Genomic DNA, 72,089 nt, shown 5'->3' on the forward strand with positions numbered 1-72,089 from the left:
TTTTGCCCTTTTTTCCTACCACAGCCATGACAGATTTCTATGACTTTTCTCTAGAGTAGATCACAAAGTCTTCATTCCAGAGGAACACACACTGTCCCAGGTAAAAGCAGTATCTGCTCTCTGAAGGTAGAGGAACGCAATCATCTGAACAACAAGGCCCCTCTAAATTCTCTTGTTTATGACCATCCTTTGTCTTCTAATCATCATTCTGATCACTTGGTATTGGACATCCTATGTAGGAGCTCATCCCTGGAGGAAGCTGGTTCTCCCTCTCTCAGAAGCTATTAATCACCTATCGTTTTTCATCTGAGGATGACACATTAGGAATATCAACTTATATTTACATTATATTATTTGTATTCAGGCCACCACACAGTTAGATTTCATTGGTGTAACTTCCCTGCATCTATGCATATTTTAAGGTCAGATGGCTGAGAAACAGTATGGTTGCAGAGGAGAGCGAGGAGTAGAATAAAAGCAAGCAGAAGGTGAAGACGAGAGTGATGAGTGAAAGAAGGAAGAACCATATACAACGAGAGAATGTGAATGATTTGTGTGATATTTAAGACAACATCCACAGCAGTTTGGTGATAAACTAGATATGGGTGCTATGCATTCATAACTGCTAGGTGTTTCATTAAAGGAATACCATGGGAGTATAATTTGTTCCTATTTGGGACACATGTTTGAAATCTCTCTCTCTCTCTCTCTCTCTCTCTCTCTCTCTCTCTCTCTCTCTCTCTCACACACACACACACACACACACACACACACACACACACACACACACACGGGGGGGAACCTCAAGTCAAAGTCTCCAGATCATGTAGAGTGAATGCCCTAATCCAATAGTCAACAATCTGAAATGTTCCAAAGTTCAAATCCTTCTGAACACTATTAAAATACAAGGGGAAAAAAACTCCTCCTTAAAACTTTGTTTTTATATACAAAATATTTACAATATTTTATAAAGCAATATTCAGACTTTATGGACATGGTACATATGAAACATAAGTGATGTGTGTTTAGATTTGCTCATATCTCCACATTTCATTATGTATGTGAAGTGCTGGTAATCCCAGAACTCAGGAAGTGCAAGTAAGGGGCCAACATCACAATTTTCATAGTAACATATGCTACACAGTGAAATTCTGTTTTCAACAGCAAATATAACAGTGTTACACAACCTTTAAGAGAGAGTTAGCAACAATTAAGAAAGTATAAACTATATAGTTTATGAAGATTGAATAGGTGAATGATTTGGGCCTATTTATGTAATATCAAAGAGCCATTGTTTCAGAATGATGGAAGAGGGATTGTCAATAATATCCAAATCTTCTTTCTTAAGGAAGAAAATGAAAATAACTCAAGAACTGTCCTAAAAAACAGTTACAGAAGAGGGGGATAGGGAAATAGATATACAAAAGATAAGTGCTTAAATTTGTGTAGCATTAGGACTAATGCTTATACTACAAATGCAATCAAGGAACAATGAAAAGTCTGTGGTTTTGGCAAGGACACCTCGGGAGAAGCTGACATACACGCACCTATTGCTCAGGATGCTGCAGGGTCAGCAGGTGTTGATGTCAAGAAGAGCCTGAGGCCAAGCGCTCTACTGATTCAGAGACAATTTAAAATGTGAATTGGCCTATTTTAAAAAGAAAAACCCACAGAGTTTTCTTTTGGGACAAATGACCAAATAACTGATATCTCTTTTATAAAATGTAGGTCTGTTTGTTTATGAAGTAGACAATAATGAAAAGAAGTTAAGATTTTCCTATCAGTTGTGAAACCAGTTGACCAGATGTATTTCTATAGGCCGTTAAGAGTGCCACTCACCTAGCACTGCTCACTGTGAAATAAAAAGCTTTGGTGCTATGATGGCAAATTTGCATTTTGTAACATTTCTATTAAATCTGTCATTAGTAATTCCAGTTAAAACCTAAAGAATTGATGATGACTATAATTACTGCATACCATCTTTCCAACTTATTTATTTATCCTTTGGACAAATACACTTGTTTCTGGAGGTTAAAAAAAAATGAAAACCCAATCGCTATGATCCAGTTGCTCACAGATAATACGAGATCAAGAAATGTGATGAATGATATAAAAAAAAGTCTCACTTGACTGTGCCATATAAATAAGATCAAGAGGTTTTCATTGTGATACTAAATTCATCATAGAGCTAAGCTTACTATTTGCAGTTATGTACATAGAGATGAATGCATTACAAGGATGATTTGAGATCATATCCTGAAATTCTTACAATAGTGAATTCAGACATATCTAGACCCATAACTCAAACATCACAACATCTATTTTTTATATGTAGGGCATCATAAATCAATCACCTGAGCTTAACCAGAAATAGGCTTTCAAAAGCTTAATATCATACTCAGAAATCAGGATTAATCTTTCTCTATTATATTGTTGTTTGATTACAGTCAGCCATCTGGTATTTTTGAATTATAGTCAATCATAACATTGGTAGAAGAGGCAGAGCTCGTATAAACCTGGCCTTGCAGAACACTACATTCTAAGATTGCAAGGTACTGTACACAGGAACAATATAAATGGCAGGACTGAGAACAATTAAATGGAATTTTTCTTGTAAGCTTTATTTGAAAACTAATGTTCCAAGGCTGTAGGTCAAGCAATGTACTAAATATACAATCCTCTATCCATTGTTATTCGGTGCTTTTAAGCTCATCTATAATCAGTTTATTAAAAAGTACAAGGGAGATATAAAATGAACTGGTAGAGCACATATTACATTGGAAGACATTTATTAATACAGAATGTTATCAAGATAGTCAAAAATATATTAACTCAGTCTCTCAAATGCTTAAACACCAGAAGAAAATGTGACTCTTTCTACTGCATTAACTCTTTCGTGATAACATTTACTGAATTTCTCAGACCTCATGTATCAGTGACTACCCTTCACATATCTCATTTTATTCCCAATGACCTGAATCTTCTCACTCAATATTAGATGCTATTATTTTGACAATGGGTTGTGATTTCTAGAAAACAACTAACTTGTAAGAATGTCAGTCTTTGTTCCTGTAAAAGAACATCCAATTTTGATTTAAAACAAATTGTATAAACTTGTGCAAAAATATATTCATAACCACTAATATCAGATAGATTCTCAATACTTCCTGTTGATGGTGACATCTATTTAATGAGCTTTACAGAAACTTTCAGATAGTAACTATTTTCTATTAGATTTAATGATATATAATAAACTAAAGCTAAATAGCTATGACATACTGTAATATAATTTCAGAAATAAGAGTCTGAAACCATCAACCATAATCAAGTTAATAGCTGCTTGTGCCCAGCACCTTCAAAGATTTCCCTGTCTCCCATGCTGTTTATCACTCTTATTGTCTCCATCTTCAGGCAAACACTGATCTCTTTATGATTCACATTTGCATATTTTAAAGAGAATAATTCATATAGTTAGAATTCAAAATTGTATGCTAGCTTTCTTTTATTTAACACAATTTTTATGATGCTCATTTATGCTGTTCTGTACATTAGTAGTTCATTTCTTTTTATTGACGAATAGCAATTCTTTTTATGAATTACCCATAATTTATTTCACTCTTAAACTGTTGATGGACTTTTAGATTTATTCAAGCTTTTTTTAACTATTGCAAACATAGCTGCTATGAATATTCATACAAAAGTCTTTGTATAGACATACACTTTCATTCTCTTGAATAAATACTCAGCCATGGGATTTCTGGATCATATGGTGGTGTACATTTAGCTTTTAAAAAAGAAACTACACAACTTTACCAAATGGGTTATATCATTTAAAATTCCCACCGACTTTCATTTGATTAATGCTAGAATTGTATATCTCTGTTCCTCCTTTAATTTTTAGCCCATTTGTATACTTATCTAAACTGGGTTTCCTGTATGCAGCATATAGTTGAACTGTTTTATTTAATCTGAAGATATGTGGCTTTTAATTAGAATATTTACACAATTTACTTTTAATGTGACTACTAATATAGTTGCATTTAAATCTCTCATTTTATTATTGGCTTTCTCTCTAGGTGATTTGTTTACCACTCTTTTTTATTCCACCTCTTGGGATCTGTGAGGTACTTTTCTAATTATCCTTTTTTTTGTTAATTTTTATTAGCTGTTCACTGTTCTTTTGGGTTTGGGGGGTAGCTATATATGGGTGTGTGTGTGTGTGTGTGTAAACACTATTATATACCTATAGTTTTATAAGGACTTTCACCTAATCTAGCTATGCAAATTAATATTATAAACCTTAACATATAATCTAAGAGCATATGACGATGTATTTGCAGTTTTTCTCTCATAACCATTGTGTTATTTCATGAATTTTGCTTTTACTAATCTTATACTATTATGCCATTATTTTTACTAAAATAAAAGCAAAAATCATTTGTGTTAACTCATATATTTAACATATCTGATGTACTTCTTTCATTTGGGAAAACTGTTCTATAGGGTCTCATTTGCCTTCTAATGCTGAAGGGCTTTCATTGTTTCTGCACAAAAGTCCTCTGAATAACATATTTTACCTTTGATTGTTAAGAAATTTTTCTTTCAGCTTTAGTTTAAAAGTTATTTCCAGCAACAGATTTTCTTTCTTTCAGTATTTTCAAGACTTCCTCCACTGACTTTTTACTGGCATCGAGTCCAAGCACTCTGTTGTCATTCATACTTTAGCTCTTCTGACTTTAAGCTGACCTTAACCTTTGAGTTCCTATAAAGGGCTTTATGTTGTGCTTCAACTAAGATTTCTCCCTATGTCTTATGCTTTCTCCCAAACATTCATTTTTTCCAGGTAGTATACATTCAAATATTTTTGATTCTTTAGCAATTAAAATTTTATGAGTTTGAGTTTATTCTTTCCATGGATCATTTTGAGTACTTTGCTTTTCTTTGTCTTCAAGTTCAACAGATGATTTCCTCTATAGTTTAGAATCCATTATTAACAGAATACAGTATGCTTCATATCTCTGAATATGCATCTTTCTCATCTAAAAGTTTTGCAATAGTATTTTTATATCTTTCATATATTCAATTAGTAACTTTAACCCATGAGTTCAATTAATAAATTATTACACATATAGAATAAAGCCTTAAAACTATCTGAATATCATCATCTAGAGAACTTACTGTTTATTCCATTTGGGGGTCTGCTTCTGCTATATTTTCCTTTCACTGCATGTCATATTTTTCTCTCTTTGCGTATGTGGTAGTTCCTAATGGATATAAGACATTGTAAATTTTACCTTTTTGAGTATTAAATATGTAGCTATAGATAGAAGACATAGATATAGATGATGTATAGATAATCTTGTGTGCTAGACCTCTTCAGATCCCTATATTCTTGAAGTTACTTATATGATACAATTAAAAATTAGTTGAAATCCATGGTGGTTAGTTTTAACTTGACAGGATCTAGATCCAGCTGGGGATGAGCCTCTCCACACACCTGACATGGAAATTATCTTGGACCAACAATTATGCATGGAACCATTCTCTAACTGTGATTCTGGACTCTATAAAATAGAGGCAGGAAGAGCAAGCTGAGAATTTGGAAGTATGCATTTATCATACTCTGCTTCTTGACTGGGAATGCAATGTTATCAACTCCCCCAAGCTCCTGTGATTTCCCTACGAACATAGATAGGAACCTGGAACTGTGAGCTATATAAAGCCTTTCTCCCTTATGTTGATTTGGTCAGAGTATTTTAGCACAAAGTCAGAAAAAGAAACTAAGCCAGAATCAATATCATTTTCACAGGGCTTGAGTTTATAGATGAGACTGAAGCAGTCTTAATATACTACAAATTTACATTTGCCTCTAACAATGTCTTTCTGATGACTTGACTTGAACCTCATTAGTCACAAGGTTTTCCATGATGGTAAGCAAGACATTTACCTGGTCTTGGGTCGATTAAATATGAAAGTTTTGATTTTGTTATTTTGGTTTTTTTCCTTAATGTTTGATGTTTTCCCTATGCATGACTACTGTTTTGCTAAAGAACTGAAGAGGTTCAATAGACCTCTAAATTCTGCTCTAAATCTCTTACCATCTTACCTCTCTCTTCTCTCCATCTTTCTTTCCCCACATCCCCTCTGTGTGTGATTATACTTGTTTAAGCAGCTAGTTATTTCCAATGTCTGAAAATATTTCTTACATTTTCCAGGAATTGAATTGTTGATAGGAATAAGGTACATTTTAATTTTGCTTGCCCCATCTAAACCAGAAGCAAATTCCTCAGATACTCTATTCATTCTTTAACATCTTCAAGTTTCCTGCCCTAACACCTTCTTTTCCCTGCCTCTCAAACAGCAACCCTGCTCAAAGCCATACGTACAATTTGATAACTGAAGGTCTCTGCAAAATTCATGCAAACCCATAACTACTTTCTGGCCTCTCTCTCTTCCCCTAAACTAACTCCTCACCTTTTAACACATTCTGCCCTCTATGTGCAGCATCTCTGTTTTCCTGGAACTTGCCCCTCAGGTGCTTCTCCATAAGTCTGTTCCCTCTTCTATAAATGATTATATATTCAGAGCTTTGTATTTAGTTGTCTTTTCTCCTGTCCCTATAGACTCTTCCTCATTATACTATTTTGGGGCTTCCATATCACGAATACTTTCTAGATTCAATGATATAATCCACTTTCTCACAGCTTTAATGCCTGGAAGTCCAAGATAAAGGTACAGACATAGTTGAATTCTTATAAGACCTTCATTCCTGGCTAGTGACTGGCCACACATTCACTGTTCACAGATGTCTTTCCTGTAAGACCATTCATCACTGGTACTTCTCCCTTTTCTTGTAAGGACATGAGTCCTCCTGCCTTAGGATGCTACCCTTGATATCATTAGCTTTAATTGACCTTCTAAAGACTTGGGTCCCAAGCACATTGAGGTTATGGCTTCAACACACAGATTTCGCAGGAACACAATTCAGTCTGTAACACCAATGTCCTTCACCCTTCCCATTTACTTTACTTGCTGACTACTATCAAATGCAAATCCAACCCCCAACATATACAGCTTCTTTGGACCACAAACATATATGCCTAAGTCCTTGTAGCTCTTACATTTGGATATTATGCCTGTACTTTACATAATATATTTAAAATAAAATCTCATTATCTAGTCTTTTTGCATCAACTTTCCTGAAGCACTTTTCCAGAAATGGCATTCTTTTTCTTTGAATCCATCTATTGGAGGAATGGAACCAATTAATCTCCTCAGCCTCTCACATACTTTCTGAACCCAACTGTCTAGCATGCTTTATCCATATCTTCTTTTGTATCCACTGACTTGGCCATATTCTCCAATGTCTTTACTTTTGTTTGAGTTGAACTTGCCCCAGCATCTCATTCTAATAATACTCAACTCCATTGTTAAGATAATGCCATTAAGGACAAAGTGAAAAATATTATTTGCATAGCACTACTTTTTAAATATTTTGAATTGTTTTGACTTCAGGATAAACCCAAAGTCCATAACAGAATGCACTTTTATGACTTCATGTCTGTATGACTATGTAAGCTTTCTATGTACTCCTGTCATTGATAACACTTCAATAATCATATCCTGTACTCTATATATTCTATATTAAAGGATTATGATTTTTCAAGAGCATATTATTTTAATGAATGTACTTCTTCTTTGCTATTTTCCCTGGAATGTTTTCTGTGTGCGTGTAGATGTATGTGTGTTCATATGTATGCAGATACAGATTTGTGGGGTGTACATACATGTGTGTACTTGTGTAGGTGGAATCCAGAAGACAATCTCAAATGTCACTTCTCAGGTTTCATCCATGCTTCTGTGTGTATCTGTTCATGTGCAGGAGTGTGGACACATGCATGGAAGTCACTGAATAATATATGGTGTCTGTCTTCACTTTCCACCTTGTTTGAGACAAGATCTCTCTATTGTTCACAATTGCATTCTCCAGGCTAACTACAATTTTTTTTCCTATTTTCACTTTCTACCTCCCCATAGTAGTGCTGGAGTAACAGATGTGAATCACTGCGTCCATCTGTGTGTGGGTTCTGGGCCTCTGAACTCAGATCTTCATGCTCCTGCTGCAAAGCATTTTACCTATTGAGATAATGTCTTCAGCCAAACTGTTTTTGAGAGAAGGCCTCAAGTAGCAGGCTAGGCTGGATAGTAAACCAGTTGTGGAGAACTGAACTCAATCTTTCATTCTTTCAAGACAAACACTGTACCAACTGGGCTGTCTTCTGGCTCTTGGAATATTCTTCTCTAAATTACTTTTTTTTTTTTTTGTCTCAAAATCCCAATAGGTAGTTATTGAGCTAGCCATCCTCTGTTTTCCTTTACAAGTACCCTTCATGTTTCCTATCACTAATGATATTTATCATTAACTTGTCTAGACCTCCATAAGATATTCATATATATATATATATATATATATATATATATATATATATATCTTGATAACCAAATCAATCACAGAAGCAATTAAAAATAAGATTTTGTTGAAAATACATCTTCTTATTATTTGTTTTATATACCACAAGTGTCTGCCTGCATGTATACAAGACTACCACATGTGTGCCTGGTACCCAGGGAAGTATGAAGAGGAATTTGGATTCTCTGAAACTTCAGTTACAGATGCTTGTGATCCACCATGTGGATACCAGAAACTAAACCCAGCTTCTCTGCAAAACAGCAATGTTCTTAGCCATTGAGGCACCTCTCCAGTTCCAAAGATACATTTTAATAAATAGAAGTGTGTGCTTAAAGCCATTGATTCAGATGCATTTGTTGGACTATAAGAGCTCTAGAATTTATTTTATGTACTGCACCACAAATATGTGTTCTATATTTCTATATTTGAAAAAAATTGTTATAGTATATTATTGAGAAAATAATAAGTAAGTTTTAATCAGCCAGAAATAATGTACAACAACTTGACTTTATGCAGAGCATTGCTTTATCTTTGATCTCACCTTAGGAATCACAAAGTTATTCAAATGCAGGTAGTTATAAAGACATCCAAGTTGATGTGATTCAGTTTGTCACAGTAATCAAGCATTTACAAGGCTATTCATCCAGGTTTCATTTCCAAGTCAGCTGCCTCATTACCTATTGTCCATTCCTCAAGAAATATTATTCTTTGCAAGGCCACAAACACTATTAGAATCTTAACTCCACATTAAGATTTCATTATTGTTTAACTCCAACTCAGTAAAACTTTCCCTAACACTTCTTTTTTCAACCAAGTAATTCCTTCTAAAGTAAAGTTCCAAGACCCCCCAGACTCAACAGTTTCTTACCTTATTCTGCACAGACTCCAAATTTTCACAGCCAGTGGACTCTTCCTTTACCGATTTGTTCTTTCTTTGTCTTTAACCTCCTAGGAGCCACCCTAGAGTTTCACCATACCTGCCAACTCCAAAGGTAACACTGTTCCTCTATAGGTAAGATCATTACTGTCATACAGGCTGGCAAGCATGGGAATCCAGTATAGAAAAGGAAATTCACAGTCTGAAATCTAAACACTCATTAAGACCTCTGCCTAATGAAGCCCTCATCCACTATACAAGTTTGCAAGGGGCATTTTCAGGACATCTTGATTTAAATGTATGAATCATCATGAAAGTCTGTGCCAACAACAGTTATGACCAGGTGCTTCCCCAGTCACAAGGCTATTGCCACTGGAATCTTCCTGGTACGTGAGGAAACCACTCGGACTCTTGAATGCACTATGGCATTTCAGACCTTAGAGCTCTTCTCTTACCCTAGCAACTGGGGTGTTCCACTTTTCAGGCTTCCCTACTGTCCAAGACAAAGCCACATCTTCAGAGTCAAAGGGACATTCTCTTTGTCACTTCTTTGACCTAGACCCTGAGTTTCACAACCGTCATTTGGGTTTCTAGTTTGATACATAGCTTCATCTCATTAAAACCTTGCTTTGACTGTTCACTTTATGAATATATTTCACAGGCTAATGGGATACTCAGATTTTTTAAAAGTATCATTCCTGGGTGTGTATGTGGGAGATATTTATAGCAGATGTGAAATTCGGAAACCCAAATGGGTCAAAAAACACAGAGGAAGCAAAAATCTCTGCCACCCTCTCCTACTCTCTGCATGAGCTGGCACACTTATCTTCTGCTTTCCCATTGAAATTGTTCCTTGGGTCTCTTGGTTTCTTGTCTATGGGCTTGGGCTGAAATGCGTACCATAAATTCTTCTAATTCTCAGATCTATGAACTCAGACTGGACGTGTATACAAGTTCTCCTCAGTCCCCAGCTCGACATGTAAGGATTACAGAACTCAAACACCATAGTCAGGTAGGGTAATTCTATCCCCTTCTCTCTTCTTTCCTTTCTGTTCTCCACTCTTCTCCCCTTACCCTCTCTCCTCTTTTGCTTTATCTGTTCTCTCTCTCTCTCTCTCTCTCTCTCTCTCTCTCTATATATATATATATATATATATATATATATATATATATATTTAGTCTATTCAACATCTGTTGTATTTCTGAACTTCTTAATGATTCTGACAATTACAGATAGCTACTACTCCATGTTTAGGCCACATTATCCAATATACACTATACTGAGAGGACATTTTTATTATCTGGCAACTACTCCAAGGGAATATATAAATAAAATATCTTGTTTCTCAAAAGCTTTTCATTAAAGAAGAACAGATAGAATAAGCAAAACCATGATTTCTGTGCACTGTTAGTACTAGCTATGATGCACATAGGCCACTATGAAGAAATCAATAGCTAATTTGAAGATGAGATCAAGACAAGAAGGGATAGAAAGCATTAAAAAATTACATAGAGGTGATGTTTAGACTTAGATATACGTGTGTGTGTGTGTGTGTGTGTGTGTGTGTGTGTGTGTAGAGAGAGAGACAAATTGGAGGGCATTTGGGATAGGTACACATGTAACAAGACACCTTCCCACTTACAGAACAGAGGCTGGCTTATATGACGGATGATAGAGCACCAACTAAAGAAAGAATTTCCAGAAAGTCCTTGCTCTAGTAATTTGGGTGACTGGGTAGATGACAGTGCCTTAAATACATTATTACTTATATTATTTTTTATTAATAAACCTAAACTCTTCATCTTGACAGATAGAAGTTCTGCCGCTTGCCCAGTCTCCTCTGTCGTGAAGTCTTGCCAAACAGTATATACCTTTTCTTCCCAGCTCAGGATCCTCACCTACCCTTCCTTTCCTAGACAAAATTCTCTCTACAATTTCATAGCTACCTTCACAGCCTAAATTTCTCTTGAGTAGGGGCCAGAGGCTTCTCTGGCCTCCCAGAGGGGAATAAATTAGCCAATTGGGTATTTTGATAATATCTTCAAATTTAGTTTCACAACTTCAGAGTATGTAGCTATGTAACCTTACCTCAACTGAAATTCTATAACCATTTTTCTAAATATATACTCTAACACATATCTCTCAAAGTTCTGTATTCTTTATTCACTGTCTGTAGGGCTTAATTCGGTATTAATTACTTAGAAGGGCTGTATACAAGGTAGAGAATGACAAATTGTGAAAGGAATACAAAGCCTTGGTAGGAGAATAAAAATTTAGAGATAAACATGAGATATTTGTAGACCATCTATGTAAAAATATTCAAAAAGCAACTGTTTTCTCTTTGGAATCTTGGGATTTTCGTTTCAGCATTCAGGTAGGACTTTAGGCAGAGTACAGATGTAAAACTCAATCTGATTTGATTATAACACATGCCATATAAATATGTATAGCATATTAGTTAAAAAATAAAATATCACCCCTCAGTATCAGAAAGAAAAAAGGAAGGGCTGAGAAAATACAAATCCTGAGAGTTGATGAAGTAAAAGAGAGGGAAGGAAGGAAAGCAGAAGGAAAGAAAGAAAGGGAGAAATGGAGGGAGGAAGGAAGAAAGGAAAGAAAGGGGAAGGGAGGAAGGAAGGAAGGGAAAAGGAAGGGAGGGAGGGAGGGAGGACAGAAAGAAGAAAGGAAGGGAGGAAGGGAGGGAAGAGGGATAGAGGGGATATTTAAGGGAAGGAAGAAGAGAAATGGGAGGAAAGGGGATATCACTAAGAATAATAGAAGAGGCTTGTAGAAAAATGAGACCTGGCAGAAGTAGCCTAAGAGGTAGGAACAAATTTTCCAAAGAAGGGAAAGTAATAATGCAAAATATTAATAATATCAGTTAATAAAAATGATTTTACACCTCAAAAGAAGTCAGATGAGGTCATAATATATAGAGTTAGATCTTGCAATTCCAAGAGTCACTGGCAACCACAAAAGCAAACACTTTCAGGGAGCCGTAGGAGAATAGTGCAGCATAGTAATTCATGGCCTCAACCATTTCTTCAATCTTACAGACTGTAAACATTGAGCCCTGCACATGTTAATGGAGATGCATCCAAAGGGAATAGGAATGTATCATATGTCTCTTCATGGAGTTCAATGCACTAAGACCAGGGCATAAATTAACTTTGCTACAAGATAAGCAGTTATGGCCTTACCTACTAATTCCAAGGAGGTATTTATTTCACCTGTCTGACTCCTCTAGGCATAAGTTATGAACTCCACAAAATAGTGTAAAAATGGTATAATCAATTACAGCTGTCAATACAAGAGGGCTACTGCACTCTTAAATGACTAATCCATTCTGTAAGATCATAGACATAATGAATCAGAAAAATTCAAGGTGATAGCAATAAAAATAAGGTATGTTTGCTATAATCAAAAAGTGAGGTCTTAAAAACTGGATAAGTTTTAAAAGAAGAATTTGTAAGTGGAAAACATCAAAGGAAACATGAGTCAATTCTAACCCCCACTTCCATCTCTGTGGCTTGAAGACAGGAGAGGGAGCATCCTCCACCCAGTGTTGCAGCAATGTCTAACAGCAAAGCCTGTGAAAGGAGAGCTCTGTTTTCATAGCATTCCTTCTCTGACAAAATACCTGAGTTAAATCAATGCAACAGAGCAAAGATTTATGTTTAAAGATGGTTTCAAGGTTTCAGGCTATGGTTCCCTTTTCCTCATTTCTGCAGGCCTCTCACAGGACAGAAAATCATGGTGGGTCAATGTTGCTCACATCATGAAAGCCAGCAAGTAGAGAGTGGGGAACTCAGAAACAAGAGATAATCCCCAAGGATGGGACTCAAGCACCTTCAACCAGGTACATCTCTTAAGGTCTCACTACTCCTAAACAGCCCATCAAGTGATCATCCATAACACTAATGACACCCAAGCCCTTATGACATAATCACTGACCCACATCCCCACTTCTACACACTGCTGCATTTGAACACATCCTTCAACACATGAGCCTTCATAGGACATTTCAGATCCAAACTATCTTCTCTTAACCCTACTAACATCTGTCTCCTAGCTGCCAATCAACACTCAGACTTTGCCTGTTGCTCTGGTTACTCTATTATGAGATCATACAGAGCAATGAGCCCCCAAGCTGCCATCCAGATTCTTTTCTGCTTTTATCTAGTGTTCATAATTTTGATCCTAACCTATTAAGAAATGCTAATAACCAGGCATATTCTCACACCAGTGTTCTCCTAAACTCCTTGAGACATCCCACCACCCTACATGGTAGCTTCTTGGACCTTTCTTCCAAACTCATTTCTTAGTAATATAGTACATTTTTAAATAATTTTATGAAACAAAAAATATCTTTCTCCCTTATTTCTACATATTTCATTTTTTTGGAATAACAGAAACTTTCTTTGGAGATGGCAAACTGCAGTATTTATTTATGGAATTCCATCTGGTACCAAGCTACTTGCCAATAGAAAGGTGACAAACATAGTTATTTGCCAACTTTAATTCAATATATTCTTATGATGCCTTTAGTAGCCATTAGACAAAAAAGTTTTCTTTTACCTTATTGTGAAGTTTAAGCCTTCTAAAACAGAACTCTCAAGCTTTTATACACTTTATATTCTATAAGTATTTAGAGTTTAGTACAAAGTATAATATCCAAGAACAAAAAAGAAAATGCTATTAGATAAAACAATACCTGGTGACACAGGTCCATAATCTCAGTTTCACAGGAGGTTGAGGCAGGAGGATCCCCAGTGAGAAGCTTCCCTGAGTTACAGGGTAAATTTAACACTAGCCTGAACCAAGCACCTTATTAAGACCCTACCTCAAAACAGAAAAGAAAATCAAGGCTAAGGCCTATTGGATGAAAACTGGCCTATTAAGCACAAGGCCTTAGGTATTTTATATTTAATATTCAGTACCACAAAAAAAGAAAATAAATAATAAAAAGAAGTCAATGATCTGTTATCTATTTGTCAACTATCAGTACCCAGTGTGACAATGATAACTTTACTGGGTGTGGTGGCATGTGCCGGTAGTCTCAGTACTTAGAAGGCTGAAGAATGATTGCTGTAAATTCAATGCCACATTGTAAGCTGGAGGCCAGCCAAGACTGTGGAGAGCCTATCAAAGAAAAGAGAAAAGAAAGGAGGCTGTTTTAATGCACCTGCTCTCTAATGCATTTGTTCTGTCTTTATTATCTTTGTTCATTCCTCTGTGCTTATCTCTAAGACCTTGCCTCTGTGTTTCTCCTGATTTTCAAACTATGGTCAAATAATATGAAAGGAAACCAAAATTATAAAAATTACCTACCAATTTTATTAGTATTTTACATATATTTTTACTCAGGGTGTCCCCATAGGTTATTTTCTCTTTTCTTTTGATGTTTGATGATAGAGATAAAATCCTCCATTCTTACAAAGGCCAATGATTGTGCAGGGCTCCACAGGATATTGAACACAGTCAACATCTGCTTTTCCTAAGGAAAGTCAGAATGACATGGGATAGTTTGTTTAGAGTGAAAGTGGGGAAACCAAAGGTTTAAATTGTTCTCAGTAACTATCTCAGCAACGGCACCAAGACCATAGAAAAAGGTTTTATAAAAACCCACATGAGATTCTCTGCAAAGAATCCTTTCCAGAATAATTTACCAAAAATAAAGCTTGTCTAAATTTAAGAATTGGCTGCAAGAGAATAACTAGTAAAATCTCAGAAAGCTGTTCTGTAAGTTCTCCATTGCAACCCGAGAGCCCAGGGCAAAATGCCATTGTAGTCTGTCATTGAGGTCCCCATCAATGGTGAATGTGCTCTTTCTCCATGTGGAGCCAAGACAGTGCATGAAATGGAAACAATGGAATAAGCCAGAAATCACTCTCCCACATCTCCCTGGCCTGAGAAGGGCAGCAATCCTTAGTCAACAAGCAGACATCAGCAAAATTGATGGCAGCAATCACATGAGCAGAAGCAAGGGCAGCTAAAATCACATTTCCATGCACAGTGGATACAAGCAAATAATAGTGAGCAAAGGAACGAGCTCTCCAGAGCACAGGGGCTGCCTTTGAGTACTCCCAGGTAAGAAGAGTTGCTTCAACATGATGTTTTCAGAGTTGGGAGGTAGATCTAGAGGGACTACTTTCTCAAGGATCACAGCAGTCAATACACATTGAATACCAAAGTTGAATTACTTATATGTTCTGAAACATAACCACCCAGTATTAAGACCTCACAATTGTACACACAGAATTCAATACCAAGTTCACATGCATTGACTTTTGTGACAATTCTGTGAATCATTTTATATGTTGAAAATAAAATAAAATAAAATAAAAGTCTAAGGCTTATAGTGTTTAAGAAACTTGTTCAATTGCCAGGGCAGCACAGTAGAGCCAACCCGGATAGCACAGGTGTGGCTTAGGCAGCCTCAAAGTTGTGAGCATGGGAGAGATATCCCCATTTCTCATCTGTCTTGTGGCAGCATGGGCAGAGGAGAGTTGCCCTCCCCGCAACACACCCATCAATGCCTGGAGCTGGTGGGAGAGCTGGCCCTGTGGTCTTAAGAGTGGGAAAGACGATCATGTGGTCGATCTCAGTCCTCAGGGGTGGCCTTGATCTGGAGGGGGGTTGGCTGGGGGGAAGGGGAGGGGGGCAGGAAGGGGGAGAACAAGGGAATCTGTGGCTGTTATGTAGAACTGAATAGTATTGTAAAATAAAAGAAAATAAAAAGAGTGGGAAAGACACGTCTGTTAGCACAGATGTGCCTAAGCCAGCCTCGAAGTTGTAAACATGGGAGAGATGTCCCCATTTCTCATCTGGCAGATCAACTATACAGCTACGCAGGCCCAAACCTAGGGTTATGACTTGACCCAACCCAACATCCACCCCATATGTCATCTGCTGGAGCACGTGAAGGAATCTTACCCAGAGACCCAAAGCTACAGGATCTCCACAACACAGAGCAACAACAGGATATCCAGAAAGAGTCCTAGTGAGGGCCCAGCATTCATAGTGTAGTAAAAACCAGAGGCCTCGAACCAGACCAATGACTCTACAATGAACATTTGCAAGTAAAGATAGATAAACAAAGGGATTTATAGTATGATTCTGTCTTACACTGCAGCTGCCATGATGAGATTTTTATTTCTTTCCCATTTTTTTTCCTTTTTTCCTCTTGAATTTTATTTTATTGGCAGGGGTGGGTACAGGGTTGAAGGGCAGATTCAAAGAGATGGGGAAATAAATGGGATCAAGATACATGATGTAAAAACACATAAAATAAATAATAAAAATGAAACTTGTCCAAGTTTACAGAACTAATACATGATAGAGTAAAAGTCAAATCTAATGACACTAACCACAAAGCTCTAATTCTCAGCCACTTTCTTGCCCCAGGTGGGTTTGCAAAGCTAAGTATATTTGTCATGGACTTGAAATAAATTACAAAATCAGAAGGAAGTCAAGATATAAAACAAGAAAACCAAGACATAAAAAGGAAGATAGTCACATTGAAGAAGAAAAGAAAGTGGCATTACATCATGAAGTCCATGGCATGAAAAGTGGACCTAGTTCTAAAAATGGAGCATATGTAAGTCCCTGAAGTCAACAGCCTCCAAAAAGATGTCACTGGCTGATTTCTCAGGTATATGAAATAGGACTTGCAATATCTATACCATGCTAATGTGTCTTGATCATGAAGTAGTCCCTAGGAGCATATACTAACCTCCCAGCACATCCTGACACATGTAGACATGCAAGCAAGTGACACAACTCTCCTAGGTTGGACACTCCTTGGAAGCAAAGGTAGACATACTGAACATGACAGGCACTGCTTCCACAAGCTGTTTGTGACCTCACTGTACATTTCCTGGTTTTGTCATTTGTCCCCTGTTCTGAAAATCACGTTGAGAGGTAGAGTCAAAAGGAACAGGAGTTCAAGGTCTCCCTTGAGTGCCCGGGGAATACATGGGATCCTATATCAAAACCAAAAGAAGAGTCTTTCATTAGGACTGACAAACATGGGGCCATATTTGCCCCAAAACTGTGAAGGCCTCTGGCATTGGTCATCATGAGGTACTATACACGCCTGGGTCAGAACTTCAATGTATGTTTATATGAGGAGAATGTGACTGTCGCCCAGAAGAAACTCTACAACAAGATATCGAGCAACATGGCACACCTGATTTATCAATCAGATTCAGAGAGCTCCTGTGAAAGGGGTCTCCATCAAGTTTCAGGAGTGGAGAAAAAGAGATCATTATGTTACTGTCATCTCCAACTTGGATCAGACCATTGATGAAAATCCTGACACCGAGGAAATCCTGAAGCTTCTGGACTTTGGTAGTATTTGCATCCTATGTGGCATTTATTCTATAGTTGAGATGAATTTCAAAGCACTACATGGAGCCATTTGAGTCTTTTCTGCTATTTTGTAATATTTTCAATAAACCTGTGGATAATAACAAACAAAGTGCAAACAAAAGACAGGTCCATTGCAACTCCCTTCTAACCTCAACCAACCTAGGAGCACCCTTGTCTTTTTGTAGAAATGCTGAAGTGATCATTGTTTCTAGGTGGCCTTATCCTCTGGCCTCTGGGATGGTTGTACCTTCCTCTTGCTATTTTTATAGGCAATTAGGTAGGTCACAGTTATATCATTTATCATATTATGTTTTATTTGGGGATTGTAATAAATTCTTGTTTTGTGTATATTTTGTCAACCCAAACAGATGCATGTGCACCATCTATACACAGGGGCCTGAAGAGGCCAAAGGAGAACATTGAACTCCCTGGAACTATAGTTGCAGGTAGCTGTAAGCTGCCCAACATAGGTGCTAGAAAGCAAGCTTGGGTCCTCTGTAAAAACAGCTAGTATTCTTTGTTGTTGTTGTTGTTGTTGTTTTTGAGACAGGGTTTCTCTGTGTAGTTTTGGTGCTTGTCCTGAATCTCACTCTGCAGACCAGGCTGGCCTCGAACTCACAGAGATCCACCTGGCTCTGCCTCCCAAGTGCTGGGATTAAAGGTGTGCGTCACCACTACCTGACATCAGCCAGTATTCTAAACTACTGGCCATCTCTCCAGACCTCTTTATTTGGCTTTTGACAAGTTTTCTATCTGCTGAGGAAGAATTAGTAGCAGGATAGAACATAATCGTCACTCAATAGACTCTGATTAGATGGCTAATTTTAAAACTTAGTGTCATATCTATAGCACTTAAACTGAACTTTGTACATACATTATCTTAGTTAGAGGTTTTTGTGCTATGGTAAAACATCATTACCAAAAGTAATGATGAGGAGGAAAGGGTTTATAAGCTTATGGCTTATAGTACACCATGAAGGGAAGTCAGGGCAGGAACTAAAGGCAGGAACATAGACAGAGGCAAGAACGGAAGTAGAGGCTGTGAAGAATTGCTGCTAACTGGTTTGCTCCCATGGCTTGCTCAGCCTGATTTTTTTATGCCATCCAGAACCACTTGTCTATGTGTGGCACCACCCACAATGGGATGGGTACTCCTTTATCAAGCATTAGTCAAGAAAATGCCTCATGGGTTTGTCTACTGACCACTTTTATGGAGATATTCTCTCAATTGAGGTTCCCTCCTCTCAGATGACTATAGCTTGTGTCAAATTGACAAAAACTAATAATAAAAATAAAAAAAACTGGCCAACACAACTGATTCCTTGTCACATTGATACAGGAGCACATCACTATTCCTTTCTCATTTGTCCCAAAGATGTCAGGTTAATATTAATATTACAATATAAAATGCCCCAACTTTTAAAAGTTCCAATCTTCAATAATTAAAACACTTTAAAAATTTCATCTCTTTAAAAGGTTAAAGCCTCTCTAAAATATCCAGTCTCTTAACTATGGACTCTTGTAAAATAAAAAATAAGTTATATACTTGCTTTTTTTTCATTTTTTATTAAGAATTTTTTTTTTCATTTTACACACCAATCATAGATCCCCCCTTCCCTCTTCCTGCCACTCCCAGCTTTCCCCCCAACCAGCCCCCCATTCCTCCCCCACAAGAAGGCAAGGCCTCTCAGGGGGAGGCACATCCAGTATATACTTTCTTACTCCAAGACAGAAGGACCTCTGTATCTTGGACATACTTTCACTCTTCTGGCTCCAAAGAGCGTTGGCGGTTCCATTTCTTCAGCTCTGTCATCCATATCACACAGTTTGTCTCCAATGCTCAGGACAGCTCTACTCCATTACCACTGTTGTCCTAGGTGGATGATCCTGATACTGATATCTCCAAAATGCCAAGGTCTCCACTTCAACTAGATTGTACTTTCAACAGTAGCCTCTCCTGGGCTCATTTCAAGGAATTCTGCCACTGACACATGTCGAAAAGCCTCAACTTCTTTTTATAAACTCTTCAGTCTTGGGGCTTCTACAACTGAGGCTGTACCTTCATCATCTGATGCTGGCCTATTGAAGTGCTAAGCGTCAGCTGCTCTCCACAATCCCTCATGCCTTCAAAACCAGTACAACCTGGGAGACACCTGACCGCTTCTGCCAGCATGAGGTACAGCATTAGCTCCTCTGAACCACAGCAGACTGTTGTGACCTGTGGAAGCATTTCCCAGGAGGTTTTTTTTTTAACCTCAGTAATACTGATCCTTTCTTAATCATCACTAATTTCTCAGCTCCAGCTAACCATCATTGATTGTCCTAGCAAAGCAGATTTCAATTTAGTGGCCCTGGTCTCGTTTTAAACAACACTGATTCTTCAGCTCCACCTGACCAGAATCACAGTCTTAATTCAAAATACTGAATGATCCTAATAGATCCTAAACAGATTTTCAAAATTCTCTCTGAAACTTCACTAGCCGGACCTCCACCATCAACTTTACTCTGAGCATTTAGCCTTATTTTCCAAGCTTCCACAAAAAGGGCTCCATTATCTATAAGTACTCCGTAGCTTTTGCAGCCCAAAGTTCCAAATGCCTTCCACAATCCTCCCAAAAACATATGCTCAAGTCTGTCACAACTATAACTCCAAGACCTGGTGTCAATTTCCATATTAGTGAAGGTTTCCGTTTCTGTAATAAAAATACCATGACCAAAGGCAACATTGGGAACAGTTTATTTCAGCTCATAGCTGTAGTCCATCATGAAGGAAAGTCAGGGCAGAAACCTGGAGGCAGGACCTGAATTAGAGGCCATGGAGAATGGCCGCTAACTGGACCATTCTCCATAGCTTGTTCAGTATAATTTTTTTATACTATCTAGGACCACCTGTCCATGGATGGCACTACTCACCGTGAGCTGGGTTCTTCCATATCAACTGTTAATCAAGAAAATCCCCCGCCCCCGCCCCAGGTTTGCTTATTGGCCAAATTTTCTCAATTGAGATTTCTTCCCCTCAGATGACTCCAGCTTGGGAAAAAAACAAGTCAGCACAATAACTATTTTTTTCAGTGCAGTGTATACAAGATATATCACCAAAGAAAGAGATAACCACCCTGATCCCATGGCTTGCTTCAAGCTTGCCTCTTGTGTGTTTAAGATATTTTCACTTACAAATCCCCAGTTTACCTGCTTTTGTCAAATGACAGATGTTCAATTAATTTTTCTTCATTTCTCCATTTTGCCCACAGCCAATTCATCATCAAATTCTGCCGATCTACTTGCAAGGTATATCTCAAATCCACCCATTGTTTTCCATCATTGCTAACTCTATGCCAGGTTTTTCCACCATCATCCCCTTGATGGACCATTAATGGTCCTTCCTGTTTTCATTCTTGCCTTTATAGTCTAGTCTCTGCACAGCACCCAAGAGTATCATTTTAGAAAGGCTCACGGATTCTTCCCTTTTTATTTCCATTGCCTTTAAAATCAAAGCTGACTTCATGATCTGACTTGTTCTATTTAAACCAACCTGTACTTCCTGTATTTCTCACATTTTGCCTGGCCCCAGTCACATGACAATATGGCTGCTGCCAGGAAGGTCCAGCCTGCTCTAACTATTCAGTTTGCACTTACCCTCCCTTGGTATACAAGCACTCTTTCTGAGCTTCTTTCTATCCTAGAGTCCTTCCTTGATCGTTATTTCTGGATTATTCTCTAGGTAGCATAGACTGAAGAATATTTCCTTCTTATATCTTCCTCATTATCACTTTGAAGCTTAAAATCTATAGTGATATATTTTCATCCCCTTGGTACTATTTGCTTTTCCATCAGTCTTCCACAGACCCATATACAAGAAATGAGAGGACCTTGAGTGTTGATCTTTATATATTGAAATATAATGGCCATCTCTCCAGGGTCCACAAAATATGGAGATACAAATTTGCAAAAGAATGGAATATTATATTTAATGTGTTTTGTACAGTTTCACATTTGCATAGAAAGATTTTTAAGGCAGAGCCCATGTTTTATTAAAGAAAATGTTATCAGGTACTATGTGACTACAGAAAAAAAATAGTATTAAAGCTTTTGAAAAATCTAGCAGGAGCACATCTACTCTGATTATGATCTTGACTTTTGTGGAATAAAAATATGCCCAAAAAGCTACAACACACTCTTCTTACATATATATATATATATATATATATATATATGTGTGTGTGTGTGTGTGTGTGTGTGTGTGTGTGTGTGTGTGTGTGTAATAGTAAAAGTGAGACTGGATGAATGAATGGCTCCACAGTTAAAAACAAATGCTGCTCTTGCAAAGAGCAGAGTGTTCAGGTCTCAGCACCCACTTCAGGTGGCTCAGACTCACCTGTAACTGTAGCTCCAGGGAATCTAGTTCAATGGGATAATTCCACAGAGTCTATTTGATGGACAAAGGAATTTATTGGGTGGGGGTTAACTCACAGTCCAGGGAACTCACAATACAGGAAATATGGATCCCAGAAAGGTGAGGCACAATCCAGCACTGTTCTCCAGAGAACTCTGCCCTGATCTGCACCAGCATCCAAGACCACAAGGAAGCGAAAAAGAGAGCACTTACGTGCATCCCAGGTCTTAAGGGGTCCCCATCTGGGCCATGCCTCAGGGGGCAGGTACCTAGCAGTTATCTGCTGTCTCACTAGGGGTGGTGCTTCAGGGAGAGGCACAGACAACTACCCCTACACTAGCTCCCTCTTCTTGCTGCCACAGGTACCTGCACACATATGCACATACCCCCACACAGATATGCATGCAAATAAAAATACAATAACTTGGGCCGGGCGTTGGTGGTGCACGCCTTTAATCCCAGCACTTGTGAGGCAGAGTCAGGCGGATCTCTGTGAGTTCGAGGCCAGCCTGGGCTACCAAGTGAGCTCCAGGAAAGGCGCAAAGCTACACAGAGAAACCCTGTCTCAAAAAACAAAAAAACAAACAAAAAAATGCAATAACTATTTTCTATTGAAAATAGATTCTTTTCTCATACAATATATCCTGATTATAGTTTCCCTCCCTCAGGAAAGGCGCAAAGCTACACAGAGAAACCCTGTCTCAAAAAACAAAAAAACAAACAAAAAAAATGCAATAACTATTTTCTATTGAAAATAGATTCTTTTCTCATACAATATATCCTGATTATAGTTTCCCTCCCTCTGCTTCTCCCAGTCGCTCCCCACCTCTTCTGTCCTCCAGATCCACTCCCTTTCTGTCTCTCATTAGAAAAATTTTTTTTTTTCTAGGAGATAACAACCAAACAGGACAAAATAAAATATAATAAGATGAAGCAAAAAACTTTCATATTGAAGTTGGAGATGGCAACCCAACCACAGGAAAAAAGTCCCACAAGAAGCAGGAAATAGTCAGCAGTCCCATAAAAATACTGTTAGTAGCTATAATGTATAAGCAGAGGAGCTAGTGCAGACCCATTGTAGGTCCTGTGCTTGCTGCTCCAGTCTCTGTGAGCTCATATACACCTTGCTTAGTTGATTCAGAGAGCCATGTTCCCCTAATGACCTCCATCCCTCCTGATTCTTACAGTCTTCCTGCTTCCTCTTCTGCAGGATTCCCTGAGCTCCAAGGGGAGGGATTTAATAGAGACCTTCAATTTAGACTCACATAATGTCTGGCTGTGGGTCTCTGCATCTGTTCCCATCTGCTGCCAGAGGAAGCCTCTCTGATAATGACTGAATAAGGAAATGATCTATGAGTATAGCAGTATATCATTAGTGATTATTTATTTGATTTTTCAGACCAGTCATCTTTGGTTTTAACCTAGGTCTCTGAATATCTAGACTCTGGTTCTTGGTTACCCAAGAAGGGTCTGGTATGCATTCCTTCTCATGGAGTGGACCATAAGTCAAATCAGACATTGGTTGGCCACTCCCACAAGTCCTGTGCCACTGTTGCCCTAGAGTATGTTTCAGATAGAACAGATAATAGGTCAAAGGTTTTGTGGCTGGGTTGGTGCCCATGTTTCTCTTCTGATAGACTGCAGAATAACTTCCACCAGAAATCCACAAAGATATCTCCACAATAGACTACTGGCAATGGTCGAGAGAAAGCCCGAGCTGACCTACTCTGGAGAAGGGATGGCCAAACACCCTAACTGTCATGAGAGAACTCTCATCTAGTGCCTAATGGAAGTAGAGGCCGAGATCCACAGCCAAGCCCCAGGTGGAGCTCCAGGAGTCCAATCCGCAAGAGAGAGGAGGGATTGTATGAACAAGAATTGTTGAGACCATGATTGGAAAAAGCACAGGGACAAATAGCCAAACTAGTGGAAACACATGAACTGTGAACCAATAGCCAAGGAGCCCCCATGGAACTGGATCAGGCTCTCTGGATAAGTGAGACAGTTGATTAGCTTGAACTATTTAGGAGGCCCCAGGCAGTAAGACCAGGACTTGTCCTTAGTGCTGGAGGTGGCTTTTTGGAACCTGGGGCCTATGCTGAGACATTTTGCTCAGCCTTGGTGTAGGGAGGAAAGGACTAGACCTGCCTCAACTGAATCTACCAGGCTGAGCTGAATCTCTAAGGGAGACCTTGCCTTGGAGGAGGTGGGAATGGGGGGTGGATTGGGGGAGAAGACTGGGGGGTGGGAGGATGGAGGACCATGGCTGCTATGTAAAATTAAATTAATTATAAAATTTTTAAAAATTAAGAAGTAACTTCCTCCACCAAAGGAACTAGAATGTAGGGATGAAGATGGCATGTAGGCACCAGCTCAACTTCTCCATGTTCAATGAGTAGTGTGAATGTTTTCCTCTGCAATTTTGGACTTGTTGTCAGTTTATGGAGAGTAACCCTTTGTCTTAGGTTCAGTCTTGGTGACCTGTGTATTTCCATGGGATACCCTTGGCCAAGAACACTATTGAATGCAACACAGTCCCTCCACTAGGAGAAGTCTTGCCTGGCCACAAGAAATGGACAACTGAAGCCGGGAAGTGGTGGCGCATGTCTTTATTCCCAGCACGTGGGAGGCAGAGGCAGGCGGATCTCTGTGAGTTCGAGGCCAGCCTGGGCTACAGAGTGAGTTCCAGGAAAGGTGCAAAGCTACACAGAGAAACCCTGTCTCAAAAAACCAAAAAAAAAAAAAAGGGCAATTGGGATTCTGTATCTCCCATCTCCCAATACTAGGAGTCTTCATTAGGATCACCTTCATAGATTCCAGGAAGGCTCCACTGCACTAGGTTTCCCTAGAACCCCAACTCCCCCCTCCCAGTTAAAGCCATCTCTCCCTCCATTCTATTCCCTCCCACCTGATTCCCTCCCTTTCCAACCCATCCCCAATCCACCCATAAAATCCATTTTATTTCCATTTTCCAGGAGATCCATGTGTCCCTCCCTCCAGACCCCTCCTCTTTACCTAACCTCTCTTGGTCTTCAGATTGTAGCTTGGTAATTATTTACTTAATGGCTAATATCCACAAATAAGTGAAGACGTATCATATTTGTCTTTCTGGAACTGGGTTACCTCACTCAGGATGATTTTTTCTAGTTCCATCCATTTGCCTGAAAATTTCGTGATGTTGTTTTTTTTTTAAACAGCTAAGTAATACTCTATTATGTAAATGTCACATATTTTGTTTATCCATTCTTCTGTTGAGGGACATTTAGATTACTTACAGATTCTGGCTATTATGAATAAAGCCACAATGAACATGGTTGGGCAAGTGTCCTTGTAGTAGGATGGAGCATCCTTTAGGTATATGCCCAATAGTGGTATAGCTGGATCTTGAGGTAGACCAATTCCCAATTTTCAGAGGAACTGCCATATTGATTTTCACAGTTTCTGTACAAGTTTGCATTCTTAAAAGGAGAATATACAATATGTACATTATATGACCTTACATAATGTAGTAACTTGTCTATATGAGAATTGTTTGATAAGTCTGAAAATTTTTCATTCTATCTTCAAAGAACAATCCTGTTTACCTTCGTTGTTGGGAGTGCTTAAAGTAACTGTTGTTTCTAGGTCTTTAGGGAAGCTCACATTATCTTGGGAGATCACAATATCAGGAGAAAGAAATTCCAACTGAGGCACTATATCTGAATTCAGGGCCTGAATTAAAAGTTTGAGATTCAGTTTTCCCAGAAGTAATTTCTTCTCTCATCAGGGAACACATATGCTATAAATAAGATTATGTAGCCCAAAAGCTAATTGTTTGAGAACACCTAATTGAAAGTAATAGCTAATGAGAGAATCGCATTAGTGACTTAACGTTAGTGGTCACATTAAAGTCTCACATTTACATGAACCTGGTTTATTTCCTCTTTCCTAGTTGACATTAGAGGAGTAAATTATCCTGGAATAGCTGAAGAAGCTGATTGCAGGCTGGACCTGGATGAAAGGGCATTAATGAACATAATAAAGAATGTCTCACTCCTCATTCAGAGATTCTTAGAACTGAGGTGTGATTCTGCCTAAGCTACAACAAATAATGAGGCTGTGAGAGCATCTAATGAACATCAGGAGAAAATAGCAGAGTTCATTGTTCCAAACTTAATGTTTAAGGAAACGGGCCAAAAGTCAGCTAGAAAACACAATAATGTGTTATCTTCTCCCACAGTCCCTGCATTATACTAGCATCTTCCACATGGGGTGGGATTCAAGTTTAAAAATGAGAAAGTGTTTCCTTCCATCAGTAAACCTGGCCTTGGAGAAAAGCACACAAAACAGATTCACACATCACTGTCTGACAAGATGCTCACTGATAATTTTAGCAACACTGAAAAACTTATTGATACACTTTTCTCTCTCAGAATATCTGAAACTCGTGGAAAAGAAGAGAACAGAGAGCAAACTGGAAACTTGAAACTTTCCAAGAAAGTGGGTGTCTGAAATAGGACATCTTTAAAAAGGTCAGGCCATATGGCATTGCTTATGAACAACTGCCTTTGTATCAGCAAATTTCTACTCAAATTTTTAAACATAAAAAATGCTCAACAAAACTGAAGCTGATGCGGCATGCTGAGAGCAGACTTACCCTCTCTAGCTTAAAAGTTATGGAAAAAACTGGCAAAGGCCACAGCTTTGGTTATGTACATCCAAAACAATCTCTCTCCACCAATAATTATTGGGCTGGGAATGTTACATCAGTTACAAAGAGGGGTTTTCATTGTTTGTTAATTTTTTTACTACTAAATATGCTAATAAAGGAATACATTTAAACGTTAAACTTATTGTAGGGCTTTGAGGTTTGACAACTTTTATTTCCATCTAAGTGCCAAATATGTCTTAATATGGTTCATTTCTTTACCAATCCACTGCCTTACTGAGCGAATATCTACACAGGACAGCTCTGTAGAGCAGCGAGGTCAGGCACTTTGAAGGACTTGTCACTGCTTCAGGGATTAGATTCCAACTGTATTATATTCTTTCTATTGACTTTACTAATTTTATTTTCTTTCCCCAAAAGTAGGTTATTATTTCATTATCGTTTTGGCATTTGGGAAAGCTAGACCAAACAACCTAAAAGGAAAGAAAACCTCAACAGAAGTACATTTGAATCAATTAAGAAAGTCAGTCTCAGGCCGAGATTGACAGGGACCTTTATTCTTTCATTTCCCAGCTCCAGCAGTTGCAGCTACAGTTTCAGCCAGAGCTTTATGCATTCTAGCCCTTCAGTGTGTTCTAATAAGCAAAACTCAGAAACACTATCTGGAGCAACAAAATTATTTGCAAATCCCACTTAGTTTAGGGAATGAGGCTTCTAATTTATCATCAGAGTTCTCCAGAGGTTTGGACATAAGTTTTCTCAATGGTGAGGCCTGATAAATGAAACAAAATGAATTAGAACCTTTGACAGGAGCTTCCTTTGGAACCTGCTATAGGTGACATTGAAAGCTACCTCCATTCCAACATAAAAGTCCTTGGTGCTATCTATTATAACCTTGGCAACACTCATGGAAGAGCCTGAAACTCATGCTATTTAGAAAAGTTGAAGGCATAAAACCAACTCTTCCTGTTAGTACCTGAAATTTTTTAAATGAAGTATATACAAATAACTACATCTAACCATATTGTGACTTCATTTATAAATAGTCATGGAATATTTCTAGAACTTCTACATATTTCTGTTGTCTTTTAGGCAGGGAAGTTATTTTGAAACATATGTAAACTATATACCATTGATTTTCTTGGTTTTGTAAATTAAAGTGGTTTATAGTTTGATACTGGATTATGGCAATATAACACAGGTGAATTTTATAATAATGTATTTGTAATATATAAATATGTTATATACAAATTATATGTTTATATAGATTTTATTATACTGCAGTGTGGTGATATTTTAATTGTGCTGAAATGTGATTTTATTTGTATGTTAATAAATAAAGTTTGCCTGGAGATCAGAGGTCAAATAGTGAGCCATAAGCAGAAGCCCAGCAGTGGTAGCCCACGCCCTTAATCTGATCACATGGCAAGCAGAGTCTCTGTGTGGTCAAGGACACAGCCAAGTGTGGTGACATGAGCCTTTAATCCCAGTACCAACCATAGAAACCTGAAGGTCTGTATGGACAGACAGTGACGAGGAAGTCATGTGGCTGGGCTTAGAGCCAATGAGAAAGCAGAACAGAAAGGCAATAAAAAACACCGGTTACATAGGAAGAAGCTCTCTCTGGGGAAGCAACAGTGGCAAGGTGGTAAGATAAGGTAGTCGTGGCTCTTTGCTAGTTCTCTGATCTCTTTGCATATTACCTCTGTATTTGGCTCCATGTTTCTTATTTAATAAGACTGTTTAGAAATTCATCTACACTGGAGTATAACTTTAACAATTAAAGATCTTAATCATTAATAATTCCAAATGACACAGTAAAAACAACCAATACTTAAAATGTAAGTGAATAAGAAGAGTTAAAACATAATCCAGTAACAAAAGCTCTGAGGATAAGCAAAACACAAATACATTGCTCTACAGATTCCTAGAGGGCTTTATCACTAAGTATGAGCCCACAACCTGCCACAGTGTCTTCTGTTTTCCCAAATACTAATCCCCAACTGGGGAAAGAATTAGAGCTTCATGATGTAGGCCAGTAATATTAACAGAACATCAAATCCCAAGATCTTGGGCAGAGATATTCTTTTTTGACAAAATAACAAGAAAATGGGGACCTACATTTTAGTTAAGTGGATGATTAATAAAAACTGTGCACCTAAGAGAATGCAAAACTAAGAACAGTGTGCCTATTTAGGTCAGCTATTTTTGATCTACTCCCAAATTAAACCAGTAATATGAATACAGTTAGTTCACATTGAAGCAGGCCAGGGTCTTCATTGTCAACCAAATGTAATAGTTGTACATAACGCTTACATATACCATAATATACAGTAGTTATTTCTCCATGTTACACAGATATTTCCTGAAAACAGACTAATGCTGAAAACATGAGTGAGTCTGTATCTAATGAGCCGCTACAGACAATGTAACACCACTTATAAGAGCATACTATGTTTAGACTACATGGGAAGTGGAAAGCAGGAGAGAACATGGTTAAGTATCTAGAATATAAAGTAAGTCACATATTCTTTTGTGAACATGATGTATTCATTTCTTTTTATTTGGCATGAAGGAGAAGATTCCAGGGGAAAGAAGCACAGCCCACTGTAATGTGTAGGCCTTTGATAATTGTGTTGCTTAGCACTGCTTTACCTTCCACTTCAGAGCATATGGCTTGATGCTATCTTTATCCACTCAGGAACTATTTGCTGGCTTTCTGGTATAATCCAGGTACACTTCCAGACACGACGAAACATGGGAGTGCAGTCAGTGATTTCCTCTCCTTATGGAGCTTGCATGGCAAAGGCTTAGAAAATATGACACATGCGAAAACATGGTTGAAAATAACTATAAATGATGATAACCTCTACTGGAGGAAGAAGTCGTGCAGTCAGTAGTTGATGACTTTCATATGATCAAGAAAGGCTACCATAGGAAGGTAAAGAGTGGGAGGGGGCAGCAGGGAGAGTTCCAGGAAGACTCTGCAAGGAAAAAGATCAGGTGTAACTTCCAACATGAGTGAAAGAAAGAAAGAGAGGAAGAGAGGGAGGGAGGGAGGGAGGGAGGGAGGGAGCAGAACAGGGCCCAAAAGCCTGAAGAAAGACTAATTTGTGATTCCAGCTAAGCTACCTTCCTCCCATGACAAGCAACTAAAGCCAGCACAGAACGTACCAAAGCACTTTCTCTGAAAGAGTCTGTGACTCCTGAAAGATAAAAAGCACTACATGAGGTGACTCCTCTCATTGCCTCAGATTTCTGAGGAAGGTTTATAGACCATGTTCCTGTCAGGGGGTGGAATATCACATGCTCAGAGTAGGGAGGGAGACCCGGAAGCCTCAGCATAAAACAGTACCAGAGTGGAAGAAGTACTGCACGGAAGCAGCTCCAGAAATCCGAATGAGCCTCTGGAGCCCTTGCCCCAGCGCAAGCTGCAAGCACAGGGACCTAGGATGACACTGGGGACACAAGCAGTCCCCAAAGCAGACATATGTTCCTGCAAGCCAGGAATAACAGTTTTTAAGAACCTGGAACATTGCATGGACATTTTCTGTAAAAGGACATTTTCTAAAAAAAAGGACTAAGGCTCAAGTACCCCCAGAGTAAAGGCTTCTTTGATTCCAAAACATAATTAAGCTGCCCTGCCAATAATTAAAATTCCTCTCAATAAAAGTGATAAGGGAAGCTAACAAAAATCAAAGACACTAAAGGTACAAAATACTGTCAAATGTAGCACGTGCCCTCAATTGAAACCTGTTAATAGAAGCAAACTAAAAATAGTAATAGACTTAAATCAAGAACTTTGGAATTGTTATTATCAATATGCTCAAGATCTTAAAGAAATAAGTGGGCATAATAAGGGGAGAATGAAATCTACTGGAGTGGATGGGTAACTAGTGAGACTTCCAGAAGTGAAAAGCACAACACCTGAAGAAAGTTTTAGTAAGTTGGTGGATTAGATCCTGAAGAAAAAACATTGATTGGAGAATTTGAGAGAAAACATAAAAGTTTTTGCCAATTTCTTCAGTTGGAGATTTAGCTCAGTGGGAAAGGGTTTGCCTTGTAAACAAAAAGGCCTGGGTTCTGGCCCTGGCACTAAAAGGATAATAAAAAAAAAAAAAGTAGTTACCGTTTTCCAATATCAAACAAGAAGCATTGCTACCAAGAAGCCAACAGTGTGGCATCATTAACACAATGAAAATGTTATGAAAAACAGAAACAGACATGGAAATGAAATAAAAATATGTTCAAACACATAAAAGCTAAAACAATCTGAAATTAGCAGACCTGAAGCCTAAAAACTAATAAAGAAATTGCCTTAATAGGGTAAAAATCAGGCAATTCATGCAAGTAAAAATGAGTCAAGAAGGGTTAGAAGTAAGCACATAATAACTCAGATGCTCATAATTTTAAATTTTCTTTAAAGAGAGTTGACCAAAGCAAAAAGAAAATCATTGCTATAATCTATAATTTTCAAGAGAGTAACATCTTTAAAGGAAAATACATTTTAAAAGCACAAGCAACTAGGTGTGGTGGCACATAACTTCAATCTCAGCACTCAAGAGGCAGAGACAGGTGGGTCCCAGAGACTGAGGCCAATGTGGTCTATACAGTGAGATTCAGGACAGTCAGGGATACAGAGGGAAATATTGTCTCAAAAAAAAAAAAGAAGAAAAAGAAGAAAGGAGTGGGCTGGAGAGATGGTTCAGTGGTTAAGAGCACTGACTATTCTTCCAAAGGACACAGGTTCAATTCCCAGTGCCCACATGGCAGTTCACAACTGTCTGTAATTCCAGTCCCAGGGTACCAAACAGCCATGGTAAAACACCAATGCACATAAAGTAAAAATAAATTAATTAAAAAGAAAGAACCATGCTTTCATTTTTTACAAAAAGCACATGAAGTTGGCATGGGAAAGTATATACAGTCATTAAATTCTCATGTTTATATTTCTATACAGAGTATTTTGCTGTTTGTGGGTAAAGATCATGATAAATTTAAAAATAAATTATGACCCACATAATACAAATGTAGCCAATAATAGTGGTAAAATCAAATAGTAAAAGTTTCATCTAACTCAAAAACATAAAGGATGTAGTAAAAAAGACTAGATGAAACAGTGAAGACAAACATCGATACAAGAGACTTACACCTGATGTCAACTGTTACATTACTAATTAAACATCCAATTAAAATACAGAATTAGATAAGATAAAAATCAAGACGTAACATCCTGGGGAACCCACAGATCAATCCTACCAGGGAAGCAGGCAGGCTAACTTCAGATCTTCACCTGCTCCTCCAAGTCCAGTCTCCTCGTCTCATCCCCACCACTGCAGAACACCTCCCTTTGCCTTCTGCAACATTCCACCCGATCATACACATCTTCCCCTCCAGCAAAGTATCTTGATACAAAATTAGCTCACAAAAATCAGTAGCCCTCCTACATACAAATGACAAACAGACTGAGAATGAAATCAGGGGGAAAACACCTTTCACAATAGCCTCAAATATTATAAAATATCTTGGGGTCACTCTATCCAAGTAAGTGAAATGAGCATGTAATTGAAAAAAAAAAAAAACAAAAAAACTTAGGACCTTGAAGAAAGAATTGAAGAAGATATCAGAAGATGGAAAGAACTCCCCTGCCTGTGGATTGATAGGATTAATATAGTAAAAATGGTCATCTTACCAAAACCAATGTACAGATTCAATGCAATCTCCATCAAAATGACAACACAATTCTTCACAGATCTTAAAAGGACAATTCTGAACTTCATATGGAAACATTAAAAAAAAAAAAAACCTGAACAATAAAAGAACTGCAGGAGGTCTCACCATTCCTAATGTCACGTTATACTACAAAGCTATGCTAATAAAATCAGCATGGTATTGTCATGAAATCAGATACCTTGATCAATGGAATTGAATCAGAGGCCCAGACATAAACCCACACACATATGGACACCTGATTTTTGATAAAGAAGCCAGAAAGATACAATGGGAAAAAAAGACCGCATCTTCAACAAATGGTGCTGTTCAAACTGGATGGCTGCATGTAGGAGAATGCCAATAGAACCATACCTATTACCCTGCACAAAACTCAACTATAATTGGATCAAAGGCCTCAACAATAAACCAGATACTCCTATCCTTTTAGAAGACAGAGTAGGGAATAGCCTTGAACGCACTGGCACAGGAAACAACTCTCCAAACAGAACACTGACAGTCTAGGCACTAAGACAATAAATGAGACTTCATGAAACTGAAAGATTTTGTAAGGCAAAGGACACTGCCAATAGGACAAAATGGCAGCCTACAGAATAGAAAAAGATTTTTACCAACTCAATATCCAATATAGAGATGTCTAATATCCAAAAGATTACAAAAAATTTGATATCAGAAACCAAATAACCCAATTAAAAATTGGGGTACAGATCCAAACAGAGAATTCTAAATAGAGGAAATTCAAATGACTGAGAAACATTCAAAGAAATGTTCAATATCCTTAGCCATCAGGGGAAAAACAAATCAAAACTACTTTGAGATTACACCTTAACACCTTTCAGAATGGCTAAGATCAATAATATAAAATAATACAAGCAACAGCTCATGCTGGAGAGGCTATGGGCAACACTCCTATATTTCTGGTGGGAGTGCAAACTTCTACAGCCACTGTGAAAATCACAGTGACAGTTTCTCAGAAAGATGGGAATCAGTCTACCTCAATATCCAGCTACACTACTCTTGGGCATATACCCAAAGAACCAAAGTATGCTTTATCGTATCACAGGAACACTTGCTCAAATATGATTATTGCTGTTCTAGTCATAACAGCCAGAAGCTGGAAACTACCTAGATGTCCCTCAACAGAAGAGCGGATAAAGAAAATGTGGTACATTTACACAATGGAATATTATTCAGATATTCTTTTAAAACTATATTATGAAATTTGCAGGCAAATGGATGGAACTAAAAAAAATTGTGAGTGAGGTAACCCACACACAGAATGACAAATATGGTACATGTTCACTTATATCTAGATATTAACCATTTAATAAATGAAAATCAAGCTACAGTCCATAGACCCAGAGAGGTTAGGCATAGAGGAAGGGACTAGGGGACACACATGGATCTCCCTGGGATGGGGAAATAGAATACATTTTGTGGGTGGACAGGAGCCAGAGGAAGAAAGAATGAGGATGGAAAGACAAGGGGAAAGAAGGAGATGGGATTGAGGGAGGGAACAAGGGGGAAGACTGCTAAACTTTATAACACAAATCTTAAAATGTCTTATTAATAAAAAATCAGAGCCAGATTTTGGGGTGAAAGCTTAAAGATCAAAGAAGCAGAACAAGTCACAGCCAACCTCACCTCACCAACTCCTTAGGCAATCCTGTTTCCATGAATCCTCAGACTGAAAACCTCTGAGTCCTCAACCCTGAGTGTCTCAATTGAACTGCTGCTAAAATGCCTCTAGTTCCTGGCCCTCGAGCCTTATATACCTTTCTACTTCCTGCCTTCACTTCCTGGGATCAAAGGCATGTGTTCTTCCCAAGCAAAGACAGAAGATCTTAAGTGCTGGAATTAAAGGTATGGACCACCATCCCTGGCTCTGTTCCCAGTGTGTCCTTGAACTCACAGAGATCCATCTGGATCTCTGCCTCCTGTGTGATAGGGTTAAAGGCCTGTGTGTCACTGTCTGGCCTCTATATCTAATCTATTGGCTGGCTCTGTCCTCTGATTCCCAGATAAGTTTTATTTGTTAGAGCACAACTAAAATATCACTACATTTCCCCTTTGTTGTCTAAAATAAAAAACCATTATAACTAATATAAGAAAAATTATATACAATAAGTACAATGAGTATGTACAATATATACAGTCAAGAATTACATTAACAATGTCCAGTCTATTAACATTTGACAAATTCAAACAAAAAATTTTATTATTTATCCTATTTTGGTGAGTCCAATACAAAATTTGTATACAACATACAAAAATACAATCCAATGTCAAATATTTAAAACAAGTAGTTCCTTTTTTAAAGTAGATTCAATAGTCTACCTTTTTATCTTATCATATTCTTATTCTCCCTTTTTTCTTTCCAGAGTAGATTCAATAATCTACCCTTTTATCCTATTATCTCTATATCTCTTTATTTCAGAGTAGATTCAATAATCTACTCTTAGCTACATCCTTTTTTTTCTTTTCTTTGTTTTAAAACAAGAACCCTGAATCTAATCTCCTTTGTTTAACTTTTTTCCTGACCATTAACAATTAACAACTTATAACCAACCATCCTAAACAATGACAATTATCCATAATCCACTGGAAACCAAAAACCACCCACTCCACCTTTTGGGAATGTGGGCGTCATTTTCTTAAAATTCCTTCCTGCTGTCTGGGGGGCAAAGGTATCTTTAGGGAATCCTGAAAAGGAAATTTTGGGGTTAGTTGTCAAGTCCTGGGAAAGTTAGCTGTATCATTTGTCCAGTCTCTGCATAATGGGAAAGCACAGGGCATGTCTTGAGTCCTTGCTTGAGTAGTCTGTGAGGCTGGATCATCTAAGCTCGACATCTTGAAATTGTTCTGAGCAGTGTATAGTCCAAAGTCGATTTGCGGTGATATTAATCAGCTTAATGGCTTTATCATAGTCCATGTGGAATCATCATTGTGGGACCCCCTCATCTTTTTGGAGATTTCAAAGTCACGGTTAGGCATGGCCATGGTTCCCTGCAGATTTTGCATGTGTGTGTGTGTGCATATGTGTGTGTGTGTGTGTGTGTGTGTGTGGTGTGTATGTGTGTGTGTGTGCCTACTCTGTGGTTTGGAGCAATATCAATTGTATCTGTGGAAGAATTGTGTCTCACAGCCAGTCCCAAGTCTACAATACAACATGTTCTATTCTTCACCAAGATATTCTTTGATTTCAAATCTCTGTGCGCAATAGCTGGCTTTCCTTGGGTACCAAAAATCTCCATGTGAAGATGGGCAAAACTACTTGCTGTAGACAGAGCAAGTTTAATCATCCCTTCTACTGTAACAGTGTATCTATTCAAGTAATCAAAAATGGATCCATGCTCGTGGTAATCTGACACCAGCCACAGCTGAGTCCATGTGCTATTGTCTTTGTTGTCTGCTGCTATGAATCCTACGATGTTTTCATGGCATAACATCACAGTCTGATAAATCTCTGCCTCTTGGAACTGGAAACATTCTTCTGTACAAGAGAATATCTTCATAGCAACTTCTTCTGCCTGACACTTGCCTTGTCAAACTTCTCCAAATTGACTTTTGCCAATGCTTTCTTGTAACATGATGGTTCTGGCAACTGTTCTCTGAACAAGCAGCTATAAACCTTTCATCCCCAGTAGCAGCATTGCAGCCTTCACCAACACGATGGGAAGCAGCCTGCAACACAGAGCAGCAGTCCCGATGCTTCCGCGGTCCCACTGCCACCCTTCATTGCCCAGCCATGGCCACAGCTTCTCCTCAGCAAGCCTCCCAGGCTGGCCTTGAACTCATGATCTTCCTGCCTCTGTCTCCTTCAACAAATCCTACCTGTGTGTGCCACCACAACCAGCCATGTGCAGATCAGGCCTGAGCTAGGGACGGCAAGGCCACTAGCAAGCAGCTTTTTTGTGAATTCATGCCACAAATGTTGGGCACCAGATGTAACATGAATCTTAAAAAGTCTTATAACAAAAAATCCAGAGCTATATACTAGGGTGAAAGCTGAAAGATCAGAGAAGCAGAACATGCCACAGCCAACCTCACCTCACCAACTCCTCAGCTGATTCTGTTTCCTCAGACTGAAAGCATCTCAGTCCTCAACCAAGCCTCTAGTTCCTGGTCCTCATGCCTTATATACTTTTCTACTTCCTGCCATCACTTCCTGGGATTAAAGGCATGTGTCCTTCCCAAGCAAAGACAGGAGATCTCAAGTGCTTGGATTAAAGGTGTGGGCCACCATCCCTGGCTCTGTTCCCAGTGTGTCCTTGAACTCACAGAGATCCAGAAGAATCTCTGTCTCCTGAGTGATAGGATTAAAGGTGTGTGCCACCACTGGCTGGCCTCTATGTGTAATGTATTGGCTGGCTCTGTCCTCTGATCCCCAGACAAGTTTATTTGTTAAAGCACAAATAAAATATCACCACAAAACTTAAAGAACATTTGAGGACATTAAATAAGCCTAGTACAGTGGAAACTTCCTGTAATATATGAAGATGATCCTAATGAGGACTCCAAAAAATGAAGGAGACAGAACCCCTACTGGTCATGTCTTGTCACCAAACAAAGCATCCATGAAGGGACTAGGATTCATCCAGTTAAGTTGCTGGCCAAAGGTTCAGTGAAAATCCCCAAATGACCCAGGCTGTTGCCAAGAAAATTGCTCTCCACAAACTGATAGGAAATTCCCATTGCTGAAGACAACACCCACATAACTCATTGAATACAGAGAGGTTGAGCTGGTGCCTACAAAGAACCTTCACCTCCATGTCCTGGTGTCTATAACCCAGAAAGGCACTCTGCAGGCTACCAAAGGAGAAAAATAAACACCAACCCAACCACAAAACCCTTAATCTGCAATCTTCACTGCCTCTGAAATGTGGTAGGGCATTTGCTGTGGATGATTGATTGGTAAATAAAACACTGATTGGCCAGTAGCCAGGCAGGAAGTATAGTCGGAACTAACAGAGAGAATTGAGAGAATAGGAAGGTGGGAGGAGACACTGCCAGCCGCCGCCAGGATAAGGAAGATGTAAGGTACCAATAAGCCATGAGCCACATGGCAAAGTATAGATTAATAGAAATGGGTTAATTTAAGATATAAGAACAGTTAGCAAGAAGCCTGCCACAGCCATACAATTTGTAAGAAATATAAGCATCTGAGTGATTATTTTATAAGTGGACTGTGGAACTGCCAGGGCTTGGCAGGAGCTGGAGAGAAAAACTCCAGCTACAGGCATTGGTGGCACAAACCTTGTGGAAGCAATGCCTCAGCAAGCCTCCCAGGCTGGCCTCAAACTCATGATCTTCCTGCCTCTGCCTCCTTCAACAAATCCTACCTGTGTGTGCCACCGCAACCAGCCACGTGCAGATCCAATTTGGTGCCTTATTCAGCTTATATAGAGAGGCTTCCTCCTTCAACATATGGGAACCAAAAATAGAGACCCACAGCCAGACAATATGCAGAGAGAGAAAGAGACCTTGGAACACGTAGCTCTAAAGGAGATGTCTCCATCAAATGCCTCCCCTCAGAGCTAGGGAACCCCACAGAAGAGGAGGCAAAAGGAGTTGGGGAGACAGAGGGTACAGAGAATACCAGGAAACGGGTCCCTCTAAAACAACTAAGCAATGATCTTGTGAACTAACAGAGACTGAAGCAGCAATCACAGTGCCTACATGAGTCTACACCAGGTCTTCATGAAAACTGTAGTTTTCAGTTTAATCCCTTTATGGATTCACTGAATACATGAATGAATGGGTCTCTGATTCTTGTACCTTCTTGAGGGCTCCTTTATTTTTTTCTGTTGGCATGGCTTGTCCAACTTCAATATGATGGTTTATATTATATTATATTTATTATATTTTGATATGTTTTGTTGTTATCTCCTAGAAGTCTGTTCTTTTCTGATGATAGAAATGGAGTGGATCCAGATAGAAAAGGAAGTGGGGAGGAACTGGGAGGAATAAAGGGAGGAGAAAATATATTCAGATTATGTGGTATGAGAAAAGAACCCGTGTTTAATAAAATAGGGGAAAGGGAAAAAAAGAAAAAAATATATAAACAGTCCAATAAAAACAATCTTATATTTAAAAAAAAGTTAAAGTACTTCCCTAGCATATGCAATGTACAATGTCCTGTGTGTGATGCCTAACAATGAAAAATATTGAATTATTTTAAAGATGAGTTACACAGTTTTATTCTAGCCTCGAAGCATCCCTAGAAGGACTTAAAAACAATGGATTCTGGAAATCCAACATTGAAAGTAAGCTAGAGAATTACTTTCATACTTCAGGCTAGAAATAATGGTGGTTTGTATTAGAGCAATATTTGATGATATGGAGAAAATTAGATACAATCAAGGTCTATCCTCAGCTTGGCTCACATAAAACTAAAACTTATATGTATTTCTTATTTAATATATACATATACTTCAGGAAAATTTTTACAAAGACAAGTTGTATTTCCTAGATGATATTTGAAGATGTTTGCTCTCTGAGAAATATTATTCTATATGTAACAAATTTTTATTTAATAATAGATAAATTAAGTGGTGAATTTTTAGAATTGGAAAAAAAGGGTGAATACAGCAAAACCCAAATATTGGCGATTTCTGGATTATGGTCTAAATGCTGACTTAGCTTCACATGTTGTGCTCACAATTTTAGTCATATTAGACCACTGGAGTTAGTAATGACTAAAATATAACAGGAAACTACTTAAACCCAGATAATAGTGCTTCCCTGAATCTGTAATGAGTTACAGAATTATACTCAGTTTGTACTAGGATTGGATTGTTGTTTGCTCTTCCTGGGGTATGCTTTGCACTAAAGATACATTCAATGTTTTATTATTTCGCTATTTTAAACTAGCATTATACCATCATGAATGTGTTCAATGTCACAATTTTACTACCAGTGGAGTGACTTAGCTTCTGTCCAATATGATATTTTACCAGAAAATACCTAGAATAATTTAGTGAGTTCATAACTCTATATCAGTAAAATTGAAATAACCCACTATTACTCTCCTATTCTGTGCCACTGAATAGCCAAAGAAGTATATATTAAAATTATTTATATGCATATATGGGTATGTATATAACATAATACAAGTAGCATTAAACAAACTGAGCAGGTTATATTTAGGATTATATGCTTATACATACATACATATCACAAAAATTTAAGGAAAAAAAAAGAGGCCATGAGCCTTTAATCCCAGCACTCAGGAGGCAGAGGCAGGTGGATCTCTGTGAGTTCGAGGCCAGCCTGGGCTACAGAGTGAGTTCCAGGACAGGTTCCAAAGCTACACAGAGAAACCCTGTCTCGAAAAACCAAAAAAAAAAAAAAAAAAAAAAAAGGCCATGAATTTGAAAAAGCAGGAGGAGTAAGAGAAGATCTGGAAGGAAGAAAAAAAAGGCAGAAATGATGTAATTATTTTATAATATTAAAAAAATTTAATTCTAAGAATGAAATTACACATTTCATCACATCTCTGTGCTCCCTATTACCTTGGAGAAAAAGCCCACAGTTTCTTTATCTCTGATATCTCTGATAAAATGCTATGGAATCTACGAATGTTTAAAGTGACCAATTCATTTACTACAGTTTTAAAGAATTATAAGCAGAACAGTTATTCTATATTCTCTAGTGTTTATGCTTAGTCCTTCCCAATGTTTGGAACATACTTGCTTGTATATTTTATTTGGAATTTGGCATAGTCCTCGCTGCTCTCTTTGCTGACACACACTACTCTGGGTTTTCATTCCATCTCATAATAGATATTGTCTGCTTCTTAATCTATTCTTTTTCTTCTCATCCAAGTCATTAGTGTCTTATAGCATAACATATCTTCATAACAAGCTAGTCCCATGAGAAAATAAAAGTTATGTGGATCTGATAAATGTTGATATCTGTAATGCTTCATTGTACATCTACAGACTGTGTCCTTCTGTAATGTAGGCTCAAACCACATCTTCCCCCATCTCCACAAAGTTAACACCAGACATTTCTTGTGCCAGTACCTTGATTTGCAATTTGTAGTAGATGAGTAATTGGACAAGAAAGTTACAATTCTACAGAGAAAAACAAAATCTAATACACTTGCCCACAAGATTAGAGACACTAAGAGGAGGGGAAATGAGCACAAAGTCCTACCCCTAAACAAGAAGCTATTTGCAATTGATACCTGATGGAAAAGGAAAATCAGCTTCCTCCAATAAAATGTCCCTGGATATATCAACCTCACTCCAGGGCAGACCCCATGCCCAGGGGTAGCTGACGAACACAAAATGAACTGCGTGCTGGTTTATGCACTGTTTGGTTCTGTTTCATTTGGTATTCATTGTTTTATTGTTTTGTTGTTATTTGCACATTTGTTTTTGTTTTTATTTTTGTTTTTGTTTTGTGTTTCAAAGACAAGATAAATAATACAAAGTTTAGTGGGTGGGAAGATGGGAGGGTATTGGAGGAATTGGGGGAGAAAGGAATATGATCAAAACATACTGAAGGAAAAAAATTAACAAAAATAAAATTTAAAAATCAGATCCAACCCTTACGAGCTGCAACACTCAAGCAAATGGACCCTGTTTCTCACCTGGACAGCACAGTAGAGCTGACCATGTCGGCAGAGGCACCAGTGAGATAGCCCTGAGGATGAGAAACTGGGATAGCTGGCCACACCCCCTCTTCTGCAATGTTTTGCTGAGGGCCAGGGAAAGATGCCCTCTCTGCCTCCCTTACCCCCGCCCTGTGGTGGGAGAGGGAGCTGACCCTTCCCCTTGCCAGCTGCAGCACTTCAGAAAGTGGACTCTACACCTCACCTGGACACTGCAGCAGAGCTGAGCCCACTGATGGGGAAATGGGTGAACTGTCAGAGAACGTGACCATGGGAGACCTGGCCCCACTCCTCATCTGCCATGTGGTAGCATGACAGGAGAGAGCTGCCCTCCCTCTCCCCCCACCCATCAATGCCTGAGGCAGGTGGAAGAGCTGGCCCTGCAGTCATAAGAGCAGGAGGGCTGCCCCAGCCCCTCATCAGCTGCAGCACTTGGGAAAGGGGCCCCAACGCCACAACTGGGCAACACAATAGAGATTGCCCTGAACGTTTAGATGTGGGAGAACAGAATCTGAGGACAGGAAAGAAGGGGAACTGCCTCCCCACCTCCCACCCCCCACCCCCATCCCCACCCCTGCTCATTGTTGCAAGGGGTGAACTGGCCAGGGCAATGCGGGAAAGCTCACCCTGGTGGTGAGGATAAATGAAAGCCGGTAGGCTGACCAATCCTGCAACTACCCAGGCCCAGAACTAGGGTTATGAGTTACATCCCTATATCCACCTCATCTGCAGCAGACCCAAAGCTGCAGGATCTCCAGGACACAAGGCAACAACGGGATATCCAAGAGGAGTTCCAGTGAGGGCCTAGCATCAATAGTGTAGCAGAAGCCAGAGGCCCCGAACCAGACCAATGACTCATCACAATGATTACTTGCAAGTGAATGGTTTACTGCATGACTCACTGTGTCACACTACAGGTTTCATGACGAGACTAATTTTTCTTTTTTTTTCTTCTTCTTTTTTTCTCTTAAATTTTAATTTTTTGGGGGGGTTTGCAAGGGCAGAGGGTGGATATGAAGGGATGGAGAAATGAACGGGATGGAGATTCATGATGTGAAAGACACAATGAATAAATTTAAAAGAGAGTTAAATAAATAATCAGAGACAATACTCTTAAGTATGACACAAAAGTGCTATATTGTAAAATTTCCAAAAAAAAAAAAAAAAAAAAAAACAAACATTTTTTTCCTTTTAGTCAAAGTGGATTTTTTTCTGACATCCTGGTTATAGTTTTCCCTCCCTCTGTTCCTCCCTGTACCTCTGCATGTCCCCTCCAATTCAGATCCACCCGCTTTCTGTCTCTCATTAGAAAACAGGCTTCTAAGGGATAATAATAAAACATAACAAAATAAAATATACTAAGTTGGACAAGACAAACAAACAAACAAAAGGAAGAGCCCAAGTAAAGGAATCAGAGACCCACTCTTGCGCACTCAGGAATCTCAGATGAAACACTAAACCGGAAGCTGTAACACACAAATACACAGAGAACATGGTGCCGATCCATGCCAGCCCTCTGCATGCTGCCTCAGTCTCTGTGAGCTCTATGAGCTTTGATCATGCTGATTTACAGGGTATTGTTTCCTTGGTGTCCTCTACCCACTGTCTCTTACATTCTTTCTGCCTCCACTTCCAAAGGGCTCCCTAAGCTTTGAGGGGAAGGGTTTGATGGAGACATCCCTTTTAGGGCTGAGTGTTCCAGGTCTCTCAGTCTCTGCATTTATGTCTGTCTATGAGTCTCTGCGTTTGTTTCCATCTACAGCAAAAGAAAGCTTCTCTGATGACTGCTGAACAAATATTGATCTATGATAGCACAGAATATCATTAGGAGTCATTTTATTACTACAGCTTTTTAGATCAATAGTATCTGTTTTTACCCTAGGTCCATGGGCTGTCTAGTCTCTGGTTCTTAGTCACCCAAGCAGTGTTGGGTATGGCTTCCATCTTGTGGAGCAGGCTTTAAGTTAAATCACATATTGGTTGGCATTTCCTCAAGTTTGAGCCACCAGTGCCCTCATATACCTTGCAGGCAGAGCACCATTGTAGAACAAAGGGTTTGTGGCTGGCTTGGTGTCTATGCTTCTCTTTTGGTAGCATACAGAGTGCTTTCCTGTACTGAAGATGCCAGAACATGGGAGTGAAGGCGCTGTGTCGACACCAGCTCAACTTCTCCATGTTCAGTGAGAGTTGTGTAGGTGTTGTCTTCAGCAAGGGATTCATGCTGTCAGTTTAGGGAGGGCAGCCTCTAAACTGCAATCTGAGTTGTTTGAGGATTCCCATGGAATGGTAAAATTTCCATGAAATCTTTAGTTTTATATCAAACAAATAGTGGCAAGGAGTGATGGCTCTGATCAACTGTAACTCAAGTCACTAATGTTCCTTTCTATTTGTTCTCAATCGTGTCCCACTGATAACCCACCAAAAAGATCTGAATATGTATAGCATTGGTATATACACTCATGTTTGTAGTAGCAAGTTTTGATGGTCTTAACAAAAAACACAATGTTACTTCCATTATTAACAGAGGAAATTAGCTTGGTTTTGTCTGAAACATTGATGAAATCAACTTATAAAAATGACAGTCTACTCTAGATTATTTATTTAGATTATTTAAGCTCATGCAAAAAGGATGAGGCAAGTTACATAACTGAAAAATTATCCTTAATAATGTGGCACTGCATGTGGCAATAGCTTCACTGCAATGAATGATTTATTTCCAAAGAAACACAGCATTTGTTGTTAAATAATGAAGTAACTTGATTAAGTAAGATGATAGCAAAAAAATCAAAACAAAACAGACAATCGAAAGGAAACTACCCTATTTGTTCCCTAAATCCTTTCTGCTCTTGGTATGGCCACGCATCTTCACCACTGGAAGTTCATTAGACTCTCAAGGCCAACCCAGACCTGCAAAATCATAACCTTCAATTTAAAAAGATGCCTAAATTATTTGTATATATGTTAATGTTTTAAGAAGATTTTACTAAAAGATGGTTGTTCTGGATATATTAACACAAAAAAATCGAAGTATTTTGCCACTTCATTTGCATTAAGTATTTCTATTTAATACACAGATATTTACCTTTTTTTAACATCAAATGGCAAAGTTTTCAACAATGCTAATTAAACTTCTGCCTCATTTATTAAGGTGGTCACCAAGCATCTACAGCTCCTATAAGTAGAGAGTTTTTTATTTCTATCATTCCTAATCCTCAAGTGCTGTGTTTACATGAAAGTATTCAGCTCTGTGTTTTAAGGGGAAAAGTAACAAACTAGATTAGAAAGAATTAGCAGTTTCTCATGTTTCATTAGTAATTATGCTATTTAAAAATCTAAAAATAAGGTTTTATCTTTATAGGCAAATATCTATTTTGGATTTTGAAAAGAAAATTATTTTCTTACTTTACAGAGTTTAGATCAACTAAAATTTTAAAAGCTTAAAGTGCTTTGCCTTGAAATTGTCTTGTGAGCATTTCCTCTTGTCCCCTCACATGAGCTTATGTGAGATCAAAACACTGAGTGAATAATGACAAGTGCAGTCAACCCCGGCTGTATCAAAAGTGGCTCTGCTGATAATGCAGATCCAGGCATTCGAAGTGTAACTACAGCAAAGAACCCCAAACGTTCATCTGACCTACTGACACAGAAAGAAACAGGCTATGACTGCTCAGGTCGTAGCTAGGTGTGGCTAGTTTACTTAATACTGTTATCTAAATGATTACCATGGAATCCTTTGCTAAGATATTTGAGATTAGCATATGAAATATGAGATCACCCCAAGACAATATGTTAGGTCAAGTCACTGTCATGTAAGCTGTCAAAAATGATTTTTAAAGTGGTCTTTAAAAATGAACTGCAGACTAAGCAAAACATTACTAGTAATTTGATTGAAATCTTTCACCAAAATATCATAAATTGATTAAACTGGTAAAAATCAGCTGAAGATCTATAAATACAAATATATAGGCACATATATAGCTATGGTATATATCTATGCTATATATATTAAAATATATTACTCGGCTACTAAGAAAAATTAAATTATGAAATTCAGCTTAATAGATGGAGGTAGAAACTATCCTTCTAAGCAAGGTAACTCAGATCCAGAAAGACAAGCATCACCAGTTTTCTCTCATTTGTGTGTGTTAGCTTTGAATCTTCAGATATGCTTGCTTCATCTGGGACACCCTCATTAGTCTGAAATTAGTAAGGAGAAATGGGGATGAGGAAACTTCCTAAGAAGAGAATACATTAAGCAGTGATATAAAGGCTTAAAGTGAGTTAAAGAAGCAAGAAGGGTTCAGTTGGTGTAAGGATGGGAAGGTGGAGTGGAGGAGGGACAGATAACATTAAAGATCTTTTTAAAAAGCCATGAAAACCAACCTATTGATATAGATTCTTAAAATGCATATATGCAAACATGTGGAAATAGTTATAATGAATATAATTATAAAATACTTATGGATATACAATGAATAAATCCTATCACAGAATAGTAATACCCCTATTAGACACTATAGGCTAACAAATAAAAATCCCTGTGCCAGGAATGGGTGCTGTCTTGTGGAATTGCTGGATTGTGAGTTGCTAGATAATCCCGCGTATTACATGCTATTGCCAATGTTACTGGTTACTCTCCACATACCCCACCCCAGAAACTTATGGCTGAAGAAACTTTGCACAGCACATGGCAAAATTCAGCTAATAAAGACCTATGTTCAAAAGGAGTATCTATTTCTACTGTAAAGGGTAAGAAACAACTGATTGAAACATCCTCAGAAGTCTTCAGCTTCAGAATCTGCAAGGTCATTTTTGATGAAGCTCTTTATAGATCATTTGATTCTCCATGTAGACGGCTTCACAGGTAGTATGCACGTTATATAAGCATGAAGAGTAGAACTCACAGAAAAGGCAAATGTGTGTGGTGGTCCACCTGCAATCTCAGCATATAGGTATCAAGACAGGCAATTCTCCCCCCCCCCTTTTATTTTATTTTACAATACCATTCACTTCTACATATCAGCCACAGATTCCCTTATTCTGCTCCCTCCTGCCCCCTCCCCTTCCCCCCAGCCCACCCCCCATTCCTACCTCCTTCAGGGCAAAGCCTCCCCTGAGGACTGAGATCGACCTGGTAGACTCAGTCCAGGCAGGTCCAGTCCCCTCCTCCCAGACTGAGCCAAATGTCCCTGCATAAGCCCCAGGTTTCAAGCAGCCAACTCATGCAATGAGCACAGGACCCAGTACCGCTGCCTGGGTGCCTCCCAAACAGATCAAGCCAATCAACTGTTTCACCTATTCAGAGGGCCTGATCCAGTTGGGGGCCCCTCAGCCTTTGGTTCATAGTTCATGTGTTTCCATTCGTAAGACAGGCAATTCTTGCAACAAGCTAATTAAGCAGTCTAGCTGCAATAAAGATGCCAGGTTCAGTAAGAGAACCTTCCTCAACATATACAGTGGAAAGTGATGGAGGAATCATCTCACATCAACCTTGAGCTTTCATATCCACATTCACATATGTGTACATGCAGCTCTCACATGCACCCACACACGTGAACATGCAAACACACGTGAACTATACCAGACACATAGACACGCAAAAATTCATCCATTAAACCGAATTTCATAATTTCATTTTTCTTAGTAGCTGAGTGATATATTTTACTCTTTAAATGCAACAAATTTTCACTCTCCATGAGTTAATGGATATCTAGATGTTTTGCATTTCCCTCACTATTGTGAATAGAGCAACAATTAACATAGATGAGGAGGTATCTGTATACTAGGACAATCCTTTGATATAAGCCCAAGAATAGTGTAGCTGGATTATGAGGTAGATCTATTTTTAGTTTTTTGTTTGTTTCTTAGGAATTTCTACATTGATTCCCATTGTGGGTGTATCAGTTTGCACTCCCACAAGCAATGTATGTGTTTCCCTTTCCCTAACTCCATGCCATTATTTGTCATCATTTTGTGTGTGTGTGTGTGTGTGTGTGTGTGTGTGTGTGTGTGTGTGTGCCATTCCAACTATGGTGAGATGAAATCTCAAAGTAGATTTATTTGCATTTAATTTGCACTTCCCTAATGGCTAAGGATGCTGAACAATTTAAAAATTGTCTCTCAACCATTTGAGTTTCATCTTTTGAGAACTCTTTGTTCAATTTCATGCCAATTTGGTTGGGTTATTTGTTTTATGATGTTAAATTTTTGGAGTTTTGTATATGATATATATATATATATATATATATATATATATATATATATATATATATGTTTTCTATCAAAATTATGGCTGATAAAGTTTTTCTCCTATTCTCTAGGATGCCTCTTTAGTAGAATGATGATATTGCTTGCTGTACAGAAACTTTGAGCTTCATAAGTTTTTATTTGTTCACTAATTGTTGGTCTTAATTCCTACCTTATAGAAGTTCTATTCAAAAAGTCCTTTTCTATGTCAATGAGTTCAGGCCTATTTCTTACATTCTTTTCTATCAGATTCAGGGTATCAGGCCTTAAGTTGAGGTTCTTGATCCATTGAGGGATAAGCTTTATGTGGGGTAAGAAGTAAGAATCAAGATTCATTATTCCACATGTAGCTATACAGTTTGAGCAGCACCTGTTGTTAAAGATGATATCTATTCTCCAATGTGTGTTGCTGGTCTTTCTTAAAAATGAGATGGCTGTAGACCTGTGGGCTTGTATGTGGGTCATCATGATGTTTTTATTACTATAGCTCTGTAGTATAACTTGAAATCATGGATGGTGATACTTCTATAAGTTTTTTATTGTTCAGAATCATCTTAGATATTCTGAATTGCTTGCATTTTCATATAAAATTTAAGTTTATTTTTTAATTTTTGTGAATAATTGTCTTGGAGTCTTTACAGGTATTGTTTTGAATATGTAGATTATTTGGATAGGAAGACCATTTGTACCATATTAACCCTACTAATCCAAGAACAAAGGAGGTCTTTCCATCTTCTGGTATCTTCAGCTTTTTTTTTTTTTTTCCAGTGTCTCTGTTATACCTGGCCTTTTCTTTTTTTTTCATATGACAATGCTGTTCATATTTATGACGCCATTTGTGTGTGTATGTGTTGTTTGGTTTTCCTAATAATAAAGGAAGAGACTTAGGGCTGTTGGGCTGATATATATTTGGGGGGGTTCACCTCCCCACCTCACCTATACACCACCAAGGTGAGCAGGAAGAAGTGAAGGAAAGGCAGGGCCCACAGCAAAGTTTCATAATCTTGAATGCAAAGAGGAAGGAGGAAGCGGGAGGGAGTAAATACAAATCCTGTAATACATACAACAGAGTGGGATGGTATAGGAATGGGACAGACATGGAGGTGAGGTGTAGGGTGGGTCGCTGGGCATGTGGAGCAGCAGAATAGTCCCACATTCTTTTCTCTTTGTTGCTGTTTCCATATTTTCCTGAATGGTACTGTTTCCCTGATTTCTTTCTTTGTGTGTTCATCATTTGTATATAGGAAGGCTGTTGGTTTTCAAGTGTTAATTTTGTATCGTTCTATCTTGCTGAATGTTGACTAGTTGTAAGACATTTTCAGTGGAGACATTAGGGTTGTTTTTGTATAGAATCATATCATCTACAAATAAGAATATTTTTACTTTCGTTCCTAATTATATTCCTTTGTCTCCTTCACTCTTTCTAAGACTTCAAGAACTATATTGAACAGGAGGGAGAAGAGTTGACATCTTTGTCTTGTTCCTAATTTTAGTGGAAATACCTGGAATTTCCTCCCATTTAGAATGCTGCTGTCTGGAGTGGGGGGTGGGAGGCTTGTTGAAACTGTCTTTATTATGTTAAAGTATGTTACCCACATCCCTAGATTCTCTAAGACTTTTATCATGAAAGGATGTTAGATTTTACCAAAGGCCTTTCTAAATCTATATAATGAACATGTGATTTATGTTTTTTAGTCTATTTATGTGGTGGATCATATTTACTGATTTACATATGCTGAACCATCCTTGCATCTCTGGGGTGGAGCTTGCAAGTATTTTACTGACAATTTTTGTCAGGGATATTAGCCTATTATTTTCCTGGATTGTTGTTGTTATTGTTTTGTTTTCTCTTTATCTGGTCCAGGTATCAGTGTAATACAATACTAGCTTGATAAAAAGAGTTTGAAAATGTTCCTTCATTTTCTACTTTATTGAATAATTGAAGTAGTATTGATGTAAGTTCTTTGAAAATCTAATAGCATTTGGTGGGGAAATCCATCTGGTCTTGGGTGGTATTTAATTAGGAGATTTTTAACTACTGCTTCTATTTCATTGGATGATATGGGACTATTTAATTAAAAATTAAAATTATTTATTTTTATTATATTTTATTCATGTTTATAATTTCTTACAAATTATTTGTCTCATCATGAATTAATTTTGGGAGGATATATATATATATATATAAATTCATTGACATTTTTTAGTTTGGTGGAATATAGATATTAAAACTATGTTCTGATGATTATGAATTTCCTCAGTATCTGTTGTCACATCTCCATTTTCATCTCTAACTTTATTAATTTTCTTCCTCTTTTTTCTTCTTTTAGTTGACTTTGCTTAGATGTTTGTTGATCTTGTTAATTTTTTCAATAATGTAATATTTATAAATAAATAGCATCCAACTAAATTTATTCATACCTAATGCCATCAAAACTATGATAGGAGTAGAGCTCTTGTTCAAACCAAAAACATCTTCATCCTTCCACAGAAAATCCCAATGAATGTGTGTGGTCTCATTAAACTGCTTACTGTATCTTTATTCATTCTGTTCAGCTTTGTGTGAATAAATCCAAAGTCTATATATTACACCAAAATCACTTCCTATTTTTGTACTGGAAAATCCCAGATGTTTATCCATAGCTACATCAAATTCACAGACTCAAACATAGCTTATTATTCCTTCCTCATTTCATTCAGTAATAGCTACTGGGTAGGTGTTATATTTTAGGAACTTTTCTATGCACTAGAAATACATTAATAAATAGAAGAGGAAAAACTGGTTTTCCATACAGATTTCATTACAGTGAGGAGAAGAGCAGTGCCATTGACAATAAATGCTATCGCAACTGTGCAAGAGTCCTTCATTCAACAAACCACACATACAGTAGTGGATCCTTAAGATGATAAGAGTTGAAAACCCTTTTATGTAGAGAGCATGTAAAGAAGGAAAAGAGTTAAGAGAGGTTTTCTTGTCTTGTGATAAAGAACATAAAAACTCTGAAGGAAATTCACAGCAAAAGACTTGGAAGCTTTTTCAAAGCTCAATGGGCCCTTAGCAAAGTCTGAATTAAGAATCCTAATGCAGAAAAGTTTTCATTAATAGAGAGGTGGTGGTGATGGTGTGCTGTCTGCTCAAAAGAAAATCTGTTTTTAAAAAAAGAAAGAGAGAGAAAACAAAAGAAACCAAGCAAACTACCATAGGCAAACTGTTCAGGAGTCACTCTTCCTCCATAAGAGCCTCAGACAGGTCATCAGAACATACTGCTGTCATAGAAGACAGTTCTGTCTTATTTCCCTGAACACTACCAGGGACAAGTGTGGATATAGAAGACAGTGATACTGAGTCTCCAGACCCTGTGCAGCAAGGGAAATGTACATAGCTGTCTTTTATTTAACAAAAAATTCAAAAGTAAAAATACTTGGTGTGCATGTATAGTATTTATGTGTGCACATATGGGTACATTAATCTGTAGATCAGAGATTGATATCAGCTGTCTTCTACAACTGCTTTCTACTTTACCTTTTGAGAATTGGCTAGACTTGCTGGCCAATGATTGCTGAGGTTCTACCCATCTCTGTTCCCAGCGGTGCTAGAGTTACAGAAGTATATAGCAATGCCTAGTTTTCTATATGGACACCAGGGATCTGAACTGACAGGCACTTTACCAACTGAGCCACTTTCCCAGACCCAGTAAAAGTACTTTAACAGTTGAAAATAAAATAAAATAATAGAGTTAAGGATAGAAGCAAAGAAAATACTTTGTACAGCTGTCTAATACTAGTGTTATTTAAAAAGGATTAAAAAGCTTAAAATTAAACTTTATAAAATAAAAAGTTATATCAAGCTTTCACACAGATGAAGTATAGAATATATTTACACTATTTATTAAATCTATATGCATACACAGCAATGTCCTAGGACTTCACACTCAGTCATTATTCATCACTAACTCACGGGAGTGACCTTCTGTCTTGGAGTTGCCATTTGTAGTCAGTGTCTATGAAAGTATTTCTTTATCCTCCATATTCAATTTTACTCTACTTTTCTTGTGTTTAGATGCCCAAATTCCACCATTGTGCTATAATTACCTACAGTACATGATATAATAACACAATCTTTCTGTTGGTCGCTGAGGAGCTGGAGGCCCTATTACATAACCTAGATGTGTAGTAGGCTATCTAGTTTCAAGAACATATTCTGATGACTTGATCATCACACGATGACCAAACCACCAAATGATAAATTGCTCAGACTATATCTCCATTATTAATTAATGGATGAATACAATCAGAATGCTTTCTCTATGAGATGGCAGCAAGTGATACAGAAAAAAGTTAACCATGGAAAGAGAACAAGGAATGCCAGAAGGAGAGAAATGTCAAGGAAGGCTCTCCTGGGAGGACTCATTGAGAGTTTATTCTGGAAGAGGGTAAGAACTCTTGTACTCTGGTATAAGAGACGACTTTCAGTGGAGAATGGGCACTTGGTTAGTAGTGATGAGTCTGAGTCGAAGGCTCAGTATAGTAGCCCAGGTTAGAAAAAGTGGATGGTGAAAGTGTTCTGTTTGCTCCCACTTATTTGGTGAATAAGGTGCTTCACCATTAAGAGCTGAATGATTAATAATGTCATGAAGGCTAGAGGAAACAGGAAGTAAATAAGTAGCCTGTCCTCAAGGAGGAAAGGCAGAGACTGTAGCAGTCTTGCCTCGAAGGAAGATTAGTGCAGAATTTGATGGTAGTGGCTGTGACTGTAAGATGAAGTCAATTCTCCTGGTTTTGTATCTTTTTTAAAACCCCATCTGATTGTAGAGATACAGACAAAAGGAAAGTGTATATTTACTTGTAATTTGACTGGGGGCTAGTCAGTAAGGCACACACACACACACACACACACACACACAAATGAGGGTATGGCAAGGAGTCCAAGGAAATTTAAAAAAAAAAGACAATGGCTATAATCATCAATTTCAGTTGTTGCTATGGGCAGAAAAGAAACCACATCAGGGAACGGAGGAAGAAGCTGGGTAAAAAGTATAGTGAGATCAATGACTCTTTGGTTAACAACGAATCCATGACAGGTGTGAGAGGAAGAAAGGTATAAAGATAAGGACTAAAACCTGGAAAGAATTCCTAATTGACATTGAAAATGCAAAAAGGTAATAGATGTTGGTTTCTTAATTGAGCCTTTTCTTGCTGTGATGAAAGACAATGACCAAAAAGTGCTTACATTTCCACAAGACTGTTCGTTGCTGATGGAAGTCAGGACAGGAAGTCAAACAGGGCAGGATCCTGGAGACAGGAGCTGAATCAGAGGCCATGGAAGGATGTGGTGATATTTTATTTGTACACACAATAAAGCTTATCTGAGGATCAGAGGAAAAAGCCAGCCACTATAGTAAACATAGAAGTCAGGAAATGGTAGCACATACCTTTAATCCTAGCATTCAGGAGGCAGAGATCCATCTGAAATTCTGTGAGTTCGAGGCCACACTGGGAACAGAGCCAGGCATGGTGCACACTTTAATTCCAACACTAGTTAACCATAAAGGTCTGGAGGTCTGTACAGACAGACAGGAAGTGACAGAGCTGGGTAGAAAGAGGAAGTGATGTAGCTGGGTGGAGAGAGGAAGTGAGATTGCAGGGACAGAAGTGCTTATAGGTGTGAACATACAGGAAGTGGGTCTCTGGAAGCTGAGGAGTTGGTGAAGTGAGGTTGGCGGTGGCTTGTCCTATTCCTCTGATCTCTCAGTTTTAACCGCAATATCTGATTCCAGGGTTTTTTTATTTATAAGACCATTTAGCAATTCATCTTACAGAGGGGTGCTACTTAGTAGCTTACTTTACATGGCTTGCTGAGTCTGCTTTCTTACAGAGGCCAGGACCAGCAAGCCAGGGATGGAACCATGCACAGTGGGCTAGGCCCTCTCCCATCAATCACTAGTTACGTAAATGCCTTACAGCAGGAACTTGTGGAGGCATTTTCTCAATTAATGTTCCTCTAGTTTGTGTGTCAAGTTGACATAAGACTAGCCAGCACAAATGACTGTACAACTTGACACACAAACACATCACTAGTAAGCCATACCTTTCCTTTCTTATTCATACCCAAGATCTCACAAACAAAAATAATTTTAAAGGTCCCACAGTCTTTACAAATTCAAACACTAAAATTTCAGTCTCTTTAAAATATCCAACCTCTCTAAAAATCCAAAATCTCTTTTAAAAGTTCAAAGTCTTAGCCAAGAGGTGGTGGCACACGCCTTTAATCCCAGCATTTGGGAGTCAGAAATAGGCAGATCTCTGTGAATGCAAGTCCAGCATGGTCTACAGAGTGAGGTCCAGGACAGCCAGGCTATACAACACAGTGAAACCCTGTCTCAAAATAAAATAAAATAAAAAATTTAATTTAATTGAAATGATTCCTAATGATATTCAGCTAACTTGTAGGCAGGAGCTTGGCATAATTACCATCAGAAAAGCTCTATCTAGCAATAGATGCAGAGACCCACATTAGGCATAACTTGGTGAATCCTGTGGAAGAAGGGGATAAAAGATTGTAAGAGCCGGAAGGGTCAAGGACACCACAAAAAAAAAAAAAAAAAAAAAAAAAACAGAATCAACTGACCTGGGTTCATAGCTGCTCACTGAGGCAGAACTGACAACAAAGGAGCCTGCATGGGTCTAACCTAGGACCTCTGCATACATGTGACAGTTGTGTAGCTTGGTCTTCTTGTGGGACTCCTAACAGAAGGAGAGGGGCTGTCGCTGTCTCCAATGCTTTTGCCTGCTTTTAGGATCCTTTCCCTCCTACTAGGTTGCTTTATCCAGTCTTAATATAAGGGGAGGTGCCTAGTCTTGTTGCAAGTTGATAAGCCATGTTTGGTTGATATCTCTGGGAGGCCTACCCTTTTCTGAAGAGAGACAGAGGAGGAATGGAGAGGAACTGCAGTTGGGATGTCATATATGAGAGAATAAATTAATTTTTAAAAGTTCAAAGTCTTTCAGCTGTGGGTTCTTGCAAAAATCAAAATTAAATTAAATACATTCTTCAAGAGAAAACCATGGCACAATCACAATCTGAACAAAACAAGCAAAACGAAATGATATAAATAACTCAATGGCCAGTTATCAGGGATTCACTCATGATCTTCTGGGATCCTCTAAAGGGCTTGGGTTACTCTCCAGCTCTGCCCTCTGCAACACACTCAGCTTGTCTTCCATGCTCTGATTGGCTACTCTCCACAGTAGCTGCTGTTCTGGGTCATTATCCCATGGCCCTGGCATCTCCAAAATGATGGTGTCTTCTGCTGCAACTGGGCTGCACTTTCAAAAATAGTTTCTCATAGGCTTTCTTTATGGTGTCAAGCCTCAATTTCTCTGCATGACCCCTTCAGTCTTGGACCTTCAGCTGACACTGAGGCTGCACCTTCACCAATGGCCTCTCCTGGCCTCTCACAGTGACAAACTTCAACTGCTTTCCATGACCCCTTCATACCTTGATAACCAATACCCACTGAATGACTCTTACATTACCAAGTTCAGCTGCCAGCACAAAGTACAACATTGGTCATGTCTAGAATACAGATTCTGTGTGCTGACTCTTAGGAAACACTTTCTAGAAGATTCACCTCAAAGCAAAGCATAGGTTTCAAATTAGTAGTTCAGGTATCTTATTAATCACAGCTGATTCCTTAGCCCCAGCTATCCAGAACTACAGATTCTTCCCACAAAAAGTCTGGTAGTCTTTACTTTCCTCTGAAATGTCACATGCCAGGCTTCTATTATCTGCACTGCTCTCAACATTTCTTATTTCCAAGCTCCTACAGAACAGCTCACTGAGCTTTCAATACTCAATTATTTTTCCAGCACGAAGCTCCAATGTCCTTCCACAGTCCTCCTCAAAACAAAATGGTTAGGTCTGTCAAAGCAATATCGCACTCCTGGTTCCAGCCTGTCTTAGTTAAAGCTTTTTTCTACTATTGTGATGAAACACTATGACCAAAAAGCAACTTAAAGAAGAAATGATTTATTTGGCTTACACTTCCATAGCACTGTTTATCATTGAAGGAAGTCAGGACAGTAACTCAAACAGGGCAGGATCCTGGAAGCAGGATCTGATGCAGAGGCTATGGAGGGGTACTGCTTACTGTCTTCCTTCCTTCCTTCCTTCCTTCCTTCCTTCCTTCCTTCCTTCCTTCCTTCCTTCCTTTCTTTCTTTCTTTCTTTCTTTCTTTCTCTCTTTCTTTCTTTCTTTCTTTCTTTCTTCCTACGGCTTGCTCAGCCTACTTTCTTATAGAACCCAGGACCACCAGAACAAGGATGGAGTCACCCACAATGGGGTATGCCCTCCCCCATCACTAACTAATTAAGAAAATACCTTATAGATGGATATCATGGAGGCATTTTCTCAATTAAGGTTCCTTCCTTTCAAATAATTCCAGTTTGTGTGTCAAATTGATGTAAGACTACCAGCACCATTGCTAATTTGAATGAATGTATATACCATGAGAATAAGTGATTATGGTGGGGTGGAAGACAAGGTCATTAGAGTTTAAAGAAATGAAAAAAAAACAAGGCAGGAGAAAAATCACTAAAGGATACTTAAATGGACAAGATGTGGGCTGGTGTGTTACTGAGAATCTTATCAACAAATAAGAGTTTGGTGCTTCCACTAGGAATAAGGAGAGTGATTAGGGTTTTCTGATAACAGTAGCCAGAAGGCATGAGAGATAGCTTGATGATGCCATGTTCTAAGTCAAGGAGGTCTGGGAGGGAGGGAAGGATAAAAGGCAGAAATCGGCACAAAGGGCAAAGAAAACGCTCCTCCCGCCTCCATGCCTTGGATAAAATATTATGGAAAAAAATGACCAATACCCGAGAAGGCTCATGTAAAAACAGCATTCTCTAGGGAAATCAGATTTGTTCAAAGCAAGAACATATAAAGAGATTGCCCATCGCTGACTATGAGTAACAATTGCATAGTTTCAAGGTGGGCAGATGAGGAATGTGGAGCAGAAACACTGGAAAAGAAAAGGGCATGAAATGAGAGGTGACTTCGGAGTCAAGCTCATCTAGGGTGACCAATTTAAAGAGATCGAAGGTGGCAATGAAACTAGTCTCAGTCCTTTCAATATAATGCAGGTGATGAAAGAATGAGGAGGGGACAATTATAGGGTAATTTTTGGTAATATTTGTCTAATATTTGATTGATAAATAATACTTGTACATATTTATGGGATTCAAGGTCATGTTTCAGTCCATGAAAACACTGTGAAACAATCAAATCATGCTAATTACTGTATCCATCATCTCAAATAACTATCTTTCCGTTATGGTGAGAACATTTTTAATCCACTCGTTCATCTATTTGAAATATACAATTTGTTGTTAGTAAATATAATCACTGCACATGCAATGCATGATCACAACTTATTCATCCTGTGAAATGAACTGTGTGTCATTGATTAATGTCTTTTCTTTTCCCATTAATTTCTTTCCAAGGCCTGATAATCAGCATTCTTTGTTTGTTCAATTGTCTTAGGTTCCGTATGAGAGGCCATGCAGTATTTCTACTCTCTGTGTGTGCCTTATTTCACTTAGCATAATGTCCTCTGGCTTCATCTATGTGATAAGTGACAGAATGTACAGCTTTTTAAGGTTAATGGTATTCTATCCTATATGTGTACCATGTTTTAAAATTCCTGCTATCTTTTGATGGGCACTTTGGTTGTTCCCATTCTTGACTGCTGTAAATACATTGCACTGAACATGGGGTACAGGTATCTTTTTTGTACACAGATTTCATTTCACCAGGCTATATACCAGCACTGGAACTGCTATTTTTCACTCAATTTTTACTTCTTGAGAAATTTTTGTGCTGTTTTCTATAACTTGCAGTACTTCCAATGGCTCACAAGGGTTCCCTTTTGTTCATGTCATTCATAACACTGTATCTGTCACCTTTGTTTTTCATCCCTAATATACTAATAGTTCCAAGCTAATGGGTAGGATGTAATTTTTCATTGTGCTCTTAAATTACATCTGTCTGATGATTACTAATATTGAGCATCTTTTCCTATGTCTTTTGTCTGTTTGGATGCTTTCTCTTATAAATGTGTCAATTAGAGGTGGGTGGTAAAAACAAAAGAGGTATGAAGGGGGAAATAGGGACATTAGCCTAGAAGGAAAGATGAAGGGCAATATAGAGGGAGAGAAGAAGGATAAACAACACTAATTCAGAAATCCAGAGAGAAACACATTATTTCTTTTTGCTGAAAAGTACATATATAATATATCAATGTATGCTTACACAAATCATACTATTTGAAGTCATAATGCTATCCACCAAGAACCATAGATTGTTTCAGAAAACTCCCAGTGGCAGACATCGGAAACCTCCCTTGCTCAGGGAAGTCTAAAAGGTTACCACAATAATATAGGTGATTGCCATTGCCTTTGGGGGCCTCCCAGAACTTGAATGTAAGATCCTATTGCTGAAAACATACTTCAGACACAGGACCTGGAGGAATCTGGGTGAAATTGTCCTAGGAGCCTCCTCTCTGAGTTCTAGATCTAATAGTATCTGAAGGTGCTACCCAAGCTGACGAAGGAAAAAAATAACCAACAGTCCTACCCAGCTGCAAAGCCTGAGAACCAGAGAAATAGCCAATGTAGCGAGTTATCTCCAGTGGTGCATTGCTTTTTGTTATTGAGTAGTTGAACTTATTATTAGCCCTGTATCTGTGCATGGTTTACAAATAAACAAACAAACAAATAAATAAATAAATACTAAAGCCTGTTATCCACCTGGACTCTCTCTTCTCTGTTGTCTCCTTTGCTATTCGGGTTATTTTAGTTTGATTCAATCCTACTTGTCAATTTTTGCTTCCATTGTTGGTGCTTTTCATGTCTTACTCAAATGTACACAGTCCAGTCCAATATCATATGCCTTGTCAGCAGGTGGAAAATTTTGACTAACCAAGCAGATGAAGCATACATCTAACCTAATATTTCTGAGAGAAATATTAGAAGATACTATTCTAATGAGTGGTCACCAGCCATCCATGTCATATAAGAACAGGGCACAACAACTGATAATCTTCCAAAAACACCAACAGCTCTACCTTTAAAATGGTTAACAGACAAGCCTGTATGGGTCCAGCAATGGCCTTTAACAACAGAGAAACTCCAGGCTTTAGAAGAGCTGGTAGAAGAACACTTAAATGCTCAGCATATTGAAGAATCAACCAGCCCTTGGAATTCTCCTGTATTTGTTATTAAAAAGAAATCTGGTAAATGGAGAATGGTGACAGACCTTAGAGCAATTAACAAAGTAATTCAGCCAATGGGCTTTCTACAATCTGGAATTCCTTTGCCTACTCTGTTACCAAAATGATGGCCTCTCATAGTTATTGATTTAAAAGACTGTTTCTTTTCAATACCCTTACAATAAAAAGACAGAGAAAGATTTGCTTTCACAGTGCCTACTTATAATAATTCTCAACCAGTTAAAAGATTTCAATGGAGGGTCCTCCCACAGGGAATGTTGAATAGCCCAACTCTGTGCCAATGTTTTGTACAACAGCCATTGGAAGTGGTACGTAAAAAAATTTCCTAAATCTATAATTTATCATTATATATTTTATTAGCTGACTCAAATACAGATACTTTAGAAAGAATGTTTGAAGAAGTAAAGAAAATTTTGCCTTGCTGGGGATTACAAATTTCTCCTGAAAAGATACAAAGAGGAGATTCTGTTAATTATTTAGGATATAAAATAGAGCTACAAAAAATTAGACCCCAAAAGGTGCAAATTAGGAGAGATTGACTACAGACTCTTAATGACTTTCAAATATTATTTGAGACATTTCTCATCTAAGAAATATTGTTGGGGTAAAAAATGATGAACTAAATAATTTGTTCAAAATTTTAAAAGGTGATAAGGACTTAAATAGTCCAAGAGAATTATCACCTGAAGCTGAGAAAGAATTGGCCTTGGTAGAAAAGAAAGTACATGAAGGGCATGTAGATCGTATTGATCCAAAGCTGGATTGCATTTTGGTTATTTTACCTTCTAGGCATTCTCCAACAGGAATATTAATGCAGAGGGAAGATATTATATTGGAATGGATATTTTTATCAAATAAACCAAATAAAAAATTAAAAACTTATGTAGAAAAAAATCTGTGACTTGATTTGGAAAGGAAAATTGAGACTTCGTCAATTAGCAGGAATAGACCCAGCAGAAATTGTCATACCTTTAACTAAGGAGGACATTGAAAAATTATGGATAGAAAGTGAACCTTGGCAAAAAAGCTTGCAATATTTTTTGGGAGAAATTAACAGCAAATATCCCAAAAGCAATAGAATTGATCTTATAAAGAGAGCTGATTGGATCTTGCCTCGAATTGTACAGGAAAAACCCATATCTGGAGTTCATACATTTTATACAGATGCCAAAAAACAAGGAAAGGCAGGTTACAAACCCGAAAATTTAAGTAAAGTGGTTCAAAAATCAGAATTTTATGCTATTCTGTTGGTATTAATAGATTTTTCAGAACCTCTCAATGTAGTAACTGACTCTCAGTATGCTGAAAGAGTAGTATTACATATTGAGACTGCAGAATTTATCCCTGATGCTTCAGAATTTGTTTCATTATTCATTCAATTACAAGATACAATCAGGAAAAGGAGTCATCCTTTATATATAACTCACATTCGATCCCATACTGGTCTGCCAGGCCCTTTAGCACAAAGCAATGATGAGATTGATAAATTATTGATAGGAAATGTGCTGGAGGCCTCAGAATTTCATAAAAAAAAATCATGTCAATAGTAAAGGTTTAAAAAAGGATTTTTTCCATAACCTGGCAACAAGCCAAAGAAATAGTAAAGAAATGCCCTACTTGTTCCTTCTACAATCAAACACCATTACCAGCAGGATGTAACCCAACGGGTACTCAGAGGAATGAACAGGCAGATGGACGTGTTTCACTCTACAGAATTTGGAAAACTGAAATATGTACACCACACAATCCATACTTATTCAGGATTTCAATGGGCAACTGCTTTGAGTTCTGAAAAAGCTGATTCTGTAATCGCTCATTTGCTAGAAGTTATGGCCATCATGGGTATACCTGCACAAATTAAAACTGACAATGCTCCATCATATGTCTCTGTTAAAATGAAATATTTTCTTGCTTATTACAACATAAACCATATTACAGGTATACCACATAATCCTACAGGTCAAGCAGTTATAGAAAGATCAAACAGAATTCTAAAGGATAGGCTAAATAAACAGAGAGTGGTAACAAAAACCCCCAGAAATAGATTACATAATGCTCTATTGACTTTGAATTTTCTCAGTGCCAATGAGAAAGGAACAACAGCTACAGAGAGACATTGGATAATAGAAAAAAACTACAAAATTAAATCAGCCTATATACTTTAAGGATGTGCTGACCTCAGAATGGAAACCAGGATATGTGTTACATTGGGGACGAGGTTTTGCTTTTGTTTCTATAGAAGAAGATAAGCTGTGGATAGCATCAAAATTGATAAAGGTTTGATTTGAACAAGAGAGACCTCTTAAATAGAGGAGGTGATAGTTCATCAACTAGCATGAACATCAAATTTAAACTAACTTATACCAGTAACACATGTCTTTTCATTTAATCAGATAATAACTTGCCAAAAAGGAACATCCCCAAAAAACCTTGAGGAAAGGTTTTTGTTTTTGTCTTTTAGGAGAATGAAGGTTAAGGAATTTGAAGAACACTGGACAAATGAGACAACTGAAGAAAAGGGACAAATCATCTATCCCAGGAAACAGAGTGAAATGGCATATGGGTATATCATCTAAAAAGTTTTATGTCTTCCTAAATGTTTGTTTCTGCTTTTCTCTAAAGATTTAACACTATTGGTCTTCTTGTAGTCCCAGGTCGATTAAAATTTAAAGCTGACTTTGGAGTTGGAGAATAGCTCTCTCCTTCTTTAAACTCAAGCATGTTGTTAAAAGGAAAATGCAAACTCCCTGTATCATGCCAGAATAAAAGAGCCATCTTCTGCGATGGGACAGGAGAAAAATTAATTAAGGGACTATTCTATTACTAATCTCAACTCTTTTATTCTATTCTGATTCTTTAAACTTTTCTTAAAGTAAAATTTTTTATCAAAATTTATAAGATATATATATATATATATATATATATATATATATATATATATATACATTTTAAACTTTGTTAAGATATGAATGGTCATATAGTGCTGTGGGATGGTCTGTATGTCAAATTACTCTGATTGGTCAATAAATAAAACACTGATTGGCCAGTGGCTAGGCAGGAAGTATAGGCAGGACTAACAGAGAGGAGAAAAGAAAGAACAGGAAGGCAGAAAAAGTCACTGCCAGCTGCCACCATGACAAGCAGCATGTGAAGATGCCAGTAAGCCATGAGTCACATGGCAAAGTATAGATTTATGGAAATGGATTAATTTAAGCTATAAGAACAGTTAGCAAGAAGCCTGCCATGGCCATACAGTTTGTAAGCAATATAAGTCTCTGTGTTTACTTGGTTGGGTCTGAGCAGCTGTGGGACTGGCAGGTGACAGAGATTTGTCCTGACTGTGGGCAAGGCAGAAAAACTCCAGCTACATTATAGAGTACTAACTAATTCTAAAAAGAAAAAAGGCTTCAATTAACTGCATATATATGTCTTTTTGTTCGAGTCTCTTATCAGTTTTCTGCAGGAATTCATGGCCAGGCCTAGCATCAACTGAAGTCTCCAGGAAGAAGATGGGGCCCCACAACAACAACAATTCCACGTGGACAATAATAACATCACTAAGCTGACAAACATCATCTACAGATCAGCTTTGAATGATAAAGTGCTCAGAGCAATTTCGAGAGGGCTAGCTGAGATGATCCAGTCTTAAAGACTACTTGAATAAGGATTTGAGATAAACCCTGAACTTTGCATTATACACAGACTGGATAACGAAGGATATAGTTACCTTTCCTAGAATTTGACAATTAACCTAAAATTTTTCTTTTCAGGATAAAGAAAACTTCGCTCATACCCAGCAGGAAGCAATTTCAAGAATGTGATGCCCACATTCCCAAAGAGGTGGTGTGGGGTAGGTGGTATTTTGGTCTTTTAATGGGTTTTTGGTCTGGGATAATTTTCATTGATTAGGGGGGTTGGTTACAAGTTGTTGTCAAGGGTTAGGAAAAGGGCTAAGCAAAGGAGATTAGATTTAAGGTTCTTGTTAAAAAAAAAAGAAAGAAAAGAAAAATGTAAATACTTTACATTGGATTGGATTGTTTTATATTGTATACAAATTACATATATTGAAATTGATATTGTTAGAAAATGCTATATGTATATTTCTAATTGTATTTATGCCGTTCATTTAACAATGTAATGCAATTTTCTGATCCTTGAATGTTGTTATTACCAACTATTAGGATATAAAGAAATGAAAGTTAGTAGTTAGACTGTTGCTGGAGGGCTTCTCTCCAGGTTCCAACAAACCCCGCAGTCCCACAATCCACTTATAAAATAATCACTCAGACACTTATATTACTTATAAACTGTATGGCCGTATCAGGCTTCTTGTTAACTGTTCTTTTATCTTAAATTAACCCATTTTTATAGATCTACACCTTGCCACGTGGCTGGTGGCTTAACAGCGTCTTTACATGCTGCTTGTCCTGGTGGTGGCTGCAGTGTCTCTCCCCCTTCTTCCTGTTTCCCCAATTCTCCTCTCTCCTTGTCCCGCCTATACTTCCTGTCTGGTCACTGGCCATCAGTGTTTTATTTATATAGAGAGATATCCACAGCACTTCCCACTTTTCTTCTTTTTTTTAAAAAGGAAGGTTTTAATTTTAACATGGTAAAATTACATATAACAAAACAATTATCGAGCAAGAATTACAGTTACAATATTAAAGAAGATGTCCTATCTATCTTATATTTGTGAGTTTAAGGTTTTATTTCTAACTTATCATTTATCATAACTGAAGAAATTACAACTATCTAGCCTTTAACCACATCAAAGACCTGAGAAGGAACATAATGGTACCTGAGAAATGGTAGATGGATGCAAGCAACTTTCGGGAATCTTGCAAGAGTAGACCAAGACAACTGGCAGCCTGGACAGTCACCTAATGTTTCTCAGCATTGTTGGTGCATTTAAATTGGCTACAGGCCTAGAGTATCTGACAGACCATTTTCAGAAGCAGGAATTCTGAAAGACCATCTTACTCTGTCTTGGCAGAGTACAGTGGTCACTTTCCTTGTGTCCTGCTTGTCCAGAAAGGACAGCATTGCAATTGTACTGTCAGCCGTCAAGGCAAGGGCCGTTCTTTGCCCAGTAGGCCATTTTGTGCCAAAAAGACAAACTTCCAAATGGAAATGTCTTAGAAGCCCAACATTCTCTCGGAACAAATTGGTGCAGCCAGGAGCGATTGTGTCTCCTGTCAACAGAATTCTAAGTTATTTAAATGCCATATTCTCTAGGTCTATGAAGTGTTTGAAGATTACCTATCTATCTGAAATATATCTATGTATACCTAGAAGACTTCACTAACATGGCTACAAATATGATTATCATAGATGACTAATTATTAATCTATTTCTTAATTATCCACTACAATTTTAAATGAGTTACATAAACATAATATCTCAAACAAAATAGAAATATATATACAGGATAACAAAATTAACTTTAAGTTTATATCAATAAAATTTATACCAATGTAAAACATTTTAACAAGTTGTTCTTTAAAAGTAGATTCATTAATCTACCCTTTTATCTTATCATCTCTATATCCTCCTATATATCTATATCATATCCCCTTTTCTTTTTTTAGAAAGAGATCACATTTATAATCAACTTGTTTTAAATAAAATATTGTTTTTTCTCTGTCCCACACTAGAGGGCTCTTCTGATTTGGGATGCAAGAATCTCTTAGCCATTTTTTTTTTTAAGCAATATGTCTGGGTTTAGAGGGGGAGTGATCCAATTCCACCTCTAAAGCCAGCTTGGTATATTTGGGAATTTGGGCGTAGCATCTCTTACTACTTCCTGCTGGAGGGGGGTGCTGTATCTTATGGGGACGCAAAGAAAATTTTAGGCCTATGGGGTAGTCCGTGAGGCTGCATTGTGTGAACCAGTTGCCTTGAAACCACTCTGGATGTTTGATCATCTGGGCCATGGTGTCATCGGAGACAACAATATGAGGTTGAACTGTTGACCTTGTGTACATCCTACTTCACAAATGAGTCTGTCAGATACGCTAAGCCTATAGGCTGAAGATGATGCCCCAACACTGCGGAGAAACCTCAGGTGACTGTCCAGGCAGCTGGCTGTTTCAGTCAACTCACAATTTTTTGGAAGTTGCTTGCATGTACTTCCTGTTTATATTTTTGTTAGCTAATATTATTTCCTTCTTGGGTCTCTGAGGGAGTTGAAGATTAGTTAGTTATAGTTGAAGATTAATTAGGATAGAAAGTAAATTAGATACAATAAGATAGATAATGGAGTTATTTTCTCTGAATTTGTCAAATACAAATGAACTAGACATTGTTTAGGTATTTATTACTTGTATATATTGTGTATAGTTATTGTACTTTTGTACATGGTTTTTCTTATGTTAGTTATAAGCTTTTTCCTTTTTTCTTTTTATTAAAATAGAAAAGGGGAAATATGGTGGTATTTTATTTGTATTAAAATGTTATTTGTATGTTAATAAATAAAGTTGCCCAGGGGTCAGAGCTATTAGCAAGCCATAGGAAAGCCAGGCAGTGGTGGCGTACGCTTGTAATCCCAGCACTTGGTAGGCAGAGCTAGGTAAGTGTGTGTTCAGGGATACAGCCAGCATTGGATACACACGCCTTTAATCTCAATACCAACCATAGAAGACCTGGAGGTCTATACAGACAGGCAGTGACAAGGCAGTCATATGGTTGGGTTTACAACCAATGAGAAGGCAGAACAGAAACTCTATATAAAGACTTTAACACAAGAAGTAGCTCTCTTTCGGAGAGGTAGAACCACCGCAGGAGGAAGGGTAAGGTTTTAGCTCTGAGCTCTCACCTCTTGGCTTTCTTCTTTGCATTGGTTCTGTGTTTCTTATTTAATAAGATGGTTAGTTACAGCTACAGACAACAGAAAGTAGGAAGTCGGGCAGAAGTCGTACATAGAGAATCAAGCTCTAGGGTCTTCTTGTTTCCAGAGTTTGTGAGCTCATTTGCTCTTGCCCATGAAGGCAAGCATCTGTAGAAGCTGAGTGGTTGCCTCAGGGTTAGGAACTCAGGCTTTCCCACAATCGTATCTGCTCTCTGAGCTGAATTCCTGTTCATAATGAAGTCTGTAGATGTAACCAATCATCTTATTAAAATAAGAAACACAGAGCCAATGTAAAAGAGAAAGCCGAGAGGTCAGAGCTCAGAGCTAAAATCTTACCTCCTGCAGTGCTCCTAGCTTCCCGGAGAGAGAGCTTCTTCCTGTTTGTCTGTCTTTAAAAAGTCTTTCTGTTCTGCCTTCTCATTGGTTGTAAATCCAACCACATGACTGCCTCGTTACTGCCTGTAAGTACCGTCCTCCAGGTCTTAAAGGCGTATGTCTCCAATACTGGCTGTATCCCTGAACACACAGAAATCTACCTAGCTCTTCTAACCACCACGCTCTTGCTATGGCTCTAATAGCTCTGACCTCAGGGCAACTTTATTTATTAACACACAATTAAAATCACATTTCAGTACAAATAAAATATCACCATAGAAGTCATTTCCCACATTATGCAAACTAGAATATTGGAGTCTAATTCATTTGATTCCATACCAGATCTTATTGATCCCATGCCTCTAATAATCCTTGTAATCATCAGCTAGATAGTCTAGTGCTGTGGGATGTTCTGTATGTCCTGTGGGAGCCCTTCTTGGGTTCTTTGTGGCGTTACCCAGCAGGTCCGCATAGAGGATGATTAGGACCATGGGCCTGAGTGCAGGTGTCTGAGATGGTCTGCACTTGGCTGTGCTGGGGGATGGTCTGTATGTCAAGTTGCTCTGATTGGTCAATAAATAAAACCTGATTGGTCGTGGCTAGGCAGGATGTATAGGCGGGACTAACAGAGAGGAGATATAAAAGAACAGGAAGGCAAGAGGCACTGCAGCCGCCGCCATGACCAGCAGCATGTGAAGATGCCGGTAAGCCACCAGCCACGTGGCAAGGTATAGATTTATGGAAATGGACTAATTTGAGCTATAAGCACAGTTAGCAAGAAGCCTGCCACGGCCATACAGTTTGTAAGCAATATAAGTCTCTGTGTTTACTTGGTTGGGTCTGAGCGGCTGTGGGACTGGCGGGTGACAAAGATTTGTCCTGACTGTGGGCAAGGCGGAAAACTCTAGCAACAGTCTAGAATAGATAAAATTATGTGAACATGACAATGTATACATTTGTATATTTGCAGACATTCACATGTGTGCTTGTATATTCATGGACTTTCCTTTATAGTAATATTAGACAGTAAAGCTAGACTATATAATCACATAATTATTACATAACCAATTACATAATTATTAATTATGATGAATTTCCAGTTTATAGCCTAGTGGAAAAATGCTTCTTTCAGCTTCCAGGTTTGATTACTGGTACTACTATTTACCATCTATGAGACTTTGAACAAACTCCTTAATACTTTAGTACTTCAGTGGGCTTTGTTTCCATTTGAGTTTGTTTTTCTCCAGTCCTTCAAGGGATTAAACCCAGCATCAGGTGAATGCTAGAAATGTGCTCTAACACTGAGCAGTACCCCAAGTCCCTGTGTCTTTGTTTATAAGGAAAATAGCACTATTCTCATACATGTATATAGAACATTGCTAACTTACATAAACTCTCACACATGTGGCAAATTTGTATCATTACAGGAGTGTTTGTAGCAATAAAAAATCAGCAGCACTCTAAATATCTATCAGTAGGGGATTAAGTTAGAAATTATGGTGTGTCTATGCAATTGGGAACTACACAACTGTTTTCTTAAAAGGCAATCCTTTAGCAAGCTGATTTAGAACAACATTCAAGAAGCATTATTAAGGGTAAAAAATAAAACATATAAAATGTATGTATGTTAGTGTATGCATTTGTATATTTTCAGATATTTGCATGTGTACTTGGTGTTTGTGGATTTTCCCTTAGATAATATCACTCACAGAAGCCAGACTATGTCAGATCATGTCAGTGACCAGCAGTTTATCGAGAAAGAATCTTCTAACCACCGTGTACCTCAGCTTCCTCACTTCAAAAGTGGTTAAAAACAAACTATCATTGTCAACTATGCTATGTATGCTGTGATTAGTAGATAAGCAAAAAGTCTTTGAACACTGATCTCCAGCAGACACGTATCAAGTGGTTTGTAAGTGCTTGTTATTCCTGTGTTAGGTATACAGGAAGTTAGTGAAGGCAGATCCCACAAAAAAAGACAGCTGAGCTGGAGAAAGCAATGAAGAGGCTTATTTACATTATGTACTCATGGTCTATTGATGCCTGGGTTTCTATTTTATTCCCATGCTGCATGCTCTGAAACAATCTATCTTATTTTGCTTTTCAATTACTTTATATCATCACTCTGGGTTACCTAGGCCATATTCATGCACTCACTTAAGGTAATATGAGCCTTCCCCACCACACCCTACTGGCCTCCTGCTTGGTGCATCTCCCCACTCCATCAGTCACCTGTGGTCCTCCAGATCCGTGGTTCTCAACCTTGCTAATGCAGCAACCCTTTTATACAGTTCCTCATGCTGTGGTGACCCCCAACCATGAAATTATTTTTGTTGCTACTTCACAACTGTGATGCTGCTACCTTTGTAATTTGCAATGTAAATACCTGTGTTTTCAGGTGGTCTTAGGCAACCCTTTGAGAAGGTCATTTGACCACCCACCAAGGGGTCACAACCCACATGTTGAGAATCTCTGCCCTAGATGGTTTGCTTCCACTTCTGTGTCATCTATACAGTCAGGACTTTATGTGTCTTTATTAAAAACCAATGCACGCAAATGAGAGAAAACGTGTGGCATTTTTTTTCTTTGAGCCTAGTTTAATTTGCTAAATATGACTACCTCCAAATATATCCAGTTTCCTGCAAATGACATAATATTGCTCTTATTTATGTCTAAAAAAGTTCATTGTGTATATACACTACATATTCTTTATCTTTCCTCTGCCAGACATCTGGGTTAGTTGCATAACTTAGCCACTATGAGAAGGGCTGAGATAAACAATGGTGTACAAGCATCTCTGTCAGTCTACCATGTTTCTAAGAGTATTACATACAGTTAGTAGACCCTCTGTGAATCTTAATTACATCCCTTTCTCATAACTTGCTTCAAAGAATCAAATCTGTATTTTACTGCCCTTGAAAGACACTTGTTAGTTTTGACTTTATTTTGGATATTTACATTTTCAAATGTGTTTTATAAACTCAGTGGGCCTTGTAAATGACAAGTGAAAGAGCTATAGTGAGGAGTCTGTGCATCACAATGACTGTCACAGAGCCCTATAATGCTGTGTTTCCCAGTAAATGTAACTTCGCTAAGTAATGATTATGATACAGCATTGGCCATATGCTCTCTTCCTAAACCTTTGTATGTTGGCTCATAAGAAGGTTAGTATGAGGACTCAGCATAGAGTATTACTTCCAATCATAAATCATCATACTTCTGTCTTTCATGAGTAGGAATCAGTTTAAATGGATCACATTAAAAGTCCCTTTTAAATTGTGTATTTCCAATTTTAAAAATGTTGTGGTGATTTTTGTTTTGTTTTGTTTTGTTGTTAATGTTTGTTTGAGACAAGGCCTTGCTATACAGCCCAAGTTGGCTTCAAGTATCCCACCCTCCTGCTGCTGAATCCTGAAGTGTTGTGGGAGTGTACCACTATGGTCAGCTCCATTTTAAAAGGTTTAATGATGCAATGTTTTTCATGAAGGTTTTTTTGTTTTGTTTTGTTTTGTTTTGTTTTGTTTTACTGGAGCATGGATGGGATTGTGTTTACAAGATCACATAACCTCACTTATAGCTAAAAAGAAGGTTAGTTACTTGGGAAGAGCAAGGAAGTTAACTAAAGAGGAACTGGGATTAAAAGGGTAACAGTATGTTATTTTGGTCAAAATATATTGTGTGTTTCATACATATATGAAAATGAACACGGGCCAGGCGGTGGTGGCACACGCCTTATCCCAGCACTCGGGAGGCAGATGCAAGCGGATCTCTGTGAGTTTGAGGCCAGCCTGGGCTACCAAGTGAGTTCCAGGAAAGGTGCAAAGCTGCACAGAGAAACTCTGTCTCGGAAAAACCAAAAAAAAAAAAAAAAAGAAAAAAAAATGAACACATTGTTTTATATAATTAATGTATACTAATACATTTTGGTGAGTTCAAAAATATAGTTCTAAAGTGCTGTGATGATGTAAATGGCCCAACTATTTGGATAGTGTCTATTGAGCATTTCAGACTCTTGAATAATCTGATAATCAGCTTCAAGCTTGTATTTCATGAAGACTATTTTCAAATGGACTGTAGAATCCTATAATGATAGCTTTAGACAATTGTTTTATCCAACTCCACTCAATTAAAACTATGGACACTCAAGATGAGAGACATTGTGTCACAATGATTAAAAAAAAAAAAGTGGCATGAAAAAGTCAAGTGTTCACATCTGTATCTCTTCTACATTTCCAGTCTAACATATTCTTATCAAGATTAGTACAATCTTGATAAGAATACGTACAACTTCTACATTTCCAGTCTAACATATTCTTATCAAGATTAGTGGTCATATCCATAATTCCACATGGGAAGCTGAGGCAGGAGACTGGCAAGTTCTAGGGCACAATGAACTAAACATCAGATTCCCAGCAAACAAAATTAAAAATAAAATGTTATTCTAGATCTCATTAAATTCTTCCTAGCCCTTTAATTAAACAAAAGATAATAAAGCCAAAAGGCAATGAGAAACATTACTGTGGTCTCAAAGTGAACCCAATGGATGCATCTTTGGTCCAACACTCCTTGTTTACATCATATTATGGTTTTTGAAAGCTACAATTTTAACAATAGAGGTTTTAATTTTGAATTATTTAAAATGCTATTGTTATATTGTGACAAGCCTATCACTAAGCTGATACCAACACACAACATTAGTGTTAAGAAGTATTTCTGATGCTTACTACCTTTTGTGTGATATGATAATTCTTTCATATATTTGCTTTATCGTCCCAACCAACTGGATTAAATACACGGCTCCTTGCTTTACAGATAAGGAAATCAAGTCCCAAGCACAGGAATGTGTTTTTCCCTGCCTAGTCTATCTCAATTCTTCATGATTCTTCAATCAATTGTTATATCAAATATTTTGATTTGGCTCCTTTTTCCTTGACCTGTTTGAACTTAAATCCTGCTCCAGGACATTTACTGTTGGTTTTGAATCTGTCTGCTTACCTCTTAGACCCCTTCTGCAACAGGTGAAGCTACATGACATTCACATCTTTTCACTATCTTCCATCTCAATTTTCTCTTTTGAGACCCTGCATTTGTCTTCCAGATAGGAAGGTCTAAATAGCGTAGGTCTAATTCCAGCTTTCAAAAAGCTAAACAGAGCAATAGTTAAGTTTGTAGATATGCTAGGGGATGTCTTTCTGTATGCTGTAATATATGTTGTTCCCATTGGTTAATAAATAAGCTTCTTTGGTGTGAGGCAAGGCAGCTTAGAGGCAGGCAGGAAATCCAAGGAGAGAGACAGGAAAGAGAAAGATGGAGTCTGGAAAGAGACACTAACCTGCCACCCAAGGAACAACATGCCAGCAGACTGGTAAGCCACAGAACATGTGGCAAAACATAGAAATGGGTTAATTTAAGATATAAGAGCTAGCTAATAAGAGATCATAAACCATACAGTTTGTAAATAATAAGCTTCTGAGTGATTATTTTATAAGCAGCTGCAGGACCATGGGGCCAGGCAGGACCAGAAAAAGCTTCCAACTACATAGATGTGTTTTTGTGATAACCTATGCAAACTCCTATTCCTATTCAAAGACAACTTACCATGCTGATGTTGTTTCTAGCATAATAAATTATTCCATTTCCTATTTCTGTTTCTACCATCATCATTTTCTCACAGATATAAAATAAAACTTTAGCATAATCTCTTATTCCTTCTCTCCTCTCTCCACCATTAAATTAGTTTCAAATATCCATCTCCCATTCCTTTTCAAACTCCCCATTGCCTCCCTAGACCCACTTCTGTAAGACAACACTGTTTCCTCCCTTCTTGTTTCTCAAAATTTCAGTCACTACATTAGCTCCACTTTCAACAAACTGAAGCTCCTGTCCAAACATGTAGAGCCAGCCTTCATCTCAAAAATGTTTTAAGGCTTTGTTTAAATCAGCCCCAGGCTACCTTCCTATGTGTTGACATTTTTCTTGGGGATCAACTGAACTAAGGTATTTAAAGAACATAGTGTTCGTACTTGCTTCTCTCTCTTACTTCCTCTATTCACACTTTATCCACTCACTCAAACCTATCTCAACACTTTCCCCTGGCCTCCTAAACCTATCTGATTCATTCCAAGAAACACTGCCTCTGCATCATGCTTGTGGGTGTCGTGCGTGCTTTACAATGCACTTTTCTGCTAACAATCTGTCCTCAGATGTTTGAAAGGCTT

The 72,089-nt window shown here is 38.1% G+C and overlaps 1 pseudogene; it reads right to left on the minus strand.

Moving 5' to 3' along the window:
* Window positions 1-12,286: 12,286 nt before the first annotated feature.
* On the minus strand, window positions 12,287-41,117 carry LOC114690128 (annotated as a pseudogene).
* Between the last annotated feature and the right edge of the window lie 30,972 nt (window positions 41,118-72,089).

This window comes from Peromyscus leucopus, chromosome 5 (genome assembly GCF_004664715.2).
Source record: "Peromyscus leucopus breed LL Stock chromosome 5, UCI_PerLeu_2.1, whole genome shotgun sequence".
In the NCBI taxonomy this organism is placed as follows: Eukaryota; Metazoa; Chordata; class Mammalia; order Rodentia; family Cricetidae; genus Peromyscus; species Peromyscus leucopus.